Source organism: Lissotriton vulgaris, chromosome 8 (genome assembly GCF_964263255.1).
Source record: "Lissotriton vulgaris chromosome 8, aLisVul1.2, whole genome shotgun sequence".
Lineage (NCBI taxonomy): Eukaryota > Metazoa > Chordata > Amphibia > Caudata > Salamandridae > Lissotriton > Lissotriton vulgaris.
The window spans coordinates 1,196,389,755-1,196,461,843 of record NC_141696.1 but is presented as its reverse complement, the minus strand read 5'-3'; positions in this window follow the sequence as shown (position 1 = coordinate 1,196,461,843).

Genomic DNA, 72,089 nt, shown 5'->3' with positions numbered 1-72,089 from the left:
ACATTTTGAAAGAATTATATCAAAATTTTAGTAACAATATTCAAAGTGTTCTTGTCTATATACTAATCTAAGCAAAATACAACATGTAGTTGTGCATAAAAAAGGTATGTGCACAGGCATTTAATGCTTGTGTGTATTCGTGAACTATCCTAGAGTAAACATTGGCTGTGTAATCTTCCTTCATTAAATTTACAAATGACGCCTTCAATTTTGCCTCATCCATAGTTTGTAGATGTCATAGGATCAAGTGTATAATTAGGTTACTATGATATTCGAATATAAAGCCATTGCCCCCAGGATATTTGTGTTTCTATTATTTTCTATCGTGTTTCTATTATTTTCTCTCGCAAAGAAAATAACAAGTTATTTATGAAAAATCTTAGCGACAGTGACATTAGATCGACAATCACCAATCCTGCAAGCCATGGCTTCTCATTTACTACTGCACATGGGGTCTTTTGTTTTCTGCATATAAATGCACGCGCTTCAATTATGTTACAACCTAGCATTCATTTAAATATTACATAGAAAAGAAGTAAAACATTCAAAGGTAAACAGTAATTGGTTGTTGCTGACTCTGTGTCGTGTAACCCGAAGTAGTAACTAGTAGCTTTTAGAAGAATTTGTAATGTGTACAATATCTGTGTATCCTGAGAGATGCGTAACAACTAACAACCCCACCATTCCTTAATGAGAAACCATGGAAACATAAGGCATTCAAATTGGAGAATAGTAGTACAGAAGAAACATTACATCAAGATAGTATGCGCGTGATTGGGCCAGAGGAAATCTCGGGGGCATATTAGCAAGAACCTTGTTAAAATTATCGCTGTTTTAGCGGCAGGAAACTGCCGCTAAAACGGCGACAATGGGTTTGCTAATATGTTATAGAATTCCAATAGAAGCCCAGGTTAGATGTGCAGAACATCTAACACATATTAGCAAGCTAATTATCGCCGTTTTAGCGGCTGTTTCCTGCTGCTAAAACAGCGATAATTTTAACGAGGTTCTTGCTAATATGGCCCTCAATTCTGCATGAATAAATGAATGCACGAGATTTAGGGGCATATTACCAACAACTAGCGATATTTATTGCTAAATGGGCTTAGCAAGTTTTTTTTTATCGCCAAGCATCGCCAGATATTATCGCAGAGATAACGTGCTATTAGCAACATTTATCTCTAAAGCAATACAATATCCGGAGATAGCGGCGAAATGCGTGAATATCGCTGAGAATACAGAGATATTCACGCATTAACGCCAATAGGGTAACCATAATATTCACCTCCTATTGGATATAATGGAATAAGAACTGATCTGAGCAGGCGTTAGCTTTTGGAGATATTCGCGCTTGTATTGATAATAGGCGATAGCGATGTTAGCGACAGGTTGGGTACGCCCACTTTGCATGTCATTAGTGATAAATATCACTGACATGCAAAGCGGGCCCCAAACCGCTCGCTATCACCTAAAAGCTGTCGCTAACTAATGTTAGCGACAGCTTGCTAATAGGGCGATGAAATTATCACCGCTTAGCAGCCGAAAACGGACGCTAAAGCGGCGACAATTTCATTTCTGCCACCTTGATAATATGCCCCTTAATTTGTATTCTAACTAATCATGGGCTAGTTAAGAGCTGAGAGTCGAGAAGAGAGTATGCTTCATTTCAACGCTACGCCTTCTGACATTCCCAAAACACATCATATGTGGCAAGATTCACTACCATGTGCCTTTAGCAGAGCAAACAGTCCTTCAGCATCAGTGTGAAGGAAATTCTGGCTGTACGGACATTCACACAGAACTGACAGAATGCTGGTATTCTCTAAGCACATTGTAGTTGCAATCTTGTAATATCACCTTGTAACACGGTGCCTGTGCAGGTAGGAAAATAACCTCCGATTACTGACTGGTGAAGTGTTGATCTGACATCCCCTCCCTCCCTCCCAGCCCATGGTCGGTACCGGAAGAACAGGAGGAGGCCTGCTCCATTAACTGGCGGATCAGGGAGAACGAAACTCCGCCCCTAGATGACGACGTGTGTTTTGGAGTGGCTAAAAACCAGGAAGAAGAGTGTTTGGCGTGTGACATCACCCCTGAGGAATCGAGCGCAGGCGGTTGGAGCGGAGAAGAGAAGGAAGGAGCGTTATCGTATGGACCGAGACGAGAGGATGAAGGGAGAAAGCCAGGAGGCCAATGGATCAGCAGAGCGCCGTGCCACATTTCAGAGGGAGGAGTGTTGCTGCAGCAGGAACTGCAGCGTTTTGCGGGGTGGGTTGGGAGACCGGGTTCTTCAGCTCCGTGATAACGCTTGTTTGCCTACCTGAGCAGCCGCAACAGTACACTTCCCTCTCCTAGTGTAATTATACGCTCCCTCACTAATACCGACACACCGAAGGACTAAGAACTGTTTTCATTGTACAGCACAGTGGCACTGGTGTCCCCGTCCCTTCCCCAGTTTCTCTTTGGGCATGTAGATAGAGAGTCACGTTCCTGACAGTCTGTTTCTTTCTCTCTGCACGGGGTGTGTCCGAATGGCATCCGAGCCCAGAAGACTTCCCAGAGCCCTGAGTGACCCAAGAAGACAGTTCCAGTATAGTTTCTAAGGGAGCAAGGACTGTGCCTTAAGCCACCACGGATCCCGGGGGATTTCAGAGGGACAGACTTACAACACAATATAAAAAAACGTAACAAAAATAAAACCATACTTACCTCGACATAGTCTCCCGCCCCTTTCTGGTACCACGCCACATCTGGAGTCAGAAGTGGGATCCACCACTTCCATCCCGCAACAGAAGATGGACCAATTATTTCAATACCTTATAAAGGGGCAAGAAAACTAGAATGGGCGTTAGAATGCCAAATGAATTCAGCCATGCAGACAGGGAGGTATTCAAAAATACCATCACGGCTCAACTAGAGGCTTAAACAAAGCTGTTCAAAATCCCAGCAACCTACCTAGCGCTGACCAAAGAAGACCCCCTACTCTCCCTTCCGGCATATCCTTACAAAAGTATAATGCAGGGGAGGATCCGGACGCCTTTTTGACTAACTTCGAAAGGGCAGCTAGGGCCTGTGGATGGCCTGAGGAAAAGTGGCCCTTCTTTCTAGCCCCCTTGCTAACTGGAGAAGCCCAGGCCGCATACCAAGTGGCCAATGCCACTGGAAACACTCTTTACCCCGAGATAAAATAAGTCATACTTGACCACATAGGGCTAGACGCCGAGGCGTATCGGGTGAGGTTCTGAAAGGAAAAGGGAATACAAGGCGAGAACCCCAAGACCCTATATCTAAGGCTGAAAATGGCCGCCGATAAGTGGCTTAAACCTTAAAGTCAGACAAAGGAAGAAATAATGACGAGCATTTACTTGGAGCAGTTCATGGAAGCGTTACCGTACAGTACCCAACGTAGGCTAAAGCAACATTCATGCCTTACTGCTCCACAAGCAGTAGAGATGTCCACCAACTATTCTAGAGCTCAACCTAGATCGTTGCCTTGGGACCAAGAAAAAGTCACAAAGGTACCATGACCATCGGTGCCAAAACCGGAGAAGAAGCTCAAAGTTGGTCCAGAGCCTCAAAAGATTAAACCAGTTAGGGTGGAACCCATGTTCAAGGGTCCGCAGTGCTTCGAGTTTGGAGAGTGGGGCCTTTGTCCCCGAGGAAAGCCCCCCGAAGAACCAATGGAGGTGGGGTACATACCTAAAGCTGTGATGTACATAGCGGAGATGGGGCCATCTTTCTATGTAAGGGTAAAGGTCAACCAAAGACATATAAAGGGACTGTTGTATTCGGGGTGTAGACAGTCAGTCATCCAAAAGAAATTAGTATTTCCCCAGCTGATCATTTCCAACTCATTAGTCTACATTAGGTGTGTACATGGGGGCGTAAAGCCCTATCCCTTGGCCCACATCACGATAACACCCACAGGGAGAACACCATTTTCAGTGAGAGTAGGAGCAGTAGACTCTCTTCCAGAAGATCTCATTATAGGGGTAGATAACCCAGATTTTTTGGCCCTGTTCCAGAGAGAACTTACTGACCACAAACCGAAAAGTTAAACCCCAGCCCTGCCATGTTGACTACAGAGCCTTGGCTCCTAGATCGTAGTTTCCACTTTGCACAAGCCAACGATTCAACCCTATTTAACGCTTGGGAAATGGCGCACATGGCACAAACTCTTCCTAGTCAAACATTCCCTAAATTCCTGACGAGCAACCACGAGGAGAGGAGAGGTGAAGCGAGAAGCTCCGGCGAGAGGCTCTGGGTGTACCCGGGTATACCCGGGTGTACTGGCGGGTCTGCGGCGGTCTGAGAGCCGTAGAGTCAAAGAGCCAAAGAGCCAAAGAGTCTTGGTGCCTTGGAGCCGTAGAGCTCTAGAAGCCGGAACTGGAGCCAGAGAGAAGCGGTGAGACGCGTAAAAAGCGGCTCGGAGCACTGCGGGGGGGGGGAAGCAGTATCCCTGTGTCTCAGCGGCTCTGGAAAAAACTGTGTACGGCTGCCACGAGTGCTACGCAAGAACTGGGAGCGCTAGAGCCGCGAGAGCCTCGGTTGCCGCATGGTGGTGCTGCGGGAGTCTGAAGCAGCTGAATTTCTGAAGACCATTTTAGACGCTGACAACATGGAGCTCCCTCATTCCTGCATTCCTGCATTGCAGGCTTCCTGCCTCTAGTACCTTACCAATCCCAGACAGCTGCTGTTCCTGGTTGGAGTCTGGCGCTGGGAGAACCGCTGGGAGAACGGCATTTGGAGCATTTGGTGGAGCACCACGCCGTTTTTGCGAGGAGTTAAGACCTGCTAAAACCTGAAAGCTGTATAAATAGTATAAATAGTATTGTATAGTAGTCCGAAGCTCCTGCTCTCGTCCGGCCCCCCGTCATTGTACCCATCAAGGAGGCTGTAGCGGAGCAGCAGCGGAGCAGCAGCGGAGCATACGGACCATACGGGGCATAAGCGCCGGGACGTTGGAACTCATCGGGCTCAACAGACTGCCCTCTGTTGGTCTGCCTGTGCACTTCGTTTCACGCCGTGGCTGGTACATCGGAGAGAGTCTGGAGAGAGTCCGTCAGAGTCCGGCAGAGTGTGGGAGGAGCAGGCAAGGGCGGGCATGAGCAGGTGCGAGCGCTGCTTGAGCCGAGTCTTGAGGCTGAGCGCTGAGATAACAGCGCCCCTCTGCCTCCGCCTGTGCTGGTGCAAGCCTGCTCTTCAGTAACCTGTAGCCTAGAACTTTGCAAGAAGTGAAAAGGGGATCGGTTGGAGTCCCGTTAGACTGCTGCTGCCTGCTGGTTGGTGTGGGTGCTATCAAAGCGCTGTGAAAACAACATTGCCAAGCAGGGGAGGGGAGCCTGGCATTTTTGCCTTTGCCTTACTCCAGGATCAGACCACGGACTACGGACTGCAAGTTGCGTGACCAAAACCACATCTGAAGAGGTAGGGGGTTCATCTTACATATATAGTTCCTACCTCTGGGTTATTGGGTTAATGGGTTAAAGGTTCGTGGGGCAAGGCGGAAAACCTCACATCCATAGCCCATAGCCCTTACCCAGGAGTAATCAGGAAAGGTCACGATTAAATTATGATTAGACTGGAACTTTTGGGGTTTTCGGACAACACACAACACACCATTTAGGCTCTGTGGATTTGTATTCACCCTAATCTGCCCTTACTCCGCCTCCGCCCTCACTGCAGTGCTGCCCCCTGACGGCAGCTGCTCCTTGCTCTGTTTAACCTGTCATGTGGATCAGCAAGCGGTAGGGTGCCAGAGCCCAAAAGGAGTAGACAGGCTTGGGAGCGCACTGAGAAGTTTGGAATTCTTAGGTTCTAGACTTGTCTCTATAAGAGGGGAGTATAAAGTCTGTGCTGGAGTGCTATAACGTACCAAAATCGTACCCAAAAGGAGCAAAAGCAAATAAATAACCAAAGGCACAGCCCTAGACATGAGATCAGGAAAGGTAAGGACTGTGGGAACAGCAACTAAACGTACAAAAAAACTGCAGCAATCAAATGTAGCAAAAAAACTAAAAATAAACACTACAGGTCAGAACCAATCTCTTATATCCCCGATTGCACGGATGTTCGAGAAATCTGGTAAAATACCAGACAAATTTTTGAAGGATCCTGCGGGTGGTATGATGTCAATGACAATGGAAATAAACAAGGACAAATTACAAACACCCATGAAACCTATTAATACTAATACTAATACTGAGGCCCTAAATCAGTCCCAAAACAACAAAGTAATAAAAGAATGGGACCAAATAGAATATATCTGGAATGAAAATGAATCTGTGGTCCTAGAAACACAAACTGGAGCCCAACAGCCGTTGAAAACTCAGGAAGAACCCTCAAAAGATTTGAGAAATTGCTATATAGCAACGACAAAAGAAACTAATATGTCTGTAACGTCTAACCTGGATGTCATCACCGCAAATAAACTGCTGTCGCAATCTATGAAATCCAACCAACAAGACTGCCAAGATAGGACTGAGCAAGCAGGGCAAACAACACAAAGGATCCCTTTTGAAGTCAACGTTGAGATAATTAAAAAGTCGGGCACTATCTCTGAGGAAACTGAAATATACCCAGATCATCATCACGAACCCCAAGGGAGCACTCAGACTAATAACATACCCAAAGAATCGGCTGACAACGGTGGTAACACAGTTGAAACTAGGGAACAAACGATAGACCCCGTGGGAGCTGATCAATCCAAGTATGAAACATTAGAAATAGGAGCTAAAAACCCGGGTGCAGTCAAACCCTGGGATATTTTCTACCAAACATCAACCCTTTCGCTAGAAGCCCTTCATTACCAATCAAATAAAATGGATATACAAATTGACCTTCTAAAAATGATGGCAAACAATGTGGCTGGGATTGACAACAAACTGGCCCAATTAAATGATCTGATAATCAGAGCACAAAGAGATAATGAAAAAACATCTTCTGACTGCATTTATGTGCCTATCATGGACAAGCTATCATCCCTACCTGCAGTATTAACAAGCATAATAGACGACGCTAAAAGAACCATCCATCATAGTAAGGATAACTCTAAAACGAACATCGCCAGTATGATGGGAATGGAAAGAATTACACCTGGGGTTGGTACGGACAACTCTAATCCCACAGAACCACGACAACTAATAAGGCACTCTGATGATACAGCTAACTTACTTAACTCACAGGCAAAGGATCAACTGGATAATGAAATCCTGTGTGAAGCTACGTGTAAAGTCTCCAAAAATGACCAAAATCTGAATGACACTGAGTCAGATGGTTTCACTACGATGACAAAACGCCAGAAGAAAAAACTCCGCAAAGCAAGAAAAAATGAGAAACCGAAGCTGAATATTACAAGTAAACCACCTGAGGACCTCAAATTACCTAGCTCCGGATCTAACAACTTCTTCCCTATCTTCGGAAAAAAAACACTAAATGATTGTAGTTCAATAAAATCTGACAAAATAAACGAATCACAAATCCCGGTTTGGGAAGAAAATAGAGTAGTGGAAGTACGAGTAATAAACAGTATGCCAGAGAGTCTGCAAATGGAACCGAAACTGGATGAAACCCAAAAAAAAGAAGAAAGAGACCGAATTACTTATAACTCTGATACAACAAATGGAATCATCTGTATTAAAGAGACGGAAGCAATGATTCCTCATCTCAAGGCAGGTATGAAGGAAGATACAAAAAAATACATCGTCCTAATAGAGAGAAGGGCAGAAAGTAGCCTTGATATAACATCCGAACGTGACCATTTGCAGATTAAAAGTGTGGATGGGAATAAAACAGTAAGCTATACAACGAAACAAAGTAAGAAAAATGAGGCCGCATCTCAACATACTACTGAAATTAGTGAGAAAGTTAAATTTACACCAGAATTCCGCTCTAGAGGAAGACATGACATTCTTAATCGAGGGAATTTACTGCGACTTTTCAAATTTATACCTTCACTCAATAACATTGTAAGTAATGACATTTAGGGGCTCATTATGATTGCGGATTTTCCGCATCCTCCGGGCCGGCGGAAGCCACCGCCGGCACGGAGGATGCGGAAAATCCGCAGCGGACCCACCAAAGACCCACCGCCACATTAGGATGGCTGGTGGGTCCTGGTTTCCGTCCGCAGCTTTTCCTCCGCGGTTGGCTTACAACCGCGGAGGAAAAGCACTAATCTGGTGACGGTGTCTCTCAGACACCGTCCGCCAGATTAGTATGTGCCTGCAAACATGCTTTTCCGCGGCGGCTTTTCCGCCGTAGAAAAGCATGTGTAACTTCACTTCGGGGGCCTGTTGTGAGCCCCCTAGGTGAAGGGGGGGTGGGGGGTGCACATGGGGGGTACCTATGGTACCCCCTGCATTTGTATGCAGAAAGCGGCAGGCACCGCGCGGTGCCTGCCTCTTTCTGCATGCAAATGCAATGCGTGCATTTTTAACATTGCCGCGGGTGCAGCTTGAAGCCGCACCTGCCGCAATGTTAAAAATAGAGGATGTGACCGCCACCCTGGCGGTCACATCCTAATCGCACAGGAGGGGACTCCGCAGCCCATGCGGACATCCCCTCCTCCTCAATGATCGCGGACGGAGGCAAGTCCGTCCGCGATCATAATCGGCCCCTATATCTGTACAATTTATGGAGGATGATCAGAGTAGCCAGACCGCAACCTTAATCTCACTATCATCAACATCCATAGCTGACCAGATAATGAAGAAGCATAAGACATTTAAAACCTGGGGAATAATACTCACCAAACAAATCCCAGACGTTTACCCTACCCCTTTTATAGAAGCTGATAATCCACTGAAACAAAAAAAAGTAGGGACAAAGACCGTATCAGTCCTAAAAAATGCACTTGGCAGATCACCAGAAAAAAATGAATGTCCCACCTTGCAAAAAGAGGTAGAAAGAAACACAGAAATAAATGAAAAATGGATCAACTTGGCACTCCATAGTAATAAGATACAATGATACAGTAGTCCATTACAAATAGGAGCTAATAGCATAAACAAAGAAATAATAAGTTTATGTTCATGGAACATTAACGGATTGAGGGGGAAAATTCACAACGCATATATAGACTCTATAGTGGGAAACCCTGATATCGTAGTGCTGCAGGAAACATGGGAATCTAACCCATTTATGCTACATGGTTATGCTGGTTACTATGAAAACGCAAAAAAAGAGCAAAAGTTCGGGCGAGCCAGTGGGGGGCAGGCTATCTTCATTTCTAATGCGTTGCACATTGACCATGAGCAAGTGGAAATAGATGAGTCGAACACTCTGATGGTCAAACTTACCTACAAAATAAATAATCAAAAACCTAGAACAATATATTTGATTACAGTTTATATATTGCCCACTAATAAGAGTAGGGAGAAAATATGTGGTACGCTGAACAATGTACTAATTAATAGAATGCTCGAGGACCCGATAGCAGATTTTCTGATTACCGGGGACTTTAACCTCAATTTAATGTCTCTACACTTAAGAGATGAAGCCACGCAACTGCAAAACCATCAATGGTTAATACCTGAACAGGATCTAGTGATTGAAAATAACTCCAATAAAAGAAAAATGGGTCAGAAATTTGTAAAGGATATGGAAGCTATGGGTCTTCGAACACTTAACTGTAGAGTAAAAACGGATGTCCCACCAAGATACAGTTATTTTGGGCACAAGACAAAATCCAGGATTGACTACATCATGACAACCCTATATATTCTCCAAAGCATCACCTCATACCAACTAACAAAAGTAAACGAGAGTGATCATGCCCAGCAGTCAATACTAATGGATATTGGAATAACTATGAAAAAGACCTATCAGACGGTCCAAGGGCATTGCGGTACTATTAACTATAACAAACTGATCTGGAATTTAAGTAATAAAGATGAAATGAATGATCAAGTGGAAAAGTTTGTGGAAAAATGCATGAAAGATACTGCAACAAAAACAGCAATTGAACAATGGGTAGACCTGACTGGGAAGTTGACTACAAAACAAGGGCAAACAGGAAAAAAAGGTCTAAATATGGGAATGACCAGAAGAAGGAAAACAAAGCAAATTTAAACCTCCCACATACAATAAGATCACTAAAGAAAGAACGAAATAGGATTATCAGACTAAGCAAAAAACCGTATCTAAAAACGGAAAATATTGGAAATCTAAAGTTATTAAACCAGAATCTGAAGAAACTAATATGGAGCGAGAAAAACAAAGCAAAACAAGCTATCTGGGCAAGAATATTCCACGCCAGTAAACTGAAGAACTCAAGAGACTTTTGGTATATTATCAATGGCCTTGCTAGACCCAACAAGCAAGTAGTCTCATCCCCCTTTACTGAGCAGGAATGGGTCAAGTTCCTGAGGAGACATTTGAATCAAGCACTTATACACACTTCTTCAATGGAAATGCAACAGGGGGGTAAAACTGACAATGAGAATGACTTTACCTTCCAAGATACTGATACAGATATGCAATTTCCCATAGAAAAAGAAGAGCTAATTAAACTTATAAAACGACAGAAGAACGGCGCTCCAGGACCAAATAGAATTCCATTTGCGCTTTTGAAAGAAAATCCAGATCTATGGGCAACAATCCTACAGAAGTTGTACTTAGAAGTTGTGTTGACTGGAAAGTGTATTAAGTCATGGCGTGGATCCCTAATAACACCAATCTTTAAAAAAGGAAATTGGGCACTGCCGCAAAATTACAGGTTGATAACATTGCAGGACTCGGATGCCAAGCTATTTGCCAGATTAATACTAACTAAACTAACTGACTGGGTGACGGAAGAAAAAAGAATGCCTTTAAACCAAACATGATTCAGAAAAGGGGGTGGTGATGAACAGAGTGTCTGAATTAAGCAGACCACTCTTACCCAGTCCAAAGATCAGGGCTTGATCCATCACCGTTTTTCAGCTCACTGCACCATCCCAGCTCAGAACTTGGCTATATGCAAATTAGTCTGCCCCTGGCCCAGTGCATCATGGGAACAGGGCAGACCAAACTACCAAGCCAATTCTTATACTGGGAAGGAAACAAGCTACCGGTCCCCGGTAGTTTGTCTCCTTTCTGGTGAAGAATTGGCTTGGTAGTTTAGTCTGCCCTGTTCCCATGATGCACTGGGCCAGGGACAGACTGATTTGCATATAGCAAGGTTCTGAGCTGGGATGGTGCAGTGAGATAAATAACGGTGATGGATCAAGCCCTGATCTTTGGACTGGGTAAGAGTGGTCTGCTTAATTCAGACACTCTGTTCATCACCACCCCCTTTTCTGAATCGTTTAAACCAAACAGGCTTTATTCAAGGACTAGGAACTACTACTAATATAATGATTCTCACCTTACTTATGAACAAATCGCTTAGATTAAAACAACCTTTATATCTTTGCTTTACAGATTTTAAATCGGCATTTGACAGCGTAAACAGAAAATTACTCTGGGAAAAACTAGAAAAAATGAAAATTCCGGTTTCACTGCTCAAGTTAGTTCGCCTTCTATACTCAGAGACATGGGTGAGGGTGAGGATGGGTGACAGGCACACCCTATCTACTGAGATCCCAGCAAATGAAGGATTGAAGCAGGGTTGTGTTTTAGCCCCCCTTCTTTTTAATTTGTTTCTTGCTGACCTACCAGGATTATTGGACAAAGAAAACGCCCATCCGCCAAAAATAGCGGATATATGGTTCACAAGTTTGATGTATGCGGACAATGTCATACTTATGAGTCACACAAAAGTGGGCCTTCAGCGTTTACTGAAAAGGACCTATACCTACTCAAGAGAGAATGGACTGGTCATAAACGAGACCAAAACTCAGATTATGGTAGTTGCTAAAAACGCAAAGATAAAACAAAAAAGTAAATAAAGTTGAGGTCTACAAATACCTAGGGGTATTATTCGATGCAAAGGGCAATTACCATCTTCAAAAAGCTGACGCTAAAAGGAAAGCAAACACATTAATTGCTGCATTTAGAACTGTGCAAAAGTCTCTCCCTAGCCTGACCTATGGTCCTCTCCTGAGCATTGTTGGTGCAAAACTCTTACCCACTATTACATATGGGAGTGAAGCACTAATGGGTAAAGATAGTGATACTTTGAATAAAATTATAACCAGAGTATACCGAGCGCTTTTCCATCTCCCAGTGAACGCTTCCCCAGCACAAGTAAGGATGGAGTTTGACCTAACAAATCAACATGTTGCAAGCCAAGGCCACTTTATTAAAGTTTGGAACCAAATAAAAAGTGACCATCAAAATGAGATATCATTGCTCCTATGGAGAGAAATAAAGAAGGACACTAACTCTAGTGCAGCTCTTTACCTTAGAGATGCGATTAACGAATTTGGGGTTATGATGATATGGGAAATGAACATAACCAAGTCTTCATTTGAGAAAATCATTAATAAAACTGCAGACTATCTATCCATTCTATAGGACCAGGCTACCCTTACCAACAGAAAACATGCCTGGACGGTGCTAAATGGCTATAAAAAGAAGGAGATACAACAATATCTGAAAACCCCCGTGGATGGAAAAAAATAAGCAGGTGCTCATTAAAGCGAGATTTGGATTCCTGCAAGGCCTATGTCACCTTCCGCCATGGGAATTTCAAGAATCTCAAACGAAATGTAGACTATGTAACATGGTCGAAGAAGACATTCAACATCTCCTGTGTATCTGCCCTGCACTCCTGCAAGAGAGAAAATCAATGCTCAAGTTTCCTCTAAAAACACGCGGCATACGGACATGCAGGCAGATTAAGTGTATGGACTCAAACGATATTGCTCTAAACGCACCATTCGTAAAGTTCCTGCTGCTGGTTAAAAGGAAACTCGAAGACGTAACTACTAAAACTTAATTGTCTGTAAAGGTCCTGCAATGATAATTTTATGCGATTTTATCTTGTAACATATATTTTAAAAGTTTCTTTTATATGTGCTATGTTGTAAGATTTTAAATATTCATCACAATAAATAACCTTCAACCCTAAATTCCTGATTAAAAATGATCTCCTGCATAGGCTAAGTAAGCCCTCGGATTCCTTACAACTATTAGTTCCAAAGGACTTCCGAGAACAAATTTTATTTTATGCCCACACCCACCTAACGGCAGGTCACTCTGGTGCTGAAAAAACTAGACAACACCTGTTAAAACATTTTTATTGGCCAGGAATATATAAAGAAGCTGAGGTGTACTGTAAGAAATGTGACATATGTCCGAAAAGAAATATGCATAAGACTCCTGTTGTCCCCTTACAACCTCTCCCCATATTGGGGAACCCCTTCGAAAGGGTAGGCATGGACATCATAGGGCCTCTGCCCCGCACTTCAAAGGCACATTCCTATGCACTAGTAATAGTGGACTACACAACTAGATTTCCGGAAGCCTTTGCTTTCAGGGCCCCTAATGCCAAGAACATAGCCGAAAAGTTGATTGAATTGTTCTCGAGGGTCGGGTTTCCAAAGGACATTTTGACAGACCAGGGGACCCCTTTTGCGTCCCATTTAATAAAGGAAGTATGTAAATTACTAGACTTGAGCCACATAAAAACCTCAGCTTACCACCCACAAACAGATGGGTTGGTCGAGAGGTATAATCGCACTTTGAAAACAACCTTGAAGAAAATGCTATCTGTTGAACACAAAGACTGGTACTTCCCTTAGCGCTTTATGTCCTGAGGACCCAAGTACAAAGTAGTTTAGGTTGTTCAGCATTTGAATTGCTGTACCGTAGACAACCTCGATCCCTATTAGAAATCCCCAAAGATGCTTGGGAACAAGAGAAAACCCTTGAACAGAAAACCCTGCTAGATTATACCCAACAGTTTAAGTCCAAGCTCATAAAATTGAGAGACCTGGCCTATTCTAATTTGGAAAACAGTCAGACCAGACAAAAAAATATTATGACAGGGGAAAGAAGTGGAGAACACTGAAAAAAGGAGATTGGGTCTTAGTTTTACTACCCTCCTCCACAAATAAATTTAGGAGTGAATGGCTAGGCCCATATCCGATCATAGACACCATTGGGAAAATGACCTATATGGTTCAGATATCCCCTTCACGACGTCAGACTTTTCATATAAATCTATTAAAAAAATGGATAGGTCCGTTACCAAAGGTAGCCCAGTTCGGTCTCCATACTGGGACAAACCAAAGCACCTTAGACCAGTTACTGATAAACAAGAACCTCCCAGATCTCTTGAAGACAGAACTTAAAACCACATTACAACCCTTTTCTCAAATGTTTTCTGACCTACCCGGCCGAACTCATTTGATAGAACATAAAATCGAAACAGAAGCAGGAAAATGTGTGAAACAAAAAGCATACAGGATTCCAGCCGCTAGAAGACAGGATGTAAAAAGGGAAGTACAAGACATGCTCAAATTGGGCGTGATCCGTCCATCTAGGAGCAACGGCTCGTCACCCATAGTAATGATTCCTAAACCAGATGGAACAACCAGGTTCTGCATGGACTTCCGAGCTTTAAACAATATTTCCACATTCGATGCATACCCCATTCCCAGAGTGGATGATTTAATAGAACGAATAGGAGAAGCCAAATTCATCACAACGCTAGATCTTACAAAGGGGTACTCGCAGGTACCCCTTAGGGAAGACGATAAGCGTAAGTCCGCCGTTTCTACTGAAGACGGTTTATTTGAATTTAACGTCCTTCCCTTTGGGCTACATGGGCCACCCGCAACATTTCAGAGGTTAATGAACACCATCCTTCATCCATTTTCCGCCTACTGTTCCGTCTATCTGGACGACATTGTTATTTTTAGCAACACCTGGTCAGATCACTTGAGGCATGTAACTACTATTCTGAGAGCCTTACAATAAAGCAGGATTACACATAAACGCCCAAAAGTCCAGAGCTGCCTATTCCAAAGTTAAATACCTAGGGTACATGTTAGGGGAGGGGGTCATAGCCCCGCAAGAGGAAAAAGTAAAGGCCATAATGAACACTCCCTTTCCCAAAACAAAAAGAGAGATACATGCCTTCCTAGGCCTTAAAGGATATTATAGAAGGTTCCTAGACAATTCTGCTGTCTTGGCTAGTCCTCTCACCGACCTATTGAAAAAGGAAGTCAAGACCTCCACCATTATAAACCCCCCTGAAGAAGCCAAACAGGTCATTCAGGATCTAAAAGTGGCCATAACCACAAGTCCAGTACTGGTTCCTCCTAACTTCGACAAACCTTTTTCTTTAGCAACAGACGCCTCCAATACGGGGTTGGGTGCTGTATTAACCCAAATAGGAGAGGACGGGCTAGAACATTCGGTCCTATACATTAGTTGGAAACTACATCCTCTGGAATGTAAATACCCCACAATAGAAAGGGAATGCCTTGCGATACGGTGGGCAGTAGACAAATTAAGGTACTACCTTGAAGACAAACCTTTTGTATTATACACAGACCATGCCCCACTACAGTGGATGTATAGAACCAAAGCCCATAATCCACGAATTCTCAGGTGGTGCCTCTTCCTACAACCATTTTCTTTTACTATCCAACACAGAAAGGGCCCTTAGAATAGCAATGCTGATTTCCTATCTAGGAACTCCATTCTTCCCAATCGGCAGAAACCAGGCAGGGAGGAATGTAACACAGTGCCTGTGCAGGTAGGAAAATAACCTCCCGTTACTGACTGGTGGAGTGTTAATCTGACATCCCCTCCCTCTCTGCCCCATTACCAGAATGAACGGAAAAGTGACAAAGCCAGCCCATGGTCAGTACCGGAGGAACAGGAGGAGGCCTGCTCCTTTAACTGGCGGATCAGGGAGAACGAAACTCCGCCCCTAGATGACGACGTGTGTTTTGGAGTGGCTAAAAACCAGGAAGGAGAGTGCTTGGCGTGTGACGTCACCCCTGAGGAATCGAGCGCAGGCGGGTGGAGCGGAGAAGAGAAAGAAGGAGCGTTATTGTATGGACCATGACGAGAGGACGAAGGGAGAAAGCCAGGAGGCCAACGGATCAGGGGAGCGCCGTGCCACACTCCTGAGGGAGGAGTGTGGCTGCAGCAGGTACGGCTGCATTTTGCGGGGTGGGTAGGGAGATGGGGTTCTTCAGCTCTGTGATACCGCTTGTTTGCCTACCCGAGCGGCCGCAATAGTATACCTCCCTCTCCTAGTGTAATTATACCCTCCCTCACTAATACGGACTCACCGAAGCACTAAGAACTGTTTTCATTGTACAGCACAGTAGCACTGGTGTCCCTGTCACTTCCCCGGTTTCCCTTTGGGCACGTAGATAGAGAGTCACGTTCCTGACAGTCTGTTTCTTTCTCTCTGCACGGGGTTTGTCCGGACGGCATCCGAGCCCAAAAGACTTCCCGGAGCCCTGAGTGACCCAAGAAGACGGTTCCAGTATAGTTTCCAAGGAAGCAAGGACTGTGCCTTAAGCCACCACGGATCCCGGGAGATTTCAGAGGGACAGACTTACAACATGATATAAAAAAACCTTAACAAAAATAAAAATGTATTTACCTCGACATAGTCTCCGGCCCCTTTCTAGTACCATGCCACACACCTTTTCAACAAAATCTCACCTTTTCTCATTTTAGTGCAATATTTAAAGCCTAATGCACACATGCTGCCCAATGCTGTAAATTGCCCATTCCCTCTTTATGCGACTCACTTTAGCTTCAATGCATAAATGCAGAATTGTTTCTTACCTGATATTTCACCCACCTTTATTGGGTGATTTTAGTTAGGTGCTGAAATCAGAAAAAACATCTTCTAGAAAACGTTTGTACAATGTACGATTAACACCACCAGTCCTCTAAAATGTTGCACTGACTTTTAGTGATGCACAGATGCAATGAAACAAAATGAAATGAAATTTGATTTATAAAGCGCATGGCTGCCCGAAAGCGTCCCAGCGCTGCAGAACAAAGGGCAAAAACTGAAGAGGGTACCATAAATCAGGGCTCATTGGGAAAAAGAAAAGTTTTAAGCAGCTTCCGAAACTTCAGATAGCTGAATTCAGTTAGAATCATTGCCGGAAGGGCATTCCAAAGTGTTGCCGCATTAACCGAGAATCGACGTCCCCTAGAGCGCACCTTCCTCACTCTGTGGACAGTAGCCAAGTTTCCAAGGTCAGAACGGAGAGTCCGAGAGGACTTTTAGGGGCGAATCAGATTTCTAAGGATAGGGGGTCCACTCCCCTGAAGTAGCTTGTGGGTTATGCAAAGAGATTTAAATGTTATTCTTTCGCGAATCAGCAGCCAGTGAAGAGATCTCAGTGCCGGCTTAGCCGAAGATCTTATTGAGGAGCCGGTAAGCAGTCTGGCTGCCGAATTCTGAACACATTGGAGCGTGTTGATGGTGGCTTCAGGTGCTGCCAGGAACAGGGCATTGCTGTAATCCAGTCTAGATAATATTAGCCCCTGGATTAACAGCTTCCTAGACTGAAAAGGCAAGAGAAGAAGAACCTTCCGCACAGAACGAAGTAGGCCATAGCATATACCTGCTGTTTTCTTTGCTTGCGTCCTGAAAGTCAGGTCTTTCTCGAACCATACTCCTAGGCTTTTAATTTCATCTTTCGGGGCGGGAATATCACCCATGCAGGGAGGCCAGATGGACTTAGGTAGGGATGTTAGTTGGTGGCCCAGGAGCATCAGCTCAGTTTTGGCACCATTCAGTTTGAGCCGAGAGTTGGTCATCCAGGAATGTATTCCTGAAAGGCAAGCAAATAGATTTTCTGAGCACCTATCTTGTTGGGATAGCGAGACGACTAGTTGGGTGTCGTCTGCGTAGGTAACTATTTTGATCCCAAAAAAGTTAACCACATCCTCCAGTTGGGCCATATAAACGTTGAAAAGGGTAGGGATGGCTCAATGAGGAGCCCTGAGGCACTCCACACTGGAGGAGGATAGATTTAGAGAGTGCGCAGCCTTCCCAGATCTGAAAAGATCGATTGCTCATGAAAGATGAGAGCCATTGCAAGGCCATGCCTGATACTCCTACTCTAGCGAGGCACTGAATTAAAATTCCATGGTCCACTGTGTCAAAAGCTGCACTTAGATCCAGGAGGATTGCAACCACAGATCCCCCTGAATCCGAGATGCACCTTGCCTCTTCCGCCACTGCTATCAGGTCTGAGTCGGTGCCCTGTCCCGGCCGAAAGCCTGTTTGGGAATTACGTAGCAGTTTGTTATTTTCCAAAAAGAAGGAAAGCTGCTGGTTAACCTTTTTTTCCGTGATTTTACTGAGGCCTGGTAACAACGATATTGGGCAGAAGTTGGCCAGATCAGAAGGATCAAGCCCTGTTTTTTTTAGGAGGGCCTTTACCCTGGCCTGCTTCCAACTAGGGGGGACCACACCATGGGTGATGGAGGCATTTACAAGTTCAGTTGCTAAGGGGGCAATTGTATCTGAAATCCGTTTGAGAATATACATAGGCGCGGGATCAGCCGGGGAGCCACTTTTCATAGCGGACAGGACTTTGCAGAAATCTTCCCTGGATATGTGAGTAAAGGAATCCAGGAAAAGGCCGGGAAAAGGGACAAAGTGGTCATAGGAATCTGGAATAGGCACACTATGTGGTAGACTGTCGAAAAAGTCCGCTAATTGGTTACATCTTGATTCAGAGCTCTCCTGCCTATTTGGGGGTGGGGGGGTACCTTAAGAAGTTCTTTGACTATTTTTTTTTTTTTTTTTTTGAAAACCTTTATTGAAATCAGAACACACAGCTATTCAGCCTGACATCCCGGAGGCAAGGCAGCAGGAATAACAGGAGAGAAATAGTGTCAAACAATTAAGACATAGTCATCGAAGGTTGATTTTATATTAAGATGAATACAACAACAAGGCGCCCGCGGGCGCGAAAGTGGCAGTGGGAATAGTGTGACGCTGGGTGTCGGGGATGGGTAGGGGAAAAGGCAGGGAAACGTGCATCAAGGATAGGTTGCAGAATGGGAAGGAGGAGGGAGGGGGAAGGTGACAGGAGAATACAGTACAATAGAGCTCAGTTGGCGTCACAGGCTAGGGAGACATATTATCATGCAGGCTGACTGATTCAGGCGGTAAGCACACATCTCCCCTGTACGCATTCCATGCTCCCCAAATTTTAGTCCAAGTTCGAGGTCTCCCTCTGGCCACATAGACAGTCTTCTCCCTGAACATGCACCAGTCCATGTTGGCCTTCCACTGTACCAGCAGGGGGACCTCGGACGCACCCCACCTCTGGGCTATGTCCCTCTTAGCTACCATGTTCCCAAGGGTAACCCACCTAGTCTGCGCAACGTTGTGATCGGAAGGCTCCCATACGTTCAGAAGGCATCGACGGGCTTCAGCAGGAGCAGCCACGCCAGTCACCTCCTCCATAACGCGGTGCACTCTTCTCCAGTAGGATGCGATCACCGGGCAGTCCCAAAGGATGTGCAAGAAAGTGGCAAGAGCTCCACAGCCCCTACGACAGAGACCGTCAGGCGAGAAACCCATGCGCATTAATCGGGGTCCTGTCATATACACCCGGTGCAGGATCTTAAATTGCACGAGGCGAAGACGGGAAGAAATGGCAACCTCCTTAGGGGAGGAAACTGCGCTCTGCCAATCCTCCTCGTCCAGTTCAAGGCCATCCGCCACCCACTGGTCTCTCAAACTAAGTAGGAGGTCCGTGCGCACATTGATTAATTTTTATAGGAGAGGGAGATTGCGCTGTCCGGCATGTGCCCATCTAGTATCCTGTCTTCCAGAGGGGAGCTCTCAGGAATGACGCCGTCCGGCGGAGAGGCCGAGAGCAGCGCGTGTCGCAGTTGAGCGTGGCGAAAAAACTCCGTCGCGCCCAGCTGGTATTCGGTCTGTAACTGGGGGAAGGTCTTAATTGAGCCCCTGGAGAGCATATCATCAATCCTGCTGATGCCGATAAGGTCCCACTTATCAAATCCCTTGGTGTGCCATAGTCTACCCAGGATGTCCGAATCAAAGAGGGGAGTGAACCTCGTGAGTCTGCCCTGCCACCCTTGTGCCTTAGTAACCGCCCGCCAGGTGCGGACCGCCGTACGGGTGGGGCCCGTCAACCGTCGGTCAAAAGACTTCGAGTATAGGGCCCGATAATAGTTACCATCGCCCATCAGCCATCTATCCATGGCATAGCCGGGGCTCCCCACTGGGCCATAGAAGCCGTGGTTGAGGGCAGCTAGTTGCGAAGACCAATAGTAGCGGCGCACATCTGGAAGGGCGATTCCACCGTCGTACCAGGGGAGTGTGAGTTTGTGAAAGGCAACGCGGGCCGACCCTCCCAGAGGAGGGTCCGGAGAAGGCCTTCAAGATCACGAAAGTAGCGTGCCGGGACCGGGTCCTGAGCGTTTTGGAGCGCGTATAGGAACCTGGGCAGGGCCATCATCTTGAATAGAGCGGCACGGCCAAGAAGGGAGAGCGGCAGTTTACGCCAGCTGTCCACATCACGCCGTAACCGCTGAAGAGGAGGGAGTAGATTGTTATCATGCCTCAACTTGGGATTACCAGAGATGTAGACGCCCAGGTACTTGAAGCTGCGCGTGGCAATCTGAATCCTGCAGCCTCTGGGGAGACGTGGAGTATCCCCCTTGAGGACATATAGGGAGGACTTGGCCCAGTTGATAATCAGGCCAGAGTACCGCCCGAAAAGTCTGATCACATCACAGGCCACAATGAGAGACCTGCAGGGGGAAGTCAGATAAAGCAGGATATCATCGGCGTACAGGGAGACCCTGTCTTCGAAGCCAGGGGCCCATGTAATGCCTCGCAGGTCAGGATGCACACGCAGTAAAGCTGCAAGCGGTTCAAGGGCCAAGGCAAACAGAAGGGGCGACAGGGGGCAACCCTGTCTAGTACCCCGACGTAGGGGGAATGGCGCCGACAGGCGACCGTTGACCATAACATTAGCCATCGGGTCCGCATACAAGAGCTTCACCCAGCTCACAAAGACGGGTCCGAACCCGAGTTTGGTCAGCACTGCCCAGAGGTATGGCCATTCGAGCGAGTCGAAGGCCATAGTGGCGTCGAGAGACGCCAGGACAGCCGGCTCTTCGAGAGTGTGGGCCCTGGCCATGACACCATGGAGGCGTCGCAAATTGAGGGCAGTGTTTCGGTGGGGGATGAATCCCGACTGGTCGGGGTGCACGAGGTCGCTAATGACGCCAATCAATCGGTTGGCGAGCAGCTTGGTGAGGACCTTGGGCTCCACGTTAAGGAGAGAGATAGGACGGTACGATCGACAGACGTCCCGCGGCTTACCCTCCTTGTGGATGACCACGATGGTAGCTAGTCGTTGATCCAGGGGGAGACAGCCTCTCTCAAAGGACTCCAAGAACATTTTACGGAGGTGCGGGGAGACCGCGTCCGAGCGGATTTTATACAGTTCCACCGGTATGCCGTTAGGCCCGGAGGCCTTTCCGGTCCGTAGGGAGCGGATCGCAAGGTCAATCTCGTCAGCGGTGATGTCTCTATCCAGGTCCGCTCTCTCTTCCTCGGAAAGGCAGGGTAGGTCAATATCCGAGAGGAAGGCCGATGAGTCCACCTCTGAAAAGTCCGAGGCAGACTCATAGACCCCCTGAAAGTAGCCAGCGAATGAGTCAACGATAGCACTAGGGTCCGTAAGGACCACACCGTCATCTCCGAGGAGTTCGGGTACCACACGGCTGGCCATCTCCCTTCTGTCTAACCAAGCCAGCAGCTTCCCGGCCTTATCGCCCACGTCGTAGATGCGGCCTCGCTGTTCCTTGGCCAGAGCGAGGGCGGCATTCGTGGCCAAGGCATGGTACTCCGCTTGTTTCAGCGAGAGGGTATGCAGGACAGAGGGGTCCGGCTCGGGCCCCAGCTGGGCCTCGAGTCGCAGGACCTCCTGCTCAACAACCAGCATGTCAGAATCCCTAGTCCGGCGGGTCTCAGCGATGAGCGCCTGGGCCTCGCCACGGAGCACCGTCTTGAAGGCTTCCCAGAGTGTAACGGCCGACCTCACCGAGCCCACGTTCTCGGAGAAGTAAAGATCAATGGCTTTGGCCAGGAGGGAGCGGGTCTTGAAGTTCCGGAAATACCACGGATTGACCACTGCCGGTCGTTCCGACAGGACCACCCCAAAGTCAAAGGAGACCCATAACGGGGAGTGATCAGAAATGCCCCGCGCCAGAAAGCGGGCTTCGGAAATGGCCAGTGCGTCCGAAGCCAATGTGAGGACATAGTCGATGCGAGAAAGACTACCGTGTGCACCCGATAGGAAAGAAAATTGACGGAGCGTGGGATGCAGAAGTCGCCACCCGTCTACCAGACCCATGGACTCGAGAAAGGATGGCAGCCACATCTGCGGGCTACGTAGGTCGCGGGGCGGTTGGCGATCAAGCAGACCAGAGCAAACTGAATTAAAGTCACCCCCCACTATCAACCGGCCAGCCGGCATAGACAAGATGGCACCACCAAGGTCTTGAAAGGTACTAGATTGGAGCCCCGGGGGGACGTACACAGAAAACAACGTGAGGGAACGCCCTTCCCATCTACCAGCCACGGCGGCGTACCGCCCCCTGTCATCAATCAAGGTGGTCTCTATCTCCAGGGGAAGGGACGCGCGCACGAGGATGCCCGCCCCCCGGGAGCCGGAAGAGAACCCCGAGTGTGCCACCATTTTGTAACCCTTACAATTCAGAGCTTTACAAGCGTTGCCCACCAAGTGCGTCTCCTGAAGAAGGACAATATCTGGCATGTGCCGTTTAATCAGTTGTATCACCACCCCTCTCTTGATTCGGTCACCCAACCCGTTAACATTCCAACTGAGAATTCTTAACATCCTACCCCCCATCCCCCCACTGCCGGCCCCACCCAATGCCCAAAGACACCCGCATCAAAAACAGTTCAGGAGCACCAATGTCCCATTGCCACACAAGAGAAAGAATGGAAAAAACAACACACAAAATAACTGCACCCAACAAACCCCCCACCCTGCACCCCTGCAGTAGACTAAAAAGCCCCCCAACCAGCAGTGTGCCTGTCGCCCCATTAACTACTCTACGAAAGACCCAGAGGAGTAAGGAATCCCCGTGAAATCGTCCCGCCACCCACCATGTAAATGAAGGAGAGATCATTAAGTAACAAAGCACAAGTCCGGCGGTCATTCGAGGCGGGGGTAGCATCAGCTCCTAGTTCAGTCTTGCCGCTCTGCTCCGCCCGAGGCGCCTCCAACTTCATCCTCTTGCTCGTCACGAGCAGGCGAAACAGTGTCCAGCCATTCACTGACATTTTCAGGATAGTCAAAAAAGAGGGCACGTCCCTTGTGTTCAACACGGAGTTTCGCAGGGAACATCATGGAGTACTTGAGACCCAAGTCTCTGAGGCGTCTCTTCACCCCCGCGTAGCTCAGGTGCTGACGCTGCACCATCCTGGTGAAGTCCGGATAAAAGTGCACCTCCGCATTCTGGTAGTGAAGTGGTCCATGCGATCTGGATGCTTGGAGGATCGCGTCTCGGTCTCTGAAGTTGAGGAGGCGCGCCACAATCGGTCGCGGCGACGCTCCCGTTTTCGGCGGGCCCCCCGGTACACGGTGGGCACGCTCCACTGAGAAAAAATTACTCAGTCCAGAGGGCGCCAAATGAGTCTTAACCAAGTCCTCCACAAATAGGTCAGCTGCGTCATTCTCGGATCCCTCCGGTACCCCTACTATGCGGACGTTCTGCCGCCTGGCTCGCCCCTCAAAGTCCTCCAGCCGCCTTGAGAATAGATCAGCGGTCGTCCGCAGGTTGCGGACCTCAGTCTGTAGCTCGGAAACGTCCGAGGTTAGGCTGGCGGTCTTGATGTCGAGAGCCTTCACACGCTCGTTGGTCTTGCCCAAGTCGGCCCTAATGAGGGTGATATCAACCGCCATGGAGTCCACTTTATGAGTCAGGGTCTCGTGCTGTTGCTGCATGTCGGCACGGAGGCTAGTAATGGCACCCATAATGTCCACGAGGGTGGGGTCCGATCCATCCGGCGGGCTCGTCGATGGGGTCCCTTTAGAGACGGCCCCAGATGTAGGTGGCGATTTGAGATTCACATATCGCTCCATGCGATTGTTCTGCGTTTGCGACTTGCCCCGACCACCTTTATTCGATGCCCTGTCCGGATCACCTCTGCCCGCCATGATGGGTACGTGAGAACAAAGGCGAGGTGGCAACAGGTCTGGGTCCACAGCCGAGAGGCAGACGGATCACGAAGGCAAGACCAGGGTGCCGAAGGCTCAAGCAGGAGCGCAGTTACTTCACCAACGAAGTCGGCAGGCGGGCACTACGCAGTCCAATCGTGCGAAGTGACGAAGTCCGGAGGGACAATGGCACCGTCACGGAGCGGAGTTCAGCTCGACGTAACTTTGCTCAGGATCCACCGATTCGGAAGACGATTGCAGTCCCCACCTCAGCAGGCCACCAGCATTACAATTCCACCAATGTGGACCAGGATTTCAGGCAGGATAGTTGCGGTGGGTCGGACGGTCCACGGAGCTCCGAGCTTACGCGGCCATCTTGGTCGCCCGCGAAGCTCCTCCCCGTTCTTTGACTACTTTAAAGGTTTCCCGGGATGAGTTTGAAGAGGTTTTAATTCTCTCTCCGAAAAAGGCCTTTTTCAGAGCGGTTTTGTAAAGCCTCATAGCGGATCGGTATGCCTCTTTATTATTCGCTGCCCAGTCTTTACGCCATGTGAGTTTTAGTTTTTTGCATGTTTTTTTGAGGTTTCTGAGTCTAGTGAGAGCTGGAAATTAGAGGGTGAGGTTCTTCTGCACATTTGAAATATATGTTCAATATACACGAATGTAGGTATATATGGCTATATCAATCATGATTGTGGAATCCTAGCCAAATATTCTGTGCTTAGTTCTGGAATGAAAAGTTTTATACTCAACATGCCGGACTACACAATAATACAGGGTTCTATAACATATTATACAGTCCACATATTAACCATATTAACAAGAAGTAAAATATCACAAACTAAGCCATTTTATTCTGATATTAGTCTTTTCAATGACTATGGGCCAGATTACAAGCACAGTGGTACTGGGGCCGCCGTACCCACTTTGGCAGTCCAACTGTCCTGTTGCCACCGTAGCGATCAGACTGCCCAATCTCAAGTTTTGCAGTGAGACCACCGCAATACTGCCTCCAAACCGCAGCCTCTGATGAGAACTGACCTTACACAGCAGAGACGGCATGGATAGCCGTGGGCAATGGAGGTGGTGCTGGCCTATTGCGACTTTCCTTTTTGCCAAGTTTTCCTTGGCGCGGACACGTGAAGCGATTGGCAGAAAGGCAGATTTTGGGGTGAATTCATATCTCCAGGGTGCGTGTGCCCCGGAGACATCTTCTTTGTGACACCTATGTGTGCCCCCATGCTGTGGTGCAGGGAAACAGTGCGCACGACCACCCAGATGCATTGCAGCATTGCCGGCATTGGCTGCGACTCTTTCCTGGATTTGCAGCATACCTCCACCATGACTGCGCTGCCACAAAACTGCCAGCCCTGCGGTAACATTGTGATGTGGCAGTCAGGGTTCCACTGGCTTGGTGGCTTTCTCCCAACAGCCACAGCTCCTGGACCGCCAATATCATAACCATGCCCTATGTTTGGTCACCACTCTGTCAACAGTTCTGACATGACTTTTATGTCTGGATTACCAATGGGCAATGTGGTGAAGCGCTGCACCAATGAGACTCGCATAGGGTGAAACAGTGCTGATCAAAGCTCCGCACTTTACAAATAAAACAGTGCGCCTTATGCATGCTCAAGTGAACAAAATAAGTTTGCAGCACTGAAACATGAGGACAAATTCACCATTTATTTTGTATTCAACTCAGTGGGAACTCCTAACCATTAAGAGAGCCCTAAAAACTGCACCAGGATGGAGTCATTCACAGTCTGCACCCATTCTTGGAAGTGTAATTAGGAACCATCTTCAGGACTCAAAGAAAGGTTCAGCACAGGAAGATAAAAGGCAAAAATCTGTGGTGACCTCACTGAAAGTGCCAGATCCAACAGCGACCGAATGCATATACTTATGATTTTGTTGCACCGGAAGTGTTTGTGCAGGGCACCCCAAGACTGCCTTAGGAATCGAATGGCTACCTTCAACAAGGTAGACAGGAATCAGTCTGTGGCTGTAACTTACTGTAAAGAGGTGACGAAGGGTGTCAGAGGTGCCATTTCTCATTTTGTGCACATAGCATGTGTCTCAGAAGGCTTTTTTCCCAAGAACGTGCTTTATTAGTAGGAAGATTGTGGATTGGCAATTAAATTAATAATTTGGATAGCAGTTATGTCCCCATTCAAATGAGTAGATCCCACCTTCAATAATGTGACCATTAATTGTGCTCACATACGATTTATAATGAAGAAGAACCTGCTGAAACTTCTGCAGCCCCTTCTTTAACAGTCAGCTGCTCAAGAGCAAAAATAGGAACAAATGCTTATCGCTTATTGTGCTCTTTTTATTTCTTGGTATTCAAGTCACAAATGCCATGGGTAGGTTTAGTAATCATGTATGTAAATACTAGTGCCACTCCCTCTGGGGGAGACACAGTCACATAGATGACTGTGAAACCTATTTTCAGACAGACTGTATGGGGTGCTTCTGTAATGGATTGCTTGATTATAACCCTAAATTTTAATCCAGTTAGTGGAGTGGCTCACTGGTTAGAGGCGGCAGACCCCAGAGCAGAGAACGGCCCGGGACCAGGGTTCGATTCCCGACGCGGCAGGGTCTCGGACCAGGATCAGCGGACTCGATAATTCTCGCATCGGTGCCTACTCCAACCAGAGATCACACTCGGCAACTCTGGGCATTAGCTTGCCTCATCTCCACAACGGCCCCTCACAAACGCCGGGGATGCCTGGTTTCACCTTGGAGACTCCCAGGAGGGACTATCTCACAGGGAAAGCCAGGACGGGTTCCCCAGCGGTCTATAGCGCTACGAGGCCTGCGGTGCGGGTAGAAGTGCGCTTTATAAGACACACACAATTTAACAATTTAAAAAGTTAGTGAGTGTCCCTCAGTTTTAGACCTTGCATCCTTGGCTAACTTTTTGTCTTTAACCCTCCTGTTTTGCTAGCTTTAGGACTCTGTGCACTTTACCACTGCTAACCCTTGCTAAATTACGTGTGCCCTCTCCTTAAAACATGGTAGAATGTCCTTACACCTAATTTTCCTATTTTATTTACATTTAAGTGCCCAGTAAAGTAGTACTGTATGTGCACACAGCCTATAATAAAAATTCTACCAGTGGTCCTGTAGCCCTGATTGTGTTACCTATTTAAAGAGCCCTTGAAGCTTGTGTGTGCAATTCTAAAGTGTCATTTTGACCCAGTAAAATAAACCTTTTTCCAGGCCCAAACCTTCCTTTTGATACAAATAGATCACCTCTATGGTAGACCCTGAACAAGCCAGAGGGCAGGGTGCAGTGTATTTAAAAAGTAGGACACGTGCTTTTCAGTTTTACATGTCCTGATTGTGAAAAACTCTTAAATTCATCTTTTCACTAGTGCAAGGCCTACCTCCCTCATAGAATACCATTTGAGTTGCCTTATTACATTTACTATTCATTCATTTCATTAATTTCATAGATCTTTATTCAAATTCCAAGAATTCAAAAAAGCACATACACAGATTTACAATAATTATAAAATCCTTATTAAAATATGATAGATCGTAATAGACAGCAGACAAATTTTACAAATTACTGAACGAAAGGGAATTCAGGGATTGTCCATCATTTTGCGCGCCCGGGTGGCAGTTCTCAAGAAAGTGCTAGTGCGGAAAATTATTTCTTCAATGTCCAGAGAAAGCAGCATCTGATAAGAGGGAAACTTAACAAGAATCTTACAGTTCCCTCCCTCAGTCGAAATAAAAGGCTTCTTTCCCAGTTTACCATTGGCAGGGTGAGATATATTAGTAGAGGATACCTATGCAATTCTCTGCTCATGTAACTAAGGACTGTAGTTTTCTTAGATTCTTCCCTGACCCTTTCTGTGTTATAAAGTGCGTAAAGTGCTTTCTTCAAATCATTCTTATGTAATAAATGGGTCTAAAAAGAGGCTACCTTTGTCAATACTGCACAAGCTTTTAAAGACCCAAAGAGCCAGGGAATATCCAGTCCTCTCTCGCACTTGAGGCAATCAGTTATAAATTCTTGAGCTAGAGTAGCAGATTTGTTCCTCCAAACTGAGTGCCAAAATAACACAGGTCGGGGACTAATAAAATCGCAAATAAAATGTAAGTTAAGTTCCTTATGGCAAATATACTGAGAGGTAGAAATCGGTGTGCCCAGCAGCTTTCTACAAAACCGATTTTCTTCCTGCTGGATGCACCCATTCTTCTCCAAACCCCATATCTCTGCCCCATACGTAGCTATTGGGACGCATTGCAATTTAAAAATCCTTAAAATTGCTTCAGTAGCACCTGTTTTCTTCGGATGTGGAAGACTTAAAATAGAACTGATGGCCTTTGAGAATTTGCTCGTGGAGTGGGCCAAATGCCAAGTCCACGAGCCATTTTCAGCAAAGGCAATCCCCAAATATGCGAAGGTATGGGTAGAAATTAGTCTATCATTCTCTATCAATATAGAATTGAGTTGGTGTTTCCCTGGTCCGCATGACATAATAAATGACTTTTTAAAATGTACGCGTAAATCCAGCCCGTTCATGTACTCTACAAAGCTTTTAACAAGGATACGCAGGGAATTCGGGGTGCAGCCCATTAAGACCGCATCGTCCGCGTAAAGGAGTACAGGTAGTAGTTTGTCGTTAATCGTTGGGACGTCTGGGGTTGACTGTTTGAGGGAGTTACTCAATCCATTGATATAAATAATAAAAAGCAGGAGTGCTAAAACGCATCCCTGTCTGACTCCCCTTCCTACCTTATTTGGGCCTGACACCTCCCCTCCCATGCCTATCCTTACTTGTGCCTTAAGATCAGTATGCAAAAATACCAAAAAATTTACCTAGGATTGATCCAGACCATAATCCAACACAATAGACTAGAGTTTGGACCTATTAACTAAATCAAAAGCATATGATAGGTCCATAAACGCTAAATAAATAGGGGAAGCTTGTCAGGGTTGGCTCCACAGAATCCGGTTGTAGTATATAATGGTCCTCCTCCAAACGTCACAAACACTCTAGTTGTAAATACACAGAGTATTTGAGCCATTAGGCGAGGGAAAAAAGGGAAGGGAAAGGGAAGGGACAGCAGGGAAAAGGGGAAAACCTGAAACGACAAAGCATACACTTAGAAACAAAGCATATAATATCAGGCTACTCTCGTATGGTCTCACTAGATGATCTAATATACCTGCTAAAGAAGGAAACATAAACTTCAGTTGAAGTCCTCCTCATTCACCACCAGTCTTGACTTTGTTTCGCCTAGTGAAACATAAACAATACTCAGAATTCACACATAAACACATATGCCCTACACCTGTGTAATATGAAGACAACCCTCCAGCATACCATGACAAGAGTAAGAGGATTGCGTTGTAAAAAGGATTCTGGTAATAGTTCCAGATAGAAAATGAAAAGCAAATTGATCCTTTTTGAGGAGAAGAAAGAAAAACAATCGTAGCCACCTCGCTTTACAGAAACGGTGATGTGTAGGGAGCAAGAACCACAACACTACGCTCTGATAATGTTAGAGATAAAGACTTCTCTTATTTCAATCAGTACAAGGTTCCAGTACATATGGAAATGGAAAACCACAACGAAGGAACAGCACTATCTCAGTGCGGAACAATAGATCCTGGAATAAGGAACACGGTAATGAGGAGACCATATACCAAGCACTCCGCTTCCTCAAATACTGTTTAGGCAAGAATTGAACCACACTGTAGCGCATAGTTGAGACCACTACGGCGCTACGCTTTCCTGTATGTATTCACAGAAATTAGAAATGCCCAGAAAAGTAGAATCCAAATATGCTCCTAAAAGTTATATTATCACTTCTAAGAAAGGAGCAGAACGGCAACGCGTAGCTTACACTACCGCGCTCCGTTCCAGTGCCAAAAGACGGAAATACTCTCCACAAGGCAGCGCGACGGAAGGCAGCGTGCTCCGTAGCAGATGAGTTAGAAAGAGAGAGCCCCGGTCCTACCTCGAGTCGGGGAACCAGACGGCAGCTTCTCGTCATTTGAAGCCGGGAATCAAGGTGACGTGCAGGGATCTTTCCTACGAGCAGGCAACGACTGAAGTCCCAAAGAATTACACGCAACAGGAAGCGTATCGTGCATACCAATAATACCTCTCCTCCGCCGAGGAGTCTGGGAGATGTAGTCAATACTTGTTTTCTTGCCTTTCTATAGCGCATGGACCTATGAACTAGCACACACAGCATTGTAGGCGCAACACCTGAAATCCTGACAAAGATCGAGAGGTGCTGTATTTATTAATAACCAAATTAAGGTTCAAACACTGTTCTATTGTGCCGACCCTGCTTCTAAAACCCAGTTGACCAGGGTCTAATATGCCACTTTCCTCCGTCCAATCTAAAATCCTATTATAGATAACATGACCCAAAATCTTTAAGGTGTTGTTAAGCAAAGAAATCGGCCTATAATTAATTGGCTCTGATCCATCCCCCTTTTTATAGATTGGAACAATAATGCTCGTAGCCTATGTATCAGGCATGGAGTCTTGGGGTAAACTGTTAAAAACATTCAAAAGGCCTGGGGCCCAAAATTCTGGTTTCCACTTTATTATGGCTATGGGCAGCCCGTCTGGACCAGGAGCCTTATTACCAAGGCTCTGTGCAATCGCCTCTTCTACCTCCAACAGCGTTATCTGTAGGCAGCATAAGTGACCCTGCACAAAGTGGTCTAAGCCATGCAACAGCGTAGCGTAGATTTTAGAGAAGTGATTCTCCCATGAGCTACTGGAGATGGTACAGCTAACTGGTGTTAATTGTTGGCCCATGTTACGTAGATCTCTGACTGCGGACCAAAATAAGTTGCCATTCTTTCCCCTAACTGGCTCTGAAAGAGCTTCCCAGCGCTCACTCAGGAGAGTACCCTTCCGCTCATTCATGGCACTTTCCTAGCCTTATGTCTACCCTGCATCTAGGTTTAGCAGTTATAGCCTTACGCAGTCTCCTGTTGGCCTCCAAACAGTTATGATCGAACCATCTTGGTTCTTTTTCATCCTGATGGAGTGGCACTGATAAAAGGGATCTAATCACCGAACAGAGTTTGATAAAATCTTTGATTACACATGAGCGAGAAACTCTGGTTGATAGGCATGAAGTAATTAAATTCGAATGCCCTTCCAACAGTCTTGATTATTTTACCACTGTCAACCCCCCTCCACTTTAATCTAAGTTTATCTGTCGATGGAGTTATATCCCTAGCCCCTTGAAAGATAGAATACACGGGCCGGGATGTTAATCTTAGTACCACTGTCAGGGTGTTATGGTCCCCAAAATCTGTTACAGAAACCTCTGCGGCCAAAAGGCGATCTGCGAGGCAAGGGGAAACAAAAATAAAATCAATCGTTGAAGCACTATCCCTTCCTCAGAACGTCAGTGCCCGCTGATTTGGGGTGGATGAACCCAGATCCATGACGTTAGTGAGGATATGTCCACTAAGGAAAGTGTCCAATTCCAAGCCCCTCCGCAAAGCTGGGTCTGCATGTCGTGTGCCCATACTAAGCTGTAATGTCTGATTGGGAGCAGGTAGATAGGTTGAGATTGGGCCTAATTAATAGTAATTAAAAGCCATCTTTAATAGCAAAGTTGGATTTTAGTTACAATTCTGAAAATGATATTTTCTAGTCCTAACAATTTGGTGCCTGACTAGGTGCAGCTGGCAGTTGATCTTTGTATGTTGCTCCAAGACAGTGAGATAAAGGGAAGATAGGTGTTGGCAGGATGTGCCACTCTGAATTATCGAGAGGGAGGAGCTGTCATCTACCACACTTGCATATCACACGATTCGGCCACTGTGCTGAACTATTGCTCTAAAGGACTGCTGCCCAGTTGTGCAGATCTGTGACCCTGCTTCCCTCTTGCCTGGGTGAGAAAACCTGGTAATGCATCCATAAACCCAGGATCCCTGAGTGACCATAAGAGCTAGTTGACTGCCTCCTGCTCAGAAGTCTTAGGGAGACAACAGACTTCAAACAACTTTGAATCCAGCACCTAGACTCTGCCATCTGTGAGTACTGCCATCCCAAGTGGTGCCACTCCAGTCCTGGACACTTGGAAGAGGGCCTGAAGGTGCTCTGCCAGCCCGTTTGCGGATCCAGTAGAACCAACATATCTCTAATGTGGTGCAGCACATTTCCCTCAGAACTAGTGCATCACCTTTGTTGATGGACACCTCACACTTGGAAATGATACTTTGCCTCTGCTGCACAAACTTCCCAGACACAAGGACTTTGCATCATCTATTGCAGCTCATCGTAGTCGACACATCTCCCTGCAAGGACATCGCCTCTCTCAACACAGCACATCGGATCCACCACTGCCCACACATCTCCACTCAAGGAATTCACATCACAGTTCGCTGTTCCTCAGAACTGCCACTGTGGGATATACCTCCTCACCCAGACCTCGTGCATCCTTGACATCGGACTTTACATCTCTTCACAACCATGATTTAAGGTTCTCTTGTTTAACGGGCCTAATTGGGTGCCTGTAGCCGGCCTAAACATGTGCCTTCGTCTGGTCCGCCGCGATCAGATAACCACAGTATGCATTTTGTTCTTTTTGGCACTATTTTCACGTAAATCTTTAATATTGCATATCTCCGTTTTTGCTGATAGGATTTTTGTTGTTTTGCTCTTGATTTATTGATTAAATGCTGTTCTTTTTTTTTCGTTTTATAAATTGGTGTGGGATTTTTCTTCTTTTGTATTTTCACTCTGTTTCTGACACTCAGCAATACAGATACAACTCTCTCAAGTCTTGTTGTTCTTGATGATGGGAGAGAGTGTGTGTTAAAATATTGTAGACCTAAACATGCATTATGTTCTGGTGCTAGATATAATAGAAGGATGACTGAGATGATACAAGTCTAGAATTGAGTGGGGACATGATCGGTGTCCTTCCCAATATTTTGGCGATGGATTTCTGGTGGGTGGCAGAAATTGGTACATTGAAGCATTATCCCTTATGCTAATTAGATACATCTACTTTATTTAGTCATAATCGATTAATGAATTCCACAATGATGACGAAGATTTTGAAAGTGTTATTCATCGATGATGAAAGGATAAATGAACCGTGAGAACAGTGAGGGTCCCCCGTTTTGCCATGCAATTCTGTTTCCCAGCTGATAACTAGATATTTTCATCCCTTCAACACCCCACAGACCATTACAGATATCCGGAGTTGGCAACATTTTCTATCCCATTAAATTACAATTGCGAAACCATGCTGTTAAGCATCTGTTGTACGCTTGGGCAATGCACACAACATTGAAAGTAGTGGGATAAATCTATCCATTTTCGATGGCACGTGTGTACATAGATGTACAAGTGTGAGACTGCATGAATTATATTCATTTAACCGTATAGGAGATGTGTTTTCACAAACAGCTATTTCAACACCGATTGTCAACATGTCAAATCGCTGTTTCATGTACCTCCAGGCTTGTGACCCTGCCTTCCACCCACCAAATGTCTCTCTGAGGAAGCCATCTCTGGGTTGTTAATGAGCATGAAATAAAACAAAGGGTTCTGGCAGGTCCACATGCCATCTGAGATCTGCACGTCCTGCTGGGTATCCGAGCAGCTGCCAACATTCATGCAGCACATGGAATTTCGGCAGGTGATCTGAGGCAGTCTTCCATTAAATGGATATTACCTCTATGAAGGCCATGTGTTTTCATTCTGTCAGTTGGATTGTAACTTTTCATAGGCTCTGAATAGTACACGTGTGCTGTGAAGACCTCTGACTCTAGCTGTCCTTATTGATAAATCAGGCTCAGTGTGATCCATTAGACTGACAGCAGACAGGTTGAAAGGGTAGAGTGTTGAGTTATTTGATACCGAGTATTTAGGTATTTTGAAGTGTTGCGGTGCTTTTGGTAATATATTTAAAATAAAGCAAATTCAATTAGTCTGCAATTGCTAAAAGTTGCCAAAAGTGCATTAGTGCACTGTGGGCATTCGGGACATTGATCCATCTTCTGTCACATGTCTCAGTTTTTACTATCAACAAGGTTGATATTGATCAATCCTGTTACAGCAGGAACAGCAACAGCAAAAACAATTCAAAAACTTTTCTAGAATTAGAGCCGTTCTCCATGTGTGGCTGTCATTCTTGAGAAAAAAAGTCTGTCCTAATTGTAGGCTGGCATATTATATGTTTTAACTATAATTACATTTTCAGAAGCAACAACAACAGCTGAAGCTGTTTGATGGAGCATATACTATCCATACATAAATAAGGGTACACAGTCAGGCCCCTTAAGTCACGATTCTTGTACTCGCCATTAATATATTGATAAGTTCACATTTGTCATCCATTGATTGTAACTGCCATTGATAAAGCATGGGATACTATCCGAGGATCCGAGCACAGCCATGTTATTCATACATGATGTGCAACCGTTCCCTATGGAGGGTTTTCCTATTTTTAAGTCTGACCTCGAGCTTTGTTAACTCTCTCGCTAAAGTCGGGTCTTTCAACAAATTCATAATAAGAAAAAAAATACAGCTATGTCGTCAAGGTGTACCTTTCGGTGAGTCATACGTATTTATTGATGTGTTCAAGTGACATTCACATTTTGCTTCCACTCACCTCAGACTGCAGCATTGGGGCACTGATTGGCCAGCCGCACTCACCATTCCACAAAACAACTAAATGTTTCGAATGCTGCACATGCAACGGAACAACCCATAGGCATACATAGATCCATAACGAAATTGCCATCAAAAGTGAAGCCTAGCAACATGGGGCCAGATGTAGGTAGCCCTTTACCGATCGGAATCGGCCGAAAATACCGATTTTCACCGTTTCCGATCGGTAAAGGGCTATGGAGATGTAGGGGCACATATTCGGTAATTTTACTGATTCGGTATTATTACCGAATCGGTAAATTTACCGATTCGGTAATAATTACCGATTCGGTAAAATTACCGAAAATGCAATGTGGGTAGCCAATTTTCCATTGGCACATGCCTTTCAGAATCGGTATTTTACCATGGAATACGAATCCATTGTAAAATACCGATTCCTGTGTACATGCACACCTGTGCATGTACACATGTGCCATGTGACAGACAGACGTGCCCTTAGGGCATGTCTGTGTCCCACATTGCACACATGCCCGTTTTGGGGGTGCTAGAGGGTGTCAAAGTGACACCCCCTGCACCCTTGATAAATTCAGTATTTACCGATTCGGTAAATACCGAATCTGTATTTGAATTGAATCCTATGGGCTTCAAGGCCCATAGGATTCAATAGCAAATACCGATTCAGTATTTACCGAATCGGTAAATACCGATTTTCAAGGTATCGGTAAAAAATCCAGATGTTGGTACCTAATCCCATTTACCGATTTTGAAATACCGAATAGGTAAAATTCGGTATTTCAAAATCGTTAAATGGGATTTACCTACATCTGGCCTTAGTGTCATCCGGGTGCACCGGCAAGAGGCGAAAAGCGGACTCAAAATCTGACTTAGCCATCAGCGCACCCCTACTCAGCCTCTGCAGTTTTTGAATCGCCAAGTCAAAAGTGGTGTAGCGCACCGTACACAATTCTGGATCCAACCCTTCCTTGACTGACATGCCTAATGGACTTGATATATTGTGTATCAGGCTGTATATACCCACTTTCTTCTTTGGTACCAGTCCCAGTGGTGAACAGACCAAGTCCTGCCTCTGCAACTGTTGGAATGGCCCCGCCACCCTACCCAGCGCTATCTCTTTCACAATTTTTTCCAAGTCACCTTTGTTTTTTTTTGCACAACAGCTGATTGCACCGGGGAACTGCAGGGGGCACTGCGGTAGACAGGATATGAAAACCACATTTAAAAGCTTCATACAAAAATTAAGTTTCTTCCCCCCCTCTCATATCTGGCGAGCAGGCAGGCTAATACATGCAGGCATATAGGGGTAGGCAAGCTCTTGAAGTTCTTGGGTGGGTGGCCCTCTGGTTGAGCAATAGCAGGGGGGCGCTGCTCCTTGGGCTTTTCCCCTTTTTTGTAACACTTAATCTCCAGGTGCCCGAGCATCCCACAGAAGGAAAAAATGTGCTTAAACTTACATGCTGCTGCTCTATTACATTCATTCCTGTTGTATTTCCAACACGCTTGCTTCTTGTCCCCCGCTCCCCTGTCTCCTCAAAAGGAATTCATGGGCTTGCTGACTGGAACGGCAGAATAAAACTCCCCATGCCATATATTAATCTCCCGCTGGTCCTACACTACCTCACCGCTTTCATTTGCCTGAATTTTGTGCCATATTGCAACCAGGCCGTCCCCTGAAATTCCGAAGCTGCCCCATGAATCAATGACATGGAGCTTAACAACTGAACCGCAAATGTAGGGACCCGGCCTACCATAATTGCTGCATAAATAGCAACACCAGTCACCCAGTTCTTTAACAACCATTTCACCCAAACCTTCTTCTGTTTCAGTTGCCGTCTTTGCCCGTTCTGGTTTTCCCAGAGACCACACCTGCATTAATCAAATCAAAAACATCCACATACTCCCCCTTAAAGATCCTCTCCACTGTCTCCGCTGGCACGTGCCAAGTTATACTAGCTGATAGTGACACTGCCAATGATGCGGAACCGTACAACACCGGGATGGGTAAAGGGGGGGTGTGAGCCGACGCCACTGTCACTGGGAGGCCCGACAGTGTCACCATAACAAGCACCACCCCTGCAGCCCCGGCGTTATTTACCGGGTCTTGAGCCGTGGTATCCACCACCGTAGGCGATTGTAGTACTCCCCCTAACTGGACCCACACTTGAGCCATCCCACACCTTGTGTCGCCACTACTGGCACCGGGGCCTGTATGGTTTCCATCAGACCTGCGCTGTAGCACTTAACGCAGACCCCCCCTCCTCGTACGTAGCCGAATTTGCCTGACTACCAGCCCCGCCCGCTGGCACTGCGACCGGTACCACACTCTGTGTAAGCTCCCACTAGGGGACAACCCGCCTTCCGCTGGGCCAGTTTGTGCGTGAACACTAGCCACCTGCATATTGTCTGTGACTACCAGGGGCTGGCCCACTGCCATCGCCTCACCTGGAAGGTTCGTTCGCGAGTCCGGGACCTGCTTGATCTTCCACTGATGCATGTCCTTAAAGCGAATAGGCGTCCGCCGTATGCGTTTTGGCAAGGAAAGCTCCTGCTGTAAGCTTGTTCCTGCATCCTGAGACAGAGTCTTCAGTGCCCAATCAATGCCTCCTTTTTTTGTGACCTCCCATAATGCCGCCAAAGAACCAAAATCATCTGTTGACGCTGGGGCCTCCTTGCCCTCGTGTCCGCTTCGGTGGCATCCTGACTACTAAGAAAATAAAGAAAATGAAAGACTGACCCCAGCCCTTCTGGCCCTTCTGACAGGCCTTGCACCAGCGTGCGTCCTTCTTTATGCACATGCCACGCCCCCTTGGATCGGGCAATAGAGATACTTACAGCCCTAGTGTCCCCGTATATCATGCATCAATACCTCGCACCATGCCACATGCAACTATCATTGAAAACGTTGCCCTCTCCACGGGATGCTCAGCATACCTACTGGCCGAGTACCCCGGGGTATCCTGCACCCCCCCAAACCAATAGCATACCATGCTGTGTCCTTCAAATCATCCCTTCTCTTTGGTGTGATCGGTATCTTATCAAGCTTCATGCCCCCGGAGACATGCTAGCATGCTTGCCTGCTGCTATGCCACTCGGTCATGCCCCTGTACACATATAAAATAATTGTCGAGCCCCTTTTGCATCAATTATGTATCCAAGTTGGTCAGGATCACCGCAACTCAATATCATAATACTTTTTGCGCCCCCTCGCAAGAGGTCATCTACTTCCCCTGAGGATTTACACCTCTTCTGAACCCCCTTCACCAGATCACCGAACCGGCCCTGCCCCTGCTTTGACGCGCGGTAAACACACTCAGCATTGTTAAACTAGCAATCGCCCGGGCTAAAGGCTTCGCAGCACCACCCTATCAATTTCAATGAATTCTAGGCATGCCTCAATTAGGCATCACCATGACGACCGCTTGAAAGGTTTGTGGGCTCCCGGTACAGCACTACCTTTACTTTCCCCCTGCGATCCGACTCCTTCATCGAAAATACATAAAAGCCCCCCCTCGTGGAAGGCATTGCCAATCCCTGCAACACAGAGTCAAACACCATAACTCACTGCTCCTGCGTCACCGTGCCCCCCACCTCATTAACCAGTCATGTGTGCCAGTAACGATCTCGCACCCCGCGGTCCTCATAACCATTACCCGCCCTGATGTCTCGTGGGCTTTCCCGCTCCCTTTAAAAGTGCTCTGTCCCTGCCAGCAATGTCCCGCGGGCTTTCCCGCTCAACTTCCAAGTGCTCAACAGCCACATGTTCTCAACACCCTGGATACATTTCAGCCTTCATTCCCGCTATTACCCTGTAATAACACTATATGCCCTCTAATTTCCTCGCTATGACGTGAGGCCCCTCACCTTGAGAATCTCCACCAGCGCCGCCGGGCCTATCAGTCCACTGCAACTGCTCCGGATGCGCCTTTCCGGCAACCCCCAGAGGCAAGAAGACAAAGAGGGCTACTCCCTCGGGAGCCGCATTTTCATCACCTATGGGGAGGGATCGCAGACACACCTCCCTGGCGTCTCAGATTACTTTGAAACTCTCTGCTTGACTAATCCTGGTGAAACTAAACCGTTCCTCCAGGCCCGGAATTCCCACTAAAGGCCCCCCTCCTCTAGGCGCGGGGGTGCCTCTCAGTGTCATAGCTGATCGGTCAATCCCTGCATTTGTTTCTACTTTAACTTGATGCATTTATGTTTTTTTGCAATGGGTCATTTTTTACTGGATTATTTTTCAAACATAAGCACTTATGCACTTCATAAGCAGATGATAGAATTTTATTTTTCTACTTTTCATATCTAATGTATATGTTTACAAGCAATAAATACATTTGAAAAAAGTAGCAATCTTGTCATGGCCAGATTAGTTGGCTTTGACAATGCTGCATTTTCTCTCTGTGCAATGCAGCAGAGGTTACCAAGTGTTTGTTGTTGTTTCTTTGCTAATGCTTTTTCTAACAAACTGGATAACACATTCTTTTTGTTTGTTTGTTTGTTTCAACTTTATTTCGGCTTTACTTAGCCATAAAAGCAAGACAAAAGAAATAAAACATTTTACAAGGAGATATCCTCAGTACCTTTTACACATAATATCTACATAGACAGGGAACAATAAGGTGGAAGGAGAGAAATTTACAATTTTCCATATTTACAGTTTTCCAATTATTTACAATTATTTACAATTACCGTCATAAAACCAGCAATCTCATTGCATACATAAGCTAAAATAATAGTTTTTTAAAAGCCAGGCTATAAAACATTTGAATATATTACTTAAATAAATACAATATACAAAATTAAACAAAGTGGAGGAAACTAGAGTCTGGTTAGATACACTATATCTTAAGGCCAAGCTTCTTCCTAATCAGATAAACATTAAATAGGAACCTACTTGTACAGAACACTACCAGTTGTGAAGTGTTGGACTTAATTATTCGTTCAGCTTCTTTGTATGTCCTAACGCCCATATTTTTACATAAGGATCTTATCCATCGAGTCCTGGGGGACTTATAGACCGGGCAAAAGAAGAGTAGATGAACATCATCCTCTTTTGCCTTTTGCGAACAAAGGGTGCAGAGGTCAGTCTCTTTATTGCCCCCCCACCTACATGTATTTGCATTCGTCTGAAGGACCCCGTATCTAAATTGCAGATATAGGGATTTTGCTAATGGTGGTCCTATCTCGTTCATAAAGGGTTCGAAGGAAGCACTATCCTTTACAATCAAAAACTTCTGAGTTAAGGTACCAGTTGTTGAGCTATGTAATATTTCATTTTTAATGTATGACCAAAAGGTGGACTTTAAAAACTTTTTGCAGATAGGTGTCATGCTCTGGGGCTCTTCCCAAAAATGGGAAAGCCCTAGCCTAATACACCAAAATGAAATATGTTTTATCCATGCTATATTCTTATACTCATCAAACTGCATGATTTCTATTATACCACTTCTGTAGTTAAGCAACTCCGGAGTAGTCCATAACCTTACCCAGTAAAGTAACAGCCTTAAAATAGCTTGATATTCTGTGTGTTTTATATCAATATCCAGAAACACTGGGACTAGGGGAGTTCTAATCGGTATTTTGAGTAACCTACGTATGAAGTTATTTTCATCCCGTTCAAAGTTCCTTTTGCAGGATGGCCCCCAAACCTCAGCACCGTAAAGTGCCGCTGATTGGGCCTTTGCTTTAAATACTTCCAATGCTGGTGTAATAGCCTTAGAGTGACTCCCACCATGTACGTTTAAGATAGGCAACAAATTTTGTTTAAGGGATAGTCTACTTTTATCTAATTGCCCCTTCCATGAGAGGTTACTATCCAGCATAATACCTAAATAATTAAAACTCCCCACATATTCCAATTTTTGCTTATTTAGGGTCAAATTTTTCTTGAATGATTTTTGCGGGTTTATGGACATATATTTAGTTTTGGATGAGTTAATTTCTAGTCCCTTTCCCACACAATAACAATAAAATGCGTTCACCAAATTTTGGAGTCCCTTCGGGGTCTGTGAGATGAGGCTAGTGTCATCGGCAAAAAGTAATGCCGTGATTGCTTCATCGCACAATTTCGGGAAGTCATGGCTACAATCCCCCAAATATGTGGGTATGTCATTCACATACAGTGAGAAGAGCGTAGGTGCCAGCACGCATCCTTGACGCACGCCCCTTCTCACTGGTATGGCCTTTGTAACTTCTCCTCCCTTGCCCCATCTCACTTTGGCGTAATTCCCTGTATGGAGTCTGATTAGTTCTAGAAGAGGTTTGCCTGGGACCCCCAATTTCCTTAATGTATCCCACAGAAGGGAGCGAGGGACGAGGTCGAAAGCGGCCCTCAAATCCATAAAAGCAACGTACAAACTACCCTTCCTTATGTTAATGTATTTCCAGCAAATACATGTGAACCTGAATACTTGGTCTACAGTGCTGATTTTTTATCTAAACCCTGCCTGGAATTTAGTCAGTATCTGTGACTCATCCATCCATCCTAAAAGTCTATTTAAAATATGTCTGGCAAAAACTTTCTGTAAAAGGTCAATTAAACTAATTGGGCAGTAATTGGCTGGGTCATAACGATCCCCTTTTTTAAAAATTGTAACAATTTCTGCCCCTTTCCAAGTCTCAGGGATTGGCGTACCTGCCACTATAGAATTGCATAAAAAGTTAATATAAGGCCCCCAAACGTCCGTATCATGTGTTAGAAGATCCCCAGGGATCTTATCAGGTCCTGGGGCTTTACCTGGGTTAATGGCCTGTAGTGCCTGGGTAGTTTCCTCTAAACTAAAATGTAAGGAAACTGTGCTAGGGGCTAGATCGACCTCTTGTTCTTCTATACACAAACCCACTTCATTTTGAGAGTATAATTTAGGGAAGTGGTCGCACCAAGTTTTTTCATCTAAGTAAAGATCCTTAGATGATCTGCCGGTCTTATTCCCCTTAAATATTAAGCACCAGAAAGTGCCCTGATCTCTCATTTTGGCAGCAGTTAAGATATTCTCCCAGATTGTCTCATCCCATGCTTTTTTAGTCTGTATTAGAATCTTATTATACGCATGCCTGCTGTCTCTTATACCCTGTGGGTTCTTAGTTTTAACTGCCTGAATCAGGCGAGACTTAGCTAGACAGCATTCTTTGTTGTACCAAAGGTTGCCTGAGACTGAATGACTGCAATTTGAGTTCTTGTCCTTAGCATAACTTTTACTGAGAAGAGGTGTTAAAGCCTCAATCAATTGGTAGTGCATATCTAGTACACCGTGGGTGCCTAATGAGATATTCTGGCAGGATGCGGCAATGAATGAAAAGGTATTATAAATATTTACCAGCGTTGTTTCTTTAGCTAAAATGTAAGGCCATTTCAGGGCACCCCTGTTATTTGTTACCTGGAGTCCACCATCAGTACTATTTACTACAGTGTCTACAGCTATTTTAGATGTAAAAGGCTGAGAATCTAAATTTAGTTGAAGCGGGAGGTGGTCGCTCCCTGTCCTAAAGTCTACTTTAAATTCAATGATTAAATACCATAGACTTATGGAAACCAATATAAAATCTATATGCGACTTGGAGTTGCCTTTACAATATGTTGGAGCTGAGGGGTTATCTGCTTGAAAACGGCCATTACAGGCCCTTAAGTCATGTCCCACAGTTAACTGTAAAATCTGAATTGCTGCCACTGTGCTTTTAACTGCCCCAGTACTATCTAGAACAACAAAACAATGGCCGGACAGTATTGAATTAGCGTCAAAGTACACAGACCTAGTGTAGTAAATCACTGGGTTGGACAACCATTTGTATTGATTGACTTATTTTTTATATAAAATATTTTATGCAAGAAATTCTTTGGCATCAAAAGATACACCACAACATTCATAAATATACAAAAACAAATTCAGTGGACTGAACGGAAATTGTCAAAACAGTGCAAGAAACAAAGAAATTGTCATACATAAATAACATGGACAACTGTGAAAAGGCCTCAAATTAATCACTTTACAGAGGCTCCAATCCTGGATATGAAATGGACAAGGGGAATGTTATGTTTAAAAAGAAAACCTCCCTGTTACAACCATCACAAGATACACAATAGATACCACATCAGGTGCTTAGGCTAGGAACAACATAGGAACAGTTAAACAATTCCAAAGTGGGTTTTGGTTGAATCCTAGCGTGCCCTAATAATTTTGTATCTCGGAGGTGAGAACGTCGACGCGTTTCGAACCCAATACCATTCGACGGGTTCTCCTCAGGACAGGGACTGGGGGGTCGTTGTCACTGTGAAACAATTAAGACACTGTGTAAGCGAGGAATTTTTAATTAGCTCATCGCGTGGACTCATCCACTTAAAAATCAAAAAAGTACCTTATTTGTGAGACGGGGGGGTCACTCCCTGCAGGAGGAATGAAATACGAGATTTACATTAGATACAGTCTACCTATGTTGTGGATGTGCTGTGCACGAGTTGTAACATAAGATCAAAGCGTACCTTGACAGAGGGCGAAGTTGCCGCTGAACAAGGACGTAGTGCCGGCCGTGATCTATTTCTCGGTGTGTAGATCTAGAATCTGGGGGGAGGGTTGGAACTTAGTATTTCTCTTATGGCCAAGATAATGCACTTGTAAAACGCAGAGTAGGTGAAGGAAATCCTACCTTTTTTAACGTGGCGATTTATTCAAATTAAGCGCGTGGGAGGCGGCGGCCGCCGCACGGGCTGGCGTGCTGTTAAAGAAAAGGGGGCACACGTTAAGACTGACATTAGGATGATCGTGGTTTAATGTACGTCCGAAAAGGGGATGCATATCCCAAGCGGATGACTTACTTCTCGGCAGAGAATACGAGCTGCAACGGTCCGGCACACAATGACTTCTGAGAGACAGCTTGTTGCTGGAGGGGGCGTGTCTCCCTGTATTTAAACAACCTGTGGTCCCGGTGCATTGTGGGATTTGAAGTTTTTTCTAAAAAAAAGTGACAGGGGGTGCGCAGCACAAGACTGGTAGATCGTCTACATGGGACTTGTATATGGGTTGATCTCATAATCCCGTTGTTAGGTACGATACGGTCACGAGAGTAGCAACGGCCTAAGCAGACTAACAGAGCGAACAGACAGATAATTTATAGATTGCTGAGTTCATTCAGATCGTTCAAACCTGACACTGCGGTGTCGAATTTCAGGATGAGGTACGCCTCTTTCTGTGCCAGTCTTGCATCAGGGTCCCCTCCGGAACCCGGGACATTCTTTATGCTTGCCAGGATGGTCCACTTGAGATCGTTTGCGGCATGATCTTTTTTCAGAAAGTGCGAAACCAGAGGCGCAGTGAGCACTTTGTTGTTGATACGGGATTTATGTTGGATTATCCGCTGGCGCACTTCTTGTGTCTTATTAATAAACAACAAAAGAGTGCCCACTGAAGGGTACAGGTGTCCAGCACAGAGACAAGGAAAGTTTAAATCTACCTGAATAGGAATTTCCCAGGGATTCTTTTTAAGCCCTCACTCACCACCCTGGGTGGTGACATGCTTCATCATTGGGCCCACCAGGAGAAACCGAATGTCTCCCTGGTGTGCTGCAACGCCAGGTTACTGCGGAGCGGGGTTTTTTTGTGACAGAATGTGAAAAAAGTGAGTTATATTAAAAAATACCAGCAGCGCTTACCACACAAAAACTTTATTCCGTGGTTAGCTGGGTATTAGTTAAAAGGTATGTGTCGGGAAATGTACCAACTAGTGTGTTGGGTGTTTTCCCCTTACGATTTACAACGGGGTCAACATGTTTCTGCCCTTTAAGTGTACGTGTGTTACTGGGCATTCGTCAGGACCATGTAATTGTGTACCTCGGTGGTATAGGCACGCTAAGGCCTACCCTAGCCAGAGGACGTGAAAGTTAAAAGACAGATTTATGTGTCGAAAAAGGGTGCAAAAAGAACAAACCAAAAAGAGGGTTCGAGTTAAAATTTTATTCGAACCTGTGGTCTGCAAAAGATTGACAAACACACATGAAAAGACAAAACGTAAAGGTTACTGGGTGGACTGGAGCGTCTTTCTGCTATAACTGTATACGGAGCTCTGTGCTTGGACTAAGGATGAGAAGAGTGCCCAAGGTGAGTTTTATAGGTATGTTTAAGCCTGAAGCGGTGGAGGCCAGGCTGTCACAGGGCATCCAGCTTATCAGCACAAAGAACGGTCGCAACACAGACAGACGTACCATTCGTGCTAAAATGATCAATGCGCCCAAAAAGTTGGACTGGTGACTATGTTGGACCCTAGTGGTTCAACCAGTGTCTACAAATTAAAAGGAATAAAAGAATAAAAATGGCAAATTTCTCACTTGTATGTTAAAAGATCCACACCTCATGGGTCTCGGGAGGGGGGTGGTGGCGACAGTGGCACACCCTAAAGGAGTGAAAGGACACAGACTTACTTTAGCGATTTGAGCGATATTGGGGATACTTAGCTTAGTGTTAGGCAGGGCCTGGTGGTATAAGCAGAGATCCTTACGCCCGCAACGCCAAACACCCGCTAGGCACCTAGCGCTCTCCTCGAACCGGACCCCGTGGATGGGTGTTCGGATAGTGAATGGCATAGAAATACTCTCTCTCGGGTAAAGCGCGCAAAGTTGGGCGTTGCTCCCCGGGGAGGTAGGCGTGTCTGAGGATGGGGGTGTGCCCAATCGCAAGCACGCACGAGAACGAGTCTTGGAATACAAGCCCTCGCGTTGTCATGGTGATCGATTGGACGCGTGTGTGTCAGAAGTCCAGGTAGTCAAAACGTCAAACCCACAAACATTTGTGTCGTCATCGTGAGTGATTAGTTTAAGTATCTTACACTGACAGGGAGTTTGTCAAAGACCAACCGTTGGTGGACTCTGAACACACAGAGAAAAGGGGGGGGGGAAACTCATCGAGACATAGAGAGTCAGAGTTTTGAGCGTCAGAACCTTGAAAGAGGTCACGAGTGATGGGACACAGAATCGAGACAGATTATCGTTTCAGAACAGATGACCATGGGATCTGGTCGTTTAACCCATTGATGTGGGTGCCTAACCTATAGACCCATCGTTGCTCTTTTTCGAAGAGAATGTTGGTGGTATTTCTCTCCGTGGTTACTTGCTCGATTATTGTCCATCTGAGATCATTGGGCGTGTGGTGTTGCTGGAGAAAGTGTTCGCTCATTTTGGTTGCAGACTTATGACACCTTATATTACTGCGATGTTCGCAGATTCTTTGTCTGATTTTGCGTGTTGTCATCCCGATGTACCTTTTGGAACACGGACATGTTATCATATAAACGACGTTAGTCGAGTTGCAGTTAGTGTGATTCTTCTGTGTCCATGTTCTCCCCGGTTCGAGTGACAGTTCCTTAGTATGCGTGGTGAGGTGACATACACTGCAGTTGGCACATGGGAAGTGCCCTGTCACTGGTGGCAAACCCCATGCTTCAGTGATGGATCTAGTACCGGAGGTAGAAATCTCGACCTTCGGGCGTGTATGAACCAAAGAGTCTTTAAGGCTGGTGCCTTTTTTAAAAGAAAAAAGTGGTTTTTCCCAATTTCTTTTATTGCTGTTTATGATTCTCCAGTGTTTATTGACAGATTTCTTCATCGCATCTGAGATAGAGCTGTAGGTTGTTACGCATGTTAAAGGTATTTCAGTTGGAGCTCTGATATTCTCTTCCAGTAAGGCCTCTCGTGGTTGGTTCCTGGCGCGTTTGTTCCCTTTTTCCAGGATCTTTTTTGGATAGCCACGTTTTTGTAGTTTTTTTGTCAAATCGGAGGCCTGAGATTTGTAATCTCTGATGTCCGTACAGTTTCTCCGTATTCGGAGATATTGCCCATATGGCAAATTTTCTCTCAACGGTCTTGGGTGAAAGCTAGAAAATTCTAGAAGATTGTTTTTAGCCGTTGGTTTGTAGTGGGTAGTAGTTTTCAAGGTGGTCCCACTCACAGAAATGTTGACATCAAGGAAAACAACTCTTTCTTTACTGTAGTTGTTGGTAAACTTGAGATATGGGTCTCGGGTGTTTATCCAGGTCAAGAATGTTTTTAGGATGTCTTCATCCCCTTTCCAAATTAAAAGTATATCATCAATATACCTTTTCCATAAGGCAATTGATGGAAGGAAAGGGTTGTCTGCGGGCAGAATGTGTTTGACCTCAAAGTCATAGACATACAATCCAGCTATGCTCGGAGCAAAAGTACTGCCCATAGATGTTCCGGTACTTTGTAAATAGAGCTCCCCTTGATATTCAAAATAATTTTCTTTAAGGGCCATTGTGGCACACTGGACTAGAAACTCCTTAGGGGTTACATAGTTCCATTCGATGGATTCTAGGGCTCTCTCCATGACACTGAGGGTGTCGTCTTGCGGAATGCTCGTATAGAGACTCTCTATATCGAGTGTGACAAGGATGATTGAATTCTCCGAAAAGGTCACTTGGCCTAGCAGTTGTAGGAGGTTTTTGGTGTCTTTAAGGTACGTTTGGGTATTCTGTACCAATGGTTTCAGGTAGAAATCACAAAAAGTCGAGAGCGGTTCAAGGACAGAACCGATCCCGGAGACAATTGGTCTTCCAGGCGGTGGATTGATGTTTTTATGGGTTTTTGGTAGGGTATAGAAATACGGAACAACGCTCCCGCTCCCAGTGAGGAATGCCGCTTCATGTTTTGAAATCTGGCCATTCTCTTCTGCTTCTTTAACGAGATTGGTGATACGTTCTTTCAATTCTGAAGTAGGGTCTGTAGTTAACCGTTTATAGTTAACTCTATTGTCCAAGAGGGTGCGACAAGCTTTGTCGTAATCAGGGGTGTTTTGTATCACTATCCCTCCCCCTTTGTCTGCTGGTTTGATTGTTATGCTCTTGTCTTTTTTCAATTGCTCCAATGCTTGGAATTCTACTGCTGAGAAATTTTTGAATGTGGTCGGTAATGGTAGTGATTCCATGTCATTAAAGACCGCCTGTTCAAAAGCTATTATTTCTGCTGGGATGCTGTGAGGCGGTGGAACGAAAGTCGACTTCAACCTGAAATTGGTATCAAAAGCTGGAGGTTCAGTTTCAGTTTCTGTCCTGGCTTCGAAAAAGGCTTTCAACTTGAGTTTGCGGAAAAACTCGGCTAACTCGCAATGGAGTTTAAACTTATCCGGTCTCGCGGTGGGGACAAAGCCCAATCCTCTTTCTAAGACTCTCTCTTCCACTTGACTGAGAGATCTGTCGGATAAGTTGGTAATTAGACTCCTTGACCACTGGTGCTCGGTGTCACTGTTTTGCTCCGGGTATGGTCGCCCACTCGGTCCTCTGTTTGCCAGGTTACTCGTTGGTTCTGGTTGTTGTGGTTGTTGCCTCTTCTCCTTCCCCTTCCCCTCCCGCCTCTCTCTAAAAAAGGCGTCTGTTGTTGATGGTGTTGGGGGTAATGGGGCTGCATGTAGGGGTTCCATCCCATTAGGGGAAAAGGAGCATGCTGCGGGAACATGAAGGGTGGTGGACCATTACCTGGCGGTCCGAACTGTGCCCAGCCGGGTGGTGGGTTATGAAAATTCGCCCTTCCCCTTCCACCTCTGCGTCCTCTCTGTTTGTTCGAGTGGTTGCTTGAGTTGCTGCTATTGGAGGAATCGCTGTCAGTGTCATCTGACTTGTTCGAATCCCTCCGAGGTGGTACGTACTCAGGTTCCGAGTAGGGGTAAACTGTCTTGAATTCAAATTTTTTTAGATCTTTCTGGAATTTTGTTATTTTGGACTGCATAAGAGATTCTTTATAATCCGTCATCTCTTTATTGATTTCCTCCAGCTTTTTTTTGTAACCGGTAATTGTGGCTTTGAAATGTGATTCTGTTTGCTGGATTTCAACCATAAGTGCTTCAGATAGACGGAGAGCTGTTTTTATAATGAGCACCAGCCAATCACGGGTGCAGTGCCAGGCAATCATTGCCCATTCTTTCCGGAATGTGGCGTCGTTGAGGAATATTCGCGGGGCATTGGTTACTATTAGTCCCTTAGGTGCAGTGTTAGATGCCAAATAGTGTTTCAAGATGGTGCCATGAAGAATAGTTCTGATGCGATCTCGTTTCTGCTCAGTGAGTTTCTCCCATTCAGCTGTGTGGGAAATAGCTTGGGATATTCCTGGGTCTGCAAAAAGGTTAGGATCAGCTAGACGTTCGTCCACCTCTTGTTCTGTATAGGTGAGACCGAAATTTGCCATGTTTTAAAAGGATGACGTAATGACGTCACCTAGGGAAAAGTTTTGAAACTCTCACAGCTGCGCGCTGCTAGAACAATAACAACAACAAGAGAGAGAGGGAAAGGACACTCTCGGTCCCCCACGAGGTAGTAATAAACAACAAAAGAGTGCCCTCTGAAGGGTACAGGTGTCCAGCACAGAGACAAGGAAAGTTTAAATCTACCTGAATAGGAATTTCCCAGGGATTCTTTTTAAGCCCTCACTCACCACCCTGGGTGGTGACATGCTTCATCATTGGGCCCACCAGGAGAAACCGAATGTCTCCCTGGTGTGCTGCGACGCCAGATTACTGCGGAGCGGGGTTTTTTTTGTGACAGAATGTGAAAAAAGTGAGTTATATTAAAAAATACCAGCAGCGCTTACCACACAAAAACTTTATTCCGTGGTTAGCTGGGTATTAGTTAAAAGGTATGTGTCGGGAAATGTACCAACTAGTGTGTTGGGTGTTTTCCCCTTACGATTTACAACGGGGTCAACATGTTTCTGCCCTTTAAGTGTACGTGTGTTACTGGGCATTCGTCAGGACCATGTAATTGTGTACCTCGGTGGTATAGGCACGCTAAGGCCTACCCTAGCCAGAGGACGTGAAAGTTCGTCTTCCCTATATAAATTTTGCCGCATGGACAGGTTATGGCATACACTGCATATTTCGTTTTGCAATTTGTAAAGTCCTCATGGCGCCAGTGTTTTGTTCCATCGGTGAAATGAGTTCCTTCGATCGTCAAGCCGCAGACTGAACAAGTTCCACATTTGTGGTGACCTTTCACTGGACCCATATTAAATAGTGTGCTTTGTGTCTCTTTTTTGATGGCACCCCTGGTGGATGAGATTTGTTGTCCTATACTTCGGTTTTTCTTCAATGCGAACAAGGGCTTGCCGATATCTGGGATGATTTCCTCCACGAGATGCCAGTTATTCCGAATGATTTTTTGTACTGGATTTGTGTGTGGTCCAAATGTAGACACGCATACCATCCGATCTGTTTGTGACTTGACCCTTTTCTGGAGTAGGTGTTCTCGGGGTGTCCACCTCGCCCTCTTCATGGAGTGTTTGACGAGTTTCTCCGGGTATCCTCTCTCTCTCAGTTTGTTCGTAAGGGCTTCGCCATGGATGTTGAAATCTTCGGTTCTTGAACAATTCCTTCTCACCCTAAGGAACTGTCCATAGGGGAGGTTGTTCTTCAGGGTCTTAGGATGGTAGCTTCTGTAGTGAAGCGAATTGTTCTTGTCGGTTTTTTTCTGGTATAAGGTCGACTGGAGACCATCAGGTGTAGCTTTGATCTCGACATCCAGAAATGGCATCACTTGGCAGTCATACGACAGGCTGAACTTTATATCTGGACTTCTGTTATTCAACCAGTCATGAAACTCTTCTAGAGTTTGTGGTGTACCATTCCAGATACACCACACGTCGTCTATGTACCTCATCCATTGCCCAATGTGGGCTTTGTACGGGTTGTTGTTATAAACGAACCTCTCCTCATACTGGGCCATGTTCAGTATTGCCATCTCGGGTGCGAACGGGCACCCCATTGCTGATCCTTTGATTTGTAGGAACATTTCTTCTTCAAACATAAAGAAATTCTTTTTTAGAGCAAGGGCCGCGAAGTTGACAATCAGCTCGGTTGGTACTCTGTGAGGACGTGGTCTGGTGTCCAAGTACATTTCGATCACATCAACTCCGTCTTGTTGCGGGATTTGAGTATATAAGGACGAAACGTCCATTGTGACCAGAAGTTGAGTATTTGGGTCAAAATCCAAACCTTCCACTTTGTTGATGAAGTCCATAGTGTCGCGAAGGTACGATGGTACCTTCGTGATGAATTCTTTCAGGAACACGTCCACAAATTTGGAAATAGGCTCCAACACTGAATCGCATCCCGATACTATCGGTCGACCCGGTGGCGTCTTGGGGTCTTTATGTACTTTAGGGAGAAAGTACAGGTGTGGAGTTCTGGGGTAGCGTTTCACCAAAAATTCAGCTTCCTTTGGACCAAGGATTTCTTGTTCTTTTGCTTCCTTCACTAGTCATGTTATTTCAAAGGTTATTTCCGCCGTCGGGTCCTGTGTGATGCGGCGATACCAGTTCAGGTTGTAGACATGACTTCTGCCTTCTGCTTTATAAAGTTCCTTCGACCATAGGACCACTGCCCCTCCCTTGTCAGCTGGTCTGATGGCCACATCTTGTTGGTTTTTGAGGGTCATGATGGCTTGTCTTTGATCTTTCGAGAGATTGGCTGGTGTAAATCGTTTCTTCTTCTCCAACACATTCAGTGAGGACAGAACTTTTTGCTCGAAAGTGATGATGTTTTTTGCCATGTTATTACTTGGGGGGCAGAAGGTAGACTTATTTCTAAGGCCCGAAACTTCCAATTGTGGTTGGTTTGTCGATTCTCTGAAGAACCATTTCAGACGAATTTTTCTGAAGAATTCAATGATTTCTAGTTTCACTTTGGTGAAATCTATTCGGGTGTCAGGTACAAATGAAAGGCCCAATTGCAGCAGATCTTCCTCTGCTTTGGTCAGAGTCTTGTTGGAGATGTTAATAATGGAGGAATCCTTTACGACTTGTAGTTCCGCTTGCGTGTGCTCATTTCCCATTGTGGCGGTTTGAATTTGGTCCTCTGTTGTTGCTGGCCCTGCCCTAAAAAAGGCCTCTTTTGTTGGTTTTTGTTGGATGATCCTTCACCTGGGTCTGATTCAACTGAAGCGTCTGAAGAAGTTTCAGAGAATGTGAGGAATCTTCTCTTGGATCTCCCCTGGTAGGTGTTTAATTATCTAGTGGATTCAGAGCGAGTATAGAAGTCTTCTTTTAGATACGGATACACTGTTTCTAGATTGAATGATTTTTTATCTTTCTCAAACTTCGAAGTTTTGAAGTTTATGGTGTTGTCCTTGAATGTTGTTAGTTCTTTTTCAATTTTCTCAAGGAGAAGTTTAGCCTCTGATTCCGTATGGTTATCCTTGATGATTTTGAGTTGTTCTTCCATCTCTTGAATTTCCTTTTGGCAGATTCTGTGTGCCGTTTCCACTGTGTGTACCATGAGATCTCTGCTGCACTTCGTGCTGATGCAGCTAAATCCCTTCTTGTAGACGGGGTCGTCAGTGAAAATGACTGGAACGTTTTTGATTTGCAATCCCCAGGGAATGGTTCCAGCTCTTAGGTTTGCCAATAAAAATTGGCCGTGTAGTTCTGTCCTGATGTGCTTTTTTTGCAATCTTAAGAGTTTGTCTGCTACGTTCTGCTGCTTAGCCGTGCCGCTCAGCGTGACCGTTGTGAAAAGTGTTGAGTCCGCGAGGAGCTTGTCAATGTGTTCCTCACTGAATGACAGTGTGTCTTTATCTGCCATGTTATAAACCAGGAAACCTGGATGCAATGAATGCAAAGTGAACAATAAATTGCTTGTGACTTAAAGCCGTACGGGTAACGACCCGTTCTGGAACAAGGGGAAACTGGGGAAGGCTTGGGCCCTGTCACTGACCGGCCTGGGCCACTATTACTTAGAACAACAAAACAATGGCCGGACAGTATTGAATTAGCGTCAAAGTACACAGACCTAGTGTAGTAAATCACTGGGTTGGACAACCATTTGTATTGATTGACTTATTTTTTATATAAAATATTTTATGCAAGAAATTCTTTGGCATCAAAAGATACACCACAACATTCGTAAATATACAAAAACAAATTCAGTGGACTGAACGGAAATTCTCAAAACAGTGCAAGAAACAAAGAAATTGTCATACATAAATAACATGGACAACTGTGAAAAGGCCTCAAATTAATCACTTTACAGAGGCTCCAATCCTGGATATGAAATGGACAAGGGGAATGTTATGTTTAAAAAGAAAACCTCCTTGTTACAACCATCACAAGATACACAATAGATACCACATCAGCTGCTTAGGCTAGGAACAACATAGGAACAGTTAAACAATTCCAAAGTGGGTTTTGGTTGAATCCTAGCGTGCCCTAATAATTTTGTATCTCGGAGGTGAGAACGTCGACGCGTTTCGAACCCAATACCATTCGACGGGTTCTCCTCAGGACAGGGACTGGGGGGTCGTTGTCACTGTGAAACAATTAAGACACTGTGTAAGCGAGGAATTTTTAATTAGCTCATCGCGTGGACTCATCCACTTAAAAATCAAAAAAGTACCTTATTTGTGAGACGGGGGGTCACTCCCTGCAGGAGGAATGAAATACGAGATTTACATTAGATACAGTCTACCTATGTTGTGGATGTGCTGTGCACGAGTTGTAACATAAGATCAAAGCGTACCTTGACAGAGGGCGAAGTTGCCGCTGAACAAGGACGTAGTGCCGGCCGTGATCTATTTCTCGGTGTGTAGATCTAGAATCTGGGGGGAGGGTTGGAACTTAGTATTTCTCTTATGGCCAAGATAATGCACTTGTAAAACGCAGAGTAGGTGAAGGAAATCCTACCTTTTTTAACGTGGCGATTTATTCAAATTAAGCGCGTGGGAGGCGGCGGCTGCCGCACGGGCTGGCGTGCTGTTAAAGAAAAGGGGGCACACGTTAAGACTGACATTAGGATGATCGTGGTTTAATGTAAGTCTTAACGTGTGCCCCCTTTTCTTTAACAGCACGCCAGCCCGTGCGGCGGCCGCCGCCTCCCACGCGCTTAATTTGAATAAATCGCCACGTTAAAAAAGGTAGGATTTCCTTCACCTACTCTGCGTTTTACAAGTGCATTATCTTGGCCATAAGAGAAATACTAAGTTCCAACCCTCCCCCCAGATTCTAGATCTACACACCGAGAAATAGATCACGGCCGGCACTACGTCCTTGTTCAACGGCAACTTCGCTCTCTGTCAAGGTACGCTTTGATCTTATGTTACAACTCGTGCACAGCACACCCACAACATAGGTAGACTGTATCTAATGTAAATCTCGTATTTCATTCCTCCTGCAGGGAGTGACCCCCCCGTCTCACAAATAAGGTACTTTTTTGATTTTTAAGTGGATGAGTCCACGCGATGAGCTAATTAAAAATTCCTCGCTTACACAGTGTCTTAATTGTTTCACAGTGACAACGACCCCCCAGTCCCTGTCCTGAGGAGAACCCGTCGAATGGTATTGGGTTCGAAACGCGTCGACGTTCTCACCTCCGAGATACAAAATTATTAGGGCACGCTAGGAGTCAACCAAAACCCACTTTGGAATTGTTTAACTGTTCCTATGTTGTTCCTAGCCTAAGCACCTGATGTGGTATCTATTGTGTATCTTGTGATGGTTGTAACAAGGAGGTTTTCTTTTTAAACATAACATTCCCCTTGTCCATTTCATATCCAGGATTGGAGCCTCTGTAAAGTGATTAATTTGAGGCCTTTTCACAGTTGTCCATGTTATTTATGTATGACAATTTCTTTGTTTCTTGCACTGTTTTGACAATTTCCGTTCAGTCCACTGAATTTGTTTTTGTATATTTATGAATGTTGTGGTGTATCTTTTGATGCCAAAGAATTTCTTGCATAAAATATTTTATATAAAAAATAAGTCAATCAATACAAATGGTTGTCCAACCCAGTGATTTACTACACTAGGTCTGTGTACTTTGACGCTAATTCAATACTGTCCGGCCATTGTTTTGTTGTTCTAAGTAATAGTGGCCCAGGCCGGTCAGTGACAGGGCCCAAGCCTTCCCCAGTTTCCCCCAGTACTATCTAGAGCAGGGATATCATTAGGTCTATCTTGTTCATCAAATAGATTATCAAGGCCCAGTACTGGCTCAAATTTACAATTAAAATCCCCACCTACAATCACTTGTGCGTTGGGACCTAGTGTGTCAAGATAAGAGCCCAAATACTCGATCACCTTAGATTCCTTGTTTAGGGAATTTGGCCTATTATATACATTTATTAAGTATATAGTTTCTTTATCTTGTGTCACCATCTTTACCCCTAGTAGGTCCTGGCATGAAATAGAGAGAGGGGTAACTTCAATTTCCAGAGAGATTTTTATCCAGATCACTAGCCCCCCAGACGCTCTTCCTCTTACTGAAGGGGTAGCTTTGTGGTAGAAGGTTTTATAGCCAAGCCTATGTGGAATATCTAAGGCCCAGGTCTCCTGCAGGAGAATTACATCATAATCATCAGTGTAAGTACACCAAACAGTATCCCTGAGATTCCTAGATAGGCCAGCTATATTCCATACAATCACAACAAATCCCGGCACCAAGGACTGGATACAACTTGCTCTACTGGGCTAGATTTTGCATGCATATCCTATGTCAATATACTTATTATTTGACATCAGTACCACTGAACCACTCTCTATGTAGCTGTGGGTCAGGTAATGCCCGACAGTCCAACACTACATTACTGGTAGTGTAATCTCAAATTTAGTTTAAGAGGCTCAAGCACATACATATTACAATTTGACAGTACCCGTACTGTCCGTTCTAAAAGGAACAGACCACTCACACATCTATGGCAAACATTCTGTCCAAAAAATATGTGGTGACAAAGAGAGGTACCTCGCGGGCGCACACCATCGGGGTTGCTGGCTGATGGTACCGACTCTCACCCCTTTCTCATCATCGGTCACCTCTCTTTGTCGGAAGAGAAAGAAATCGGTGTCCAACGCAAAACTTATAAACAGAAAGTTCAAGGAAAAACATTAAGGTGCACAAGAAAAACCAAGTGTAGAGTCTTGGTGTGACTTATAGAGTAATGATTAAAATCCACAGCTACACCAATATAACTTTATTGGGGACCAGATGTAGGCTGAGGAGCTAAAAGGGCTGGTAGCTTAGACTAGCGTACCATTACCTGTGGCCGACATGTTTCACTGCCTACTGAGTCTATTGGCAGTTTCATCAGGGCTCACCACATAGTCACTGCACCAGAGTTGGACATCATCCGTACAGGCACCTAGTGTTGCCACGTCTTCTCATACCAGCAAGACAAGGTGCATTTCATAAAAAATATCAGTTGTTGCATCAACCGTACAGGTCTAACCGAGGGGACCTGGGATGAGTCCAGGTCCCGAGGGGACCTGGGAGTCCAGGTACCGAGGGGACCTGGGATGAGGTGATGACTGTGGGAGCATTTATAGCTGGTATGAGACACTATGCATACATTGATATTCACCTGTAACACACACACACACACACGCCCAGACACGCAGACACACACACACACAGTTACCTCAACTGACCATGTGTGGTAAAGTGCGTGTTAAAGGCACTGTGTGGTAAAAACCTTGTTGTAAAGGATGTTTCCCACCTGGTTGACATGCTTTGGATGGCCTCACTATCTTTAGGCCTGGGAATATTACCCAGAGCTTGTATTTAATGGCCCTGGTTTGCATGAAGTATTTTGTCATATTGGGATTTCGTAAGCTACAAAGCATTACCTTGAGAAAGTAGGGACCGTGCTGGAATACAGCTGACATGAAACAATCAAAGACATTGCCAACCTAGAACACAATATTTAAAAAGTAGATTCTGGCCAAGGAGTAGTCATCTCACTTAACAAACAGAAATCTGCCACAATAGAACCTGCAGCTTCTAAAAGCAGGGTCAACCGCATACACAAAACCGCATGCTACACACAAAATGAAACCTAACTGGCTTAACCAAACTGGCATCTGAGGTTCACAACCAACTGAAAAATAATTCTCACCCAAGAGTTATACTGAGAAGGAAATACAGAATAACAAGAAGACGCAACCAATGTATCCCAGCTAAATTCTGCTGGTATGCTATCTTCTAAAACCACATCAAACTCCAAAGCCAACCATCATAACCAAACCAGTCTGTAGATGCAGTGCTAAGCCCCAAAACCAATCCTAACCCAAACGACAGACTGCCTAAGTAAACAAAAACGGCAGCTGTGATTCTTTCCAAAACCTGTTTCACAAACTTAGTCAGACAGGCTAAGTAAACTACAATTTACAGGTGCAGCAACTACTAAAACAATATTTCTTTTTGAAACAGAGTCAAGCAACTTATCAAACTAGGAGCTGTTGGCGAGAGAATTGATACCAACAAAATGAAAAAGAGTCAACAAGCTTAACCAAACCAAAATCTGCAGGTGAACTGCCTGGTAAAGATGAATTCTCACCAAAAAGTCAAATGGCTAACCATACCACTATTTGAGCAAGAAAATTCTGTCATTCAAAGTAACATGTTCCCAGGAGATTATTAAATCGCAGTCTGGTCACGTCACTGGTAGTCACCAAAACCACACCTGCTCATCTACTCCAGGTTCCTCTACAGCACAGCCTGCAGCCCAGATGTCCTGGCACAACTCAGCCTGACCCAAGACAGATTTTGACAAAAAGCAGCTTGCTAAAATAAATCTGATTCTGTGCAGAGCAGCTTGCTCAGCTCACCAGGCAAGGCAGCCCACTCACTCATAAGGGTTATCCAAGGACAGAGGTTCCTGAAGTGTGTACACACTCTTCATAAGGACCCTAAAGGGCTAGCATGGTGTGTTTGTGCGATGTAGCCTAACATGCATGACGTTATATTACGTTTTATTGGTAAAGCGCGTAGTGTGGCACTGAGGCCCCTCAATGACTGCCTTTGTTGTAAGTTATATTCGTACCTGGTATCGAAATATTACATAACCAACACTGAGGACTCCAGGATAAAACGCTTAACCAACAGGAGCCGGTACCATTCCTGGCTCCTTGATGAAGTCAAGGTAGGGGTGTACCCTGCTGTGTGGGTGACTTTCTTACCACGCCCCCCTGAACGTGGACTGCTGGGGCATATGTTTGTCATGTTTGCTGCCTTGGTCCTGGCCAACTTCTTCATATTGCATGCTGACGGACTTTCGTCATGTTCTGTGTTTATTATTTTTCGTACGTGTTGGGTTTGGGTGGGTTGTCTCCTCAGTGAGCTCTTTCACTGCTGCTGCACCCGCTGCCTGCGCGCTTGGGCCCCCATGTCCCTTCCTCTAGTTGCAACCGGCACGTGCGCTTGCTTCACCTCCCAGTGTTCCACCTTTCCCTCTGGATCTTAAAATTGTGAGTCTTAATGCCCGAGGCCTAAATAACCCAGTCAAGCCGAGGGCAGTTCTGTCCTTATTGGAGCACTCAGGGGGCGATGTACTCCTTATCCAGGAGACTCACCTCTTGCAAGCAGATGCACACCGTATGCGGCACAGGCACTTCCCATACCAATGTTGGTCCTTTGCCTTTAGTAAGAAGGGAGGAGTAGCCATCCTTGTGGCCAAACACTTTAGGGGTACTGTAGTGGGGACGGTTTCTGAAATCAAGGGGCGACTTCTTGCGCTGCAACTGCGGGTGGGGTCCGCATCTTGTACTGTGGCTTCCATCTACTTCCCTAATGACCACCCTGAGAAGTTTTTGTTAGAAACTTGCGCAGCAGTACTGCACTCCCCGGATCACACAGTTGTCATTGGGGGTGACCTCAACCTTGTGATAAATGGTGACCTCGACCGATCTGGCTTGCGCTTAAGTAATGCTGGCGCCCTAACTGCAGCGGGCGGGGAATGGCTTCGGGAGGTTTGGATGAAGGACGCCTGGCACTGCTTGCACCCTAATGAGACCGACTACTCCTACTACTCAGCCGCCCACAAGACATATGCATGCCTTGACCACTTCCTTGTCACGCCAGCTGCATGGGCCATGGTCACAGACTCCACGATTTAAGCTAGATCTCTCTGATCATGCGCACATTACCTTAGCATTACGCATTCCCCCGCCGCATCCTCCCCTACCCTGCGCTGGCGCCTGCACGTACTTCCGTTCTTTTTATCGAAAACTGTATGCGGCGGATTCCTCCCTGAGCCCGGATCCTTCTGAGTATTTGGGTGATGCAGCAGTGACGCCCCTGCCCGAGGCTGAAGCCTCAGCTCTTGGCGCACCTGTACACGTCGAGGAAGTAATCTCCGCGATTTCTAGATTGAAGTTGCAAAAGGCTCCAGGGCTAGATGGCTTTGGCGGTATTTTTACTAAACTTTTTGTGCCGAACTTGCCTCTCTGCTCACCCGACTTTTTAATTCTTTTTCGGACACGGGATCCCTTGCCCCCTCCAGGCTACAAGCAACTATCACTGTCATTTACAAGCCGGGCAAAGACCCGGAATCATGCAGCTCTTACCGGCCAATTTCGTTATTGAACGTCGATGCCAAGCTGTTCTCTAGTATCTTAGTACACCGACTAAAACCCCATATGCCTGGCTTGGTCGATCCGGACCAGTCCGGCTTTATTCCGGGGCGGCAAAGCAGAGACAATAATAATAATAATAATTCACATTTGTAAAGCGCGAACAATCACCCGTAAGGGTCTCTAGGCGCTGGGGGCCGTTGGGAAGATTAAGCAAGCTATTTCCCAGAGTCACATGGTGCTGGGCTAATCTGCTGCCGGAGCCGTGGATAAAACCACGAGCCCCCGGGTTCTGGAGTCAGTCACCCTCCCCGCTGCGCCACACCTACGCACGCCACTAAGCGTCTTTGTCACCTGATTGATAAGGTCCAACGTTCTAAATAGGAGGCCCTTTTTACTGGCGATCGACGCGGAAAAGGCCTTTGATGGCGTGCGTTGGCCGTATCTCTTTGACGCTCTGGAATGTTTTGGACTGGGGCCTAGATCCCAAAGTTGGATAATGAGTGTATACAATGCCCGCAAGCCGCAATGCGAGTCAATGGTGCGCTCTTAGAGTACTTTGAGGTGGGGTGAGGGACCAGGCAGGGCGACCCCCTCTCCCCCCTGCTCTTTGCATTATACATGGAGCCTCTGGCCCAGCGCCTCCAGGACAACCCTCTTGCGCAGGGTATTCCTTTTGGTCGGGATCACCATCTCATTAGCTTGTACGCTGATGGCATTATTTTTTTCGATTGCTCATTCCCTAACCACCATGCCGGCAATCTTGCAGAATCTGCAGACGTTCAGTCGTTTTTCAGGCTTTAAAATTACCACGCAAAAGTCCCAGGTCCTAAACGTCACTGCCAGCCATCACACAGCGGATGCCCTCCGGGTTTGTTTTCCTTTTGAGTGGGTGGCTGAAGGGCTTCCCTACCTAGGTCTGACTCTCCACAAGGGTCTGTTAAAATGGCGGAGGTGAATTACTCTGACCTGCTCTCCCGCCTCCGCGTGGACCTTCAACAGTAGCGTCGCTTGCCTATGACGTGGTTTGGCAGGTTAGTCGCAATCAAAATGAATGTTCTACCATGCATGCTCTTCCTGTTCCAAACTCTGCCGTTGGCACCCCCGCTGACTGTCCTGGGCCAAATACAGAAGGCTAGTGAGAGCTTTGTTTACGGCCCAATTTCTCAGCGACTGTCACGCTCCCAACTTTACAGGGCAAAGAAACATGGAGGCTTAGCTCTCCCTAATATTACCCGATACTACCTTGCATCCCTCATCCGCTATATCGTTGAATGGAACCGTCCCTTGACGGAGAAATACTGGGTCTTTATGGACCAAACCGTGGCTGGTCACCATATCTGGCGTGATACCTGGCTGCCGAGGTCAGCTTGTGCATGGGGGCTTTACTCCTCTCTGGTCACACTATCCAGGATGCTAGCACGGGACAAGGTCACAAGTGAACCGACTTGACCACTTCCCCTCTCCCCTAACTCTGCTACTTTTGAACCCTGCTTTTCCACCGGGGATGAGCATTAAAGCGGCGACACATTTGGTGGTGGAAGGTTGTAAGTGCATAGATCACTTATACCAAATTAAGGGCTTCATTCCCTTCAAGGAACTGCGGACGGATTACAATCTAACTGCCTTGGACATTTACTTACACTCCCAGATGATTCATTGGGTCACGGCCTCTGAGACGCGCCCCCTAGCTCATCGGCCCATGAAACCATTTGAGCAGTGGTTACTAACTAAGAAAGACGATAAGAGTCTTATCTCTGATCTCTATTCCTTCCTTAATGCCGCAACCCTGAGGGTGCGCACGGCTGGTCAGAAGCGCTGGGAGGTGTAGCTGGGGTGCGCATTGTCGGACAAGAAATGGGAGGACATTTTCTACCTTGTGCACCATACAACTTACTCATCTAGTCACACAGAGACAGTTTATACGATTGCTACTTACTGGTACTATACCCCTGAATGGCTTGCTAAGTGGCAGTGTCAATTTTTGGGTCTCTGCAGGTGTGGGTTTGGGAGTCCTGGGTCACTGGTGCACCTACTTTGGCATTGCCCCAAGCTCACCAAATACTGGGAATGCATCTTGGATGACATTGACGCATCTTTCAATACTTCCATCCCCCGCCTTCCCATGTATATGCTCCTGGGCCTTCCCAATACGCTTACTTTACCCTTGCGCTCGCTTAGGGGACGGCAGATTGCATTAGCATTGAATGCTGCGCAAAGAGTGCTCTTAGCACAGTGGAGAACCGATAAAGTCCCTGACCACACACATTGGCTCCGTCAACTGTGGAATTTGTTAGGGATGGACAGGCTCTCCATGGTAGCGGTGGGGAAGAACGAGGACTATCCTAAACTTTGGACACCTTTCCTATGTATCCTCTCTGCAGAATATTGTGAGTTGACATGCCCACAATATCTCCGCCTTTTGAGGTTGGTGCCCGACACTGCTGCACTCACCACATAAGACATGGTCCTGTCAGTGGCTGTCCCTTCTAGCTCTGCGGGGGCCCTCCTTCTTCAGCACTATAACTCAGGTGCTGTCGCGCGTGCATCGCCTTATATCAAAGCTCACCGAGGGGAAGGGGTGGAGGGGGGGTTGGGTTTTTTTGTGGAGTTTCCTTGGGTTTTGCCATTCTTCTTTTTACTGTTTTAATATGGAGCATATCTCAGAGCCTACGGACCATAGTGGAACTCTCCCCCAGGCACTAGACTCTCTCTATCCAGCGTGTGTGCATACTTATCTTTGACTCGCATCATAGTTCCTATCCCTTCCTTCTCCCTTTTCAGATGCGGTGGGCCCGACTGGATTGTAGGCGGCATGCTGTGTTAAATATGCCACAGGGTTGTAGGCACTTAGGGGTTGGATCACTGCTGTTGTTACTCAATAAAAACAGATTCAATACTAAAGAGTACGGCAGACCCGACTCCCCCCTCAGCACCTTGAGATCCTCACGGTTGAGTAGCGTGTACAATTACCTGATTGATTAAATGCTGGCTTCTGATTTGTGAATAGGCTTTTTAGTCCCTCCTTGGTACCGCCTTGTCTCAATTTGTTTATGTATATGTAACAACGAAAGAGTAATTTTTAGTACAACCAAAAGAAAGGTTATACTAAAAAGCACAAGACAAAAAAACAGTGTTTGTAAAAGAACCCTCACTCATTGACCTAGTCGATGACATGCTTCATCAAAGGGTTCCACCAGGGAAGCCTAATGTCTTCCTGGTGTGCTTCTACGCCTGGTTTACAGCGGAGCAGGATGTTTCAAAAGCGTATGTGTAAAGGTGATGCAAGTGAAAAGTGAGTTTAAAAGGTGATTGGTACTGGCCTGTCAACTATTTTATTACAGGCTGACCAAAAACCATTAAAATAAAGTGAAACAGATGTAATCTAGGGCCAGATGTAGGTCACCCAATACCGGTCGGTAACGGCCGAAATTACCGAATTTCGGCCGTTACCGACCGGTATTGGGCTTTTTAGATGTAGGTGGCATTTTTGTAGGATTCGGTATTTTACCGAATCAGCAATTTAAGGATTCGGTAAAATACAGAATTTTAACATACCGATTCGGTAAATTACCGAATCCAGGATGTAGGGAGTACTCAAGTTAGTGCATTCCTCAGTTAAGGATTGGTTTTTTACCACCAACTACAAGTTGGTGGTAAATAATAAAAACCTTTAAAAAACATTTTTTTTGCTTTTCCAACAGTGCCATGTTGCAGACATACATGCCCTTAGGGCATATATGTCTGCAACATGTGCACCGATACACAATTGAGGGGTGCAACAGGGTGTCAAAGTGACACCCTGCCACCCTTCAATGTTTTCCCCCTTTTACCGAATCGGTATTTACCGATTCGGTAATTGACATTCATTGCTCTGGGCCTCCAGGCCCATAGGAATGAATGGCAATTACCAAATTGGTAAATACCGCTTTGGTAAATATCGAATTTTAACGAATCAGTAAAATTTTCCAAAAAATTACCTACATACTATTTACCTATTCTTAAATACCGAATCGGTATGATTCGGTATTTAAGAATAGGTAAATAGTATTTGCCTACATTTGGCCCTATGTTCTTTAAAGTAGGTAGTGACATCCGATTTGAGTGTTAAAAAATGGTCAACATGTTTCTGCTTCTAAATGCCATTAGCAAAGCATTCCTCAGGACCTATAACAAGTTCCACCGTGGGATGCGCCCGCTAAGGCACACCCTAACCTCTGGAACAATTGTGTGTGGTACAACTCACGGTTATGTGAGTGAACACCCTAGGCAGTCAATAACAGTGGCAAAACAAGTAATATCAAATGACAGTAAAAACTAAAGGTAGGAAAGGAAAATTCAAAAATAGTCAAAACTTTAATGTAGACAATTAAAAATCATACAGAAACATGGCATAATCATAACCATACAATATAGACATAAATCTTAAAAAACATACATTTCATTGCTATTTATACATCTAAAAACAAGTATCACTCACGGTTATACCAAGGTGGTCTCGAGTACATTAGTAGACCATAAGAGCCTGCAAAAAAGGGGGAAAAAAAGGAGAACCATACTTATATCTTGGTCGTAGACTCATCTACAAAACATAATGCAGGTTACTGGCAAACATACTGGAGAATGAAAAGCCATGCTAAAGTACTATGGATAAAAACATGTCATCACACACGAAATAACAACTAGACCAAGATATCACAGAACATATTAGTAATGTGTCTCTTTATAAATATGAATGCCCACTCATGGTAAAGTGCTTAAAGCTATATCGTGTCCCAATACAACGTAAATTGTGCAAGTCACGCGATACAATGAACCCTCCCTTTAGGGTATGTACACAAATCAATCAGATGCATTTTCTTAAACAGCTCTAAAGTCTGTTACCGGTCGACTCAATACTTAGGAAAAGCTCTTTAGTGAATATACACATCCCTTATTGTCAGGGCCGGTCCTAGAACTTCTGGGGCCCCGGGCGAAAGGGAAGATGTGAGGCCCCCCCTAATTTGTATGTAACATCCAGTCGCGGCCGGCATGATGCACGGGTGGGGGGTCTCGTAGGGGTTCGGCGCGAGGGGCTGTGGGTAATTAAAAAAATAAATAAACTTACCTACCCAGGTATCGTAGTAGTCTCAGCTCCTGACCTGCTCTCCTGCTTTCCTGCCTCTGGCAGGAACAGGAAGCAGGCAGCCTCCTTTCCCCAAGCCAATCACAAGGCTGCAATGGCAGCATTGTGATTGGTCGATACGCCGACCAGCCAGGCGCCTATGGGGAGGCCTTTTTCTCCATGTAGGGTGCAGTGCCCATGACTGGTTTGGTCGGCCCGGAGGGCCGACCAAACAGTCAGCGCCCTTAGCAGTGGGCAAGGGACTCCTCCCCTGCCCTAAAGCAGACCCGCCCACCCCCAACCAAACACTTCTGCTTTCTTGCATTGCGACAAGCAGAAACATAAAATGGGAGTTTTAGAATTTTGTGTTTCTGCTTCTCGCACTGTGAGAAAGCAGCAAGGCGATGCTCCTCCGCCCGAGTGGAGGTGCCGCCCTTGGTAACATCACAAGAAGTGACATCACTGAAATTGACATCTCAGCACAATTGATCTTATTTGGCATCCCGAAGAGACCTAACTTGGATACCAGTAACATGGACAAAAAGATAAATATACATATAAAATAAGTCCATATATTTTAAAACTGTATTAAATGGATTACATTTGTCACATTGGATGGAAAAGCTAGGTGCAGTTCTCACAAAAATGTATATTATTTACTCCTCGTTAACTGATTGTTTCCAGATGAGTGCAAGATTCAATTTCCAGTTCTGCCTCATAAAGGGGGGAGATCCTGTTGAGGTAATGAGGGGCGGGATCATTCAAAATATAAAATGACACAAGAGAAAATCTCTCACACCATGGAAATAATTGCAAATTTGAAAAGGCTCCCTTATCTTTCTGTGCCATTATTGTGCTACCTTAGGAACACATTAATACTTCTTAATTTGTTTTAACATAAATCCTCTCACCAGTATCCCACATACACATGCTAAGAGATGTAGGACAATTTTTTTGTGTGTGGGATCTTTACTCGCCAGAATTATGTTAAGTGCAAATACACAACGCCTAGAACAAAATTACAAGACACCAATGCAAACAAATAAAGATTGTACATAAATAAAAAAAGTCTTGAAACAACCAAGACCACTGCTAAAACATACATTGACTTGAAGGTAAACTTCAGATTCAAAGGGTTGTCAAATTAACGTTTTTGATTTGGTGGTAGAACTGTAGGAAGTAGAAGTGGCCCCCTTTAGCGCTGGTGGAGCCCTGTGCGACAATGTTGGTGACCCTCAATGACTCTGCCATGGATTCCCTCACTACCACCCTTTAACAGTGCCACTCAAGTCTCCATAACCACACTCTCTCTCAGATACATTTAATTTGATTTACAGAGCCGCTGATACCAGTGTAGGGTGTCAGAGAACTTTATATCACACATTACATGGAGACAATCAATCCTACGTGTGTAAATCACAATAGGTAATGTTACATAAGACAAAGGACTAGGAGTCACATTACAATCATACTAGTAGGCAGTATGGGGTATTAGTGATCGATCTGGAAAAACACAAACTCTGAATTTAGAATGTAATACCATGGTTCAGGGTTCTGTTTAATAACTAGAATTGATTTCTGTCCAAATTAACCCTTTTTGCAACATTGGGATAATCAAAGACTGGGGAAAAAACCATAACGCTGTAATTTATACCTTGTAGTTTGCATGCAGCTCTTATGACAGTTAATAGCTCATTGTTCAATGTTAGGATTTTGACTTATAAACTGCAAGTAACAATAGCATCTCTCTGACAAAAGCAGTAACCCATTGGCCTATTTAAATTATGTGGATTTAGGGATCTGCATGTTACATGTTCTTTGCAGCAGGCACATTAACCCTCTGCGCTACCTTTTAAAGAAGTCAAAACTTCCACTTGACAAAACTCCATCTCTCTCTATGAAGAACATTAATCATCGGAGTATTCATGACAATTTTATTGTGGCCAAAATTGTTGGAGGCCAGGAAGGAGGCAACACGTGCTTTTAGAAACATAATATACTCGCAATCATGACTCCCCCACCCAAAGTCAGCACTCAGTGCGATCTCATAGGTCGAACCGCCCTAGAGCCTTCCTGCTCAATGGTCCTATGACCTCAATGACAGTCACTAGGGTGTGCTGCTTCGAAGGCCTGCCCAAAAGACTCAAGTTGAGCTTCAATAAGGGTTGTAATGGACAGGCCTTCAAGTTTAACCCACACTTGCCACCGCTATGGTCCACCTGCTGGTGCTCAGACACCATTCTTCTAAAGTCTTTCGGGGCCTACTAAATGTGCTCTCTTAGTAGAGTGGTCTGGTGGACTGGTCATGAAGGCTGAACCTGGTTCCCCAGTTCCAAATTTGGCAGCTCTGACCATAGTGCCACATCCTCTCCTTCACTGAACACCATACTGCCCCACTGGGAGAAACTTACATTTTGAACCTTTTATTTCTCTCCATCCCAATGCTGCAGGTTGGAAGAGAAAAATGTCAGAAAAAAGACGACCTTTCCAGCAACTGTTTTTATTTTTTGGATTCATTTCACTGGAGAACAAATAAAGTAGTACTGGCTACATAGCCCAGGGAAAGGGGCCCCCACACCTGGACCTTGCAGCTTTCTATAGTGCTTAGTGGCCCAGGGAAAGGGGGTCCCCACACCTGGACCTTGCAGCTTTCTATAGTGCTTAGAGGCCCAGGGAAAGGGGGCCCCCACACCTGGACCTTGCAGCTTTCTATAGTGCTTAGAGGCCCAGAGAAAGGGGGCCCCCACACCTGTACCTTGCAGCTTTCTATGGTGCTTAGAGGCACAGGGAAAGGCGGCCCCCTTCCCTGGGCCTTTGAAGCTGTGAGTCAATTTGTAAAACACTGCCCTAGCACTGGCAGTTCTACTTACATTAAGTTAACAAAAGCCAGTTGATCTGGCTGCTCCCTCCTCCCCTCACCCACCTCCCTTACCTGTGTCCGGCTGGTCCTGAAAACAAAGGGGGCCTTCCGTCACCTGGCAACTAAATGCAGACAGGGAATGGCCGGTACTTAACAGAGGTGCTGCTCCGCCCCTGACACTGTGATGCTGGCTGGCTGCTCTGCCTTCCCCCCCACCCCTGCACCCCTCCAGGAATGCCAACACGCTGCGATCAGCAAGGTCGACTCCAGCCTTGCATGTGTATTGTATTGTGATTGTGCGGGGAGGGGGCCCAGCAGGAGAAGATGGGCAATCTGTGAAAGTGTGGCCTTTCACAGAGAAGCTGTGGTGGCCCCCTGTCTTGCAGCCGAGCGCGAGGCCCTGGGCAGCTGCACACACTGCCCATGCCTAGCGCCGGCCCTGATTACTGTAAGAAGGATAGCGACAAAAAGGTAAAATGAAATAAACACAATAGGGGAGAAATCAGGCTTACATATGCTCTTGAAGTCGATCACTTCATGGGAACCGCAGGGAGGAGGAACAGACACCCGGGCATCTGGAGAGAAAACACGTCAAAACTCGGTCAAATGCCCGTGGGTGTCTGCTACCACAAGGATAAGGGAACGTGGGGAAAATGTGTTTATGCCCATAAGGACTGGGACTTTTACTGGTCATGCTACACGGCCTGCATTATCAAGGCTAAGAGCACTATTTCGTTTATTTGTTTATGATCCGCTTTCTCTTTAGCAGCCGTGCTTGTTTATTTAATTAATTTGCTGCATCATGGTCCGCTCACTTTAGCGGCCTATCTTGGTTATTTAATGCATTTGCTGTTTTCTTCTGTGTGAGGGGCACAGGTGGGGCTAGAGCCAGCCACGTCACGTGAGGCTTGGCTCTGTGGTGGTGAAAGGCAGGTGCTTTTAACTAAACAAGCATTTGCAATGCAATAGGTCTCGGTTTTATGCAAGTTTGAGTTATTGACATTGCAAATGACAATGCCTTTCATTTTTGTTTTCGATTTTAAAAAAATAAATAAAAGGCATTGTCATTTACAATGCCATTAGCTTAAACTCGCATAAATGCGAGACCTACTGCATTGCAAATGCTTGTTAAAAGAGCTACCAGAGACCTGAGGCGGCGTGCAGGGAACCTCTGGATCGTTTTCTGTTTCACTTTAAACTATGAGTTAGGCAGTTGCTGGCAACTGACATAATGGAAAAGGAAAGCCTCTGTGATGTGTCGTGTTCACACCGTCCCTCGCATTTTGTGCGTCAACAAAATTCCAAAAACATTTCTGCATTAAATCAAACCTGTAGACACTGTCTGGGTGAATAATAACAGAACATTTTGCGTGGCAGGTGCTTTTTCTTCATAGCCTCTGCCCGTCAAAATGGTTTACAGGTCACTCATGTACAGCCCCATGTGTCTAATGGGGCTGACGAAAGGAAGGCGTAAATGCATTTTACAGATGACCTGTGAGAAATCAATCCGAAGATTCATTCCTAAACCCTCTGTCTTCCACTTGGAGTTTAAAAAGCTACACTTCGGCTTCCTTATAAATACTGCAGGGACCGCCATGGCGCCCAGCACTTCCTTACTTTCTCTCTAAGCTGACACTCAAATATGCAGTCAATTTGTGGTGTAGTAATAATTGATGAGACGTGTTTAGAAGATACAGCAGCATCACATTGCCGAAACAAAATTGTTATTTCTTCTCCTTATGCGATTTCAAAGAGGTAATTTTAGAGGAACTGCCTTACTTTTAGTTAAGCCTTACTTTTTTAACAATAGAATATTGACTGTATTCTTCTTTCCCTGATCATCTTTGACAGAAAAGGAGGGCTAAATTGACAACACTTCCAATTTCAATTATGAACCGTGCACATCAGGTTGCAAAAAAACGAGTTTGCTGTCTGCAAACCGTGTTCGGTGTAGTCACGCATTAAGATTAATTAGCCATGCACGAAAGAACAGGCAATCTCGGGAATGCTTTTATACCTTATCATTTCTGACATTACTCTCCATTTTCAGTTTTCAAAAATTGCTCTATTATAAAATGAACTATAGTGTATGGGAATGCGCATGGACTTTTTTGTCTCAAAATGTTCTGGTATGAAGCATTGTATAGTAACTATTAAGAATTAAATGGAAATAGAAGCAACATTTGCAGGCCTTGGACGTGAAATGCTTTTGAAATTTTCTTTTTGTGGACTTAATAATGGAAGAAGCGACCCCTGACTGAAATATGCATATCAAATCGAACTCATTTTACATTTTTGCCGGCAAACATTGCTTTGGAAGAAAGAAAGGAGAGATCTTAATTTTCAATCTTCCATGGAAATTCAGTCATTAGTTTCTTTTCTCAAATTTGGTAGACAATAGATGCTCAGCTGGGTCCATTAAATAACAATGCAAATCAATGCAGTCAAAGCTTTAATTCGGGGAAATCTGACAGCTGAGAGCTTGTCACCCTACCCTTTCCACATCATTACAGGGCGTGGTGGGACCCGTCCTGTGATGAGTTGGGAAAGGGTGTGGCAGGGGGGAAGCCAAGGAATTGAGTCTGCACAGACTCGACCTGAGACGGCTTCCCGCTGTGTGTCTGCAGTGGCAATTGGAGAGGATGGAAGCCATTTTACACTGTGTCACTCGAGTCGGACTGTGTTTTTGTTGGAGCCGAGGGAGTGTATGAATAGGATTAACATTACTGCAGTTCCAGCAGCAGCTAGTCCAATGGTTGCTGTCCTGAGTAGATATTTACAACAAGGGGTGGTGAGGGACAGAGTCTCTGAATTAAGCAGAAAGCTCTCACCCAGTCAAAAGATCAGGGCTAGATCCAACACCGTTTTTTAGCTCACTGCACCATCCCAGTTTCAGAACCTGGCTGTATGCAAATTAGTCTGTTCCTGTCCCAGTGCATGATGGGAACAGGACAAACCAAACTACAGAAGCCAATTCTTACACTGGGAAGGAAACAAGCTCCCGGGGACCGGTTTCTGGCATTACAGCCGTCTTCGGCCCGGTTTGCTTGAATCCTGATGGTGCAATGAGCAAGGGTCTCACATCTGAGAATACCCTTCCACGCTTAGGGTGGACAAAAATATTTACAAAAAGGGGTGGTGAGGGACAGAGTCTCTGAATTAAGCAGAAAGCTCTCACCCAGTCAAAAGATCAGGGCTAGCAGCTAAGCAGATGCGTCACTTTGTAAACCCCTGCGCTACATTATACCTGCGTCAGGTATAATGTGTGCAGGGGGGGGCGTTCCCCCGCAAAAAGCTTCGTAGAAGTGACGCAGTGAAATCTATGAGATTTCACAGCGTCACTTCTAGGACGCCATTACGTCAAAATCTTGCGCCTGCCTCACAGCAGGCGTAAGACTGACAGCGGCCCTTTCACATGGGGCTTGCCCCATGTAAAAGGACACATTGCTGGAGTTGCGTCACTTTTGTGACACACTCTACCAATGCATCACTTTTGCGCTTACAGCTACGTCAGAAATACTGATGTATCTGTAACTCCTTGCGACATGATGCATCATACATTAAATATGACGCATCAGGTATGTCGTAAGTAGTGCGCACTGAGAAGTGACGTATAGCTGCTTTCAAGCAGCGATGCGTCATTTCTCATAAATGAGGCCCTAGGATTTTTAGGAATTTCGCACTTGCGGGTGTTACTATCAATTTTGCAAAATAGAAATATAGGTTCGGATCTAAGAAGAAGTTGTTTCCACTGCACATTATTAAAAACTGTAACTAGGGCCAGGAGCCACGAGGATTGCCCACAACGCGCCACACTCACAATTACTCAGAGGATTGGGCTTCAGCCACATCAATTGGCCCCTCCCGAGTTCCCACTGCTTAAAATAATTAAAGAATCAAATCTCAATTATAGTATAGAAGCAAATTTTATTCAAGGTGCAATTTCGTAGCTAATGGCATTCCGAAACAGAAACACCATTGTTATCTCTGAAATTATCCGGATGCTGTGTTTCTAATAGGCATTTGCTCAGAGATTAGTCCATTAACGCATTTATCTTTTAAGAACTCATGCCCTGCGGCTGAGAGCTTCACTAACCTTCAGTAAAGACAGGATATGGGTTAGGACACAGTGAACCGACGGGCAGCATTCCAGGTGTAATGATTCGCACAGGTGCGAAGTGCGCACGGGCTTTACCAACATACATTTTACACAGCTTTGGCAAGTTCCTGTCCAGATCACAGAGCTTCAGTTAAAAGGAGCAATGCAGATTGTGAAAGTTAAGTTGAAAAGCTGGTGCATACTTCATTTAATTTTGAACTCAGTGCATACATGATGACGCAATTGTGTTCATCTAATCTTCATTAAGTCCAACTTTCAATCATCTAAATCCTAAACTATCGGGTGACCCACCACTGGATACAGGCCGTTTACAGCTCTAGCTAAATAAAATATGGATAAAAACTCCTGCCCTAATCCAGGAAAGCAGTGCTTAATTTGTTAATAAGTAATTGTTGTAAGGAACAACACGAGAAAATGGGAAAAATATATAAATAGCCATCGCATCTGGGCACAGTCACCCAGCTATGCTTCATTCGGTGTAGCTAATGGGGTTAGGGCTAGGAACAATAACCGCGAAGCCCTACTAGAAACCAAACACAAAGATTTCACTGAGGTCCTTACTTGAGTCACCACCTACACCCCTGACTCCAACAGGATCAGGAACATCATAAAAAATATTGGGGTATCCTAACAACTGGCTCACTTAACGTGCATACACCGAGGTTTGCATTCAAGCGCACGAGTAATCTCAAAGACATGCTTATACGTACGAGACCCAAAACTCCGATTGTAAACCCACAGGCACTTCTCTGGGATCTTCCACCTGGGATGGGGCATTACCCATGTGAATCCTGTACTGTCTGTCCCCTTACTGAGTTGACCAAAGAAATAGTCTTTTCCAACACGTTCAAATGGCAGCTAAGAAAATCCACAACTATAATACTGTCAATTGTATATAGATGATCACCTGCCCTTGTAACCTTCGTTACTTTAGCA